Raw genomic sequence first — 60,948 nt, 5'->3', positions numbered from 1 at the left:
AGATTTCAGCAAGGAGAGGATGTCAAGGCTGTGTGCTTGGAGATGTCTCTGATTGTGTTAACATAAAGGCCATCGTAGTGCACAGTGAGCAGCTGATGTGAGTTGCCCAGCAGAAACTTCTCATCTTGGATGCTGCCTTCCACAATCGGTAGAGATACCCATCAGCCAGCACCAGCATGGGTGCTCCCCTGGTCCCTTGGCCACACTGCTTTTTTCTACTCACATCTCCGTCCATGCTCTGTCCCTCTCTTTGGCCACAGCATTAATCAGGGTGCGCAACAGCTCCCAGTTAAAACTATCTGGAAAAATAATTTCTATTAGCAATGCTGGCTTTGGCTGATCATATAACTACACCATCAGCAACAAATCATTGTAAGGCACTCTGCTTTTCTGTGGTTACTTTGGATAGTAATTTATGACCCCCTTCCACACACAGTGAGTGAAAACAAGCTGAGCCTAAGAAGATCACATTGGCTAGCTATTGCACACCACAGAGTCTTGGCAGTAATCCCTTTTTCTTGACATAAATACAGAAGCACTAGGAGGCTACAGGGTATCAGAACCTCTTCTGTATGGTGCTGATGGTCAGCTTTCAGCGCTTGGCTTATTCATTATCTTTAGTGCTGCATTCAAATTATGATGGCCATCATCACCTAATGCACACTCTGTAACAGCATACACACTGTCCTGCTAAGGTAGAGCAGTGCCTGTAAAATACAGATCTCTTTTGCTGAGAAATGCAGATGTAAAAAAGCAATGCAACAGTGGAAAAGAGTCCTACACATATTTTATCACTCAGAAAGGAAGATCCAGCTTTAACAAAAGTGAAATTCCATGGTCAGGAAAAAGCCCAAACAAGTTACAGTACTTTCCTTAATTGGGTTACAAATGTCACCTTTGGAATACATTCAAAATCAATTATTCTTTTCTTTTTGTTGGGCTGTCAGTTTGGTTTTTACGCTTCATTAGCAAGGCTACAAAACGAGGCTGTTGCACTTCTTATTGATTCTGCTTTGTGTTCAAAGTCAGGTTATCTGTATAGATGTTGGGCAACAGTAAACTTTTCTAGCACAGATGAGATAAATATCTGCACAACTTTTAAAAATCAGCAAATTGCCATCATCTACCACAGGGTTGTTTCTGGTCTTCCTTGGGATGTAGATTCTTCCATAAAATTAATTAAAAGATACATTGCACCATAAAGAGACAGCATGTATGGGGGTCAGAAGGGCAGCCTGCTTAACCCAAAAATTAAAATGGGAGAAGACATGCAAACAGAGGTTGAAGGGGAGGTGGATGAGATTGTCTAAAAGGTAGGAATTAAACAAGGATTTATTTAAAAAAAAACTGTTCTGGAGGTTGTCTTGTAGGGGTAAATGGGGAGACCATGACAGGCAGAAGAGAAGGTGTGAAGCTCAGAGTGAGAAAAGGAAGCAAAGAGAGCAAAAAAGGTAAATGTGTCAATGGGGGAAGAAAGATGATTGGTAATGGGGAAAACTGGAACAGAGGTAAGTAGGAAGATAATATGCAAGGTCCCAGTGGAAAAGGTCTCTGCATGAGGACAAAGAGCCAGCATTTAATGCTGTTTGAGACATGAAGACTGAACAAGGTAGGCAGGCAGGCATCAGCATGAAAGAGGATTTATTACTAGGTTGAAAAAAATTATTTTAAAACTCAGAAGTTTATTAACTCCAAACTGGCTGCTAGATGCAGAAATATGTGTATCTTCTGTGTTCCTTGCAAGTCATGATACTGCTTGTACAGTAAGATTTATTTTTGGTTATTTTTTTTGTCCTAAGATTTTTTTCCTGTAGCAGTCCAGATGTTCAAAAGATTTAATAAGCAATACATTAATTGAAATTTCCTTACCACCAAAAAGGCTTATTCCTCTAACTCAAAATAATTTTTACTTTTTTTTTCTCAGAGACTGGTTTTCAAGTCAGAAATATATATAGCTATACATATCTGTATGTATATATGTATATGTAGGTATACACATGGCCGTAGTGGTCTGTCATTTTTGAACCTCAGTTACACACATCATTTACTCTCTAGTATTTCATCTGCACATTTGAGCTCAGTGCAAGTATACGCCACCAGTTCAGTGCAAATCACCTAAAACTTTCCACTCTCGATAGAAAAAACATGAATTAGCATCTTGTACCCTGCAGTTTAACACGTTGCTTTGTGGGCTCATAATGGCCTTGGTTTTGGGCTCCATGATGTGGCTTGGAGTGGAAGGGAGAGCAGAAAGGTCTTTTGGCATTTCTCTCTCCCAGGGGCTGGTGTACCTTGTGCTAAAGCAGCTGTGGCCACCAGCCGTTGTGCTGGTGGGGCTCTGATGGTGTTGCTGGGCTGCAAAATCCTCCTAAGAGTAGGTGAGACCCTTGTCTTAGCCAGGGCTGAGGCTCAAGAACCCACTAATGACAGCTAAAGAAGCCTATGGTTTCAGTAAGGTCTGGACAGGCTTTCGCTCCCTTTCCTTGGCCGTCTTCCCCCCACCTGTAAAGTGAGGATAACAGCAGCCAACGTTGGGATAGCTGAGTGGCGGCAATAAGTTTTAGCTCCCGAGAGCCAAATTGCCCTCATAGCTGGTTGCAACTATGATCCTGTCACTAATTAAGGGTCAACGTACTAGTCTGAAAATGAAATGCTAGGTGTTGCTGTTATGGTGCTGGTCATTTAGCGAGCAGCCTTCTGTCCGTCTGTCCTTCACCATATGCAGTTTCAGTCTTGCTCCTGCAGTGATCCACAGCATCAGTATTTCCAACAGCAAATTCTCAGCACAACTCGGGCCAAACCCCACCGAACAGCCATGGAGCAAAAGCATAACAGGCACTGAAAAATTTCAGCAGGTGTTCCAGCATTAAAAAGCTTTCCTATAAATTTTACATTCCAAATTCTAACCTTTGTGTTTGCTTTACAACAGAAACAAAAGAGTTTTGATTCCAGCCTGTGGTTATTTGGTGTGAATTAGGCCTTTAAAAGGCCCCTTGACGTTGTATGCATTCTTCCATAACCAGCTTTTAATGTTCTAAGAATAATTACATGGGCCTGAAATGCACAACTAATATTTGTTTTTATTTATTTACATGTAATTGTTGTCATGCAACCAGATACTGTTTCCATTTTCATTTTATGTTCCTAGCAAAAAGGTTAACAGAAATCAGAAGTAATTAGCTCTTCTAAAACCCAGTCATTTTATGCAGAATAGAAGGGGATTTAGTTTGATTGTTTGTTTTTTTATTGCAAAAGATGTAAGGTAAAATAAATCTGCTTTGCAAGTTAGCACCATTTTTACTGTTTGGTGATACTTGCAACGGTCTTCTCTAAAAACTAGAGAAGGGAATGGGACGATTCCACTGCCTGCAGTGCATTTGGAGTCTGGTGCCAAAACCAATAGGGAAATCAGCTGAGAGATGAAGATTTAACCATTGAGTGAGATACTTGCTGATAATGAATGCTGGTACTTTCCATCAGCCTGTGGCTGTTTTGCATTTAGGGAGGACTTGCCAAGTTCAGGGCACAGAGCAGAAGACTTCTCATGCACAGATTGCCTCCTTTCTCAGCACACATGGGTTGCTCTTACCCATTTGGTATTTCAGGAAAATGTCCTCCAAGTGCTGGTGTACTTCAGTACAGCTCATTTGGCGCTATGACAGGCAGGCGAGTTAGTTAGGCACCAAATCAGTTTTCGGTAACGCAGATTCAACACCAAATCCCATTAACTGTTAACTTTAGGATGCCTGGAGGCTTGGATGTGCCGGACATTCTGCCAGTTTCTTTCCTTGCTTGCAGCCCACCAGCTCACAGCCAGGCAATCAGTGCAAGGCTGGCAAGGCACTCAGCCAGACAATTTCTAGTCTGTTTGCCCGTGTCTTTTGTTCACTGTGCTGGTAGCTCAGGAGTGGGATTGTATGTGCTCAAGCAAACTCTGTGCCAGCCCAATGAGGCTTTCAGCATTGAGGATGGAGACCCTGCACTTGCGTGTGGATGTTTGCGGGGGGTCAGCACATCATTAGGGCTTTGTTGTTTGAAATGAATTTTTATAACTGGGGAAACAGTGGGCTGCCCAGTCCTGCAAATGGGAAGCGTTGACAGCTTGGCTGCCATCAGGGCACTGCTCTTGTTGCTCTGGCTTGCGCAGCCAAACAAAGTCCTCCTTGAATGAGGAAAATCAGTGGTCCTTGGAGCTGTTTATTTTAGCTATTGTAACTTCATATGATATTCAAATCTGTGTAAATGTAATTATTCCCTGGTGTTTTCTACTCTAAACACCTCAGAAATGTATATGGAAGTAGTTTCTAGGGCTTATTCACTTGCTTATACAAACACTTCCTGGTACTCATTTTGCTTTCATTGCCTCTCCACTCCTCCTGCTCTCACCATATGGAAAATGCAGGACGTACCATGTTGCCTAATCCTTTTTTAATCCCTTTGCCCGGCAGTTTTCTTGCTGCCACCACCCCAAGGCCTTCATCTGGCTTATTTTAGCCCTCCTTGCCTGAGAGCAGCTCACAAGTCAGTACAGCATGCAGACACATGCATGCATGTATACATACGTATATACAAACACATTATTTTCATGTGGACTGGGAGGACAAAATGGCTTACCTCACCTCTCATCTATTGCCCTGACCTTTTCAAAAAAACTCATGTCAAGTTTCAGTGTTATTTTAGTTTGTCTTAACAGCACATTTGCAGTTGAATTTATACAGTGCTTTAGTTTGATTCTTTTCTCCCTAGTTCAACTATACTTCAGAGAAGAAATGTTGGAAAAATAAATAGATACAAAAGAAAATTATTATGCAATATACCACTCTAATGCTAGAATTTCACTGTGTTATAAATCATTTCATGTATAGATGAGGAACAGACTTCTGATTTACTACTGTCTGTCTGAATTAGTCATATATGGTAAATTTCCTTAAAGGGGTCATATTTGACCGAAGGTGTCTGTTATTGTTGGCATTGATACTCTTTCCAGAACTGCTAGACTACTCATGGCACTGGACCAATTTGTTATTTTGGGAGTAGATAAAGTCTTTGTTTAGCCTTCTGGCACTCAGCATAGCTCTTAAAAAGGGTTTTCTTTGTTTTGCTTTAGGTTTTCTGTTGCTCTTAAATCTGCTCCATTCTATGGGGTTTTGTCACAGGAGACAAGGGGCCTGAGTATTAGGTGTACTCTTTCTTGGATGCCTTCCCAGAAGGCTTAATTTCAGGTGGGTGGGAGGGGGACACGTGCAGATGATATACAATATTGTATTTGTACATTGCAGTGTCAGCACTCCTGCATTCGTCTAAGACCAGCAGCTGTCACTGTTGCTGATGTTGACTAGATGTCAGATATGATTTTTGTATTAAACCATAGCACCTGGAGAAGTTGAATCATAGGGGTTTTTTCCACATGTGTTACCTCATTGTGTACAACCTGGAGTCAGATACAGTAGAGGACTTGGACAGTTAAAGGGGAAGCATGTTTATACCTGACTGCAAAGCTTCCTTGGTTCCTGATTTTAAGGTTGCTGGACCTGCGTGTTTACGTAGACCGAGATCTGCCCCAGCTCTGGCACGGATGTCACTTTGGGGTGTGGAGGATGCCGGAGGCCAGCTGGGATCGTAAGCAAAATGTTCCTGCCCACAGCCATTGCTGTGCTCAGTACACAGGCAGGATTGTTCTCGCAGGAATACCATTGCCAGCTTCCCTGAAGGCAACTTGTGGTGCTATTGTGTGCAATAACCTTGCAATTAGAGCAGTCGACAAGAGCCTGAGAAACTCAGATTTAGTTCTCTTTCCCAGCAGAGAGGATGCCAGTGGTCCTGGAGGACTGCCCCCCTCACCAGGCTCCAAGCTGCCCTGTGAGAGCAGGGCTTCCAGGTGTGGGTGAAGAAGAGGGGGCGAGCCCGTGCTGTTGGGATGAGGGGTTATCCACCCTGCTCTTCCTAATGCCTGGGGCTGCTTTGGTTCATCACTCAGGGACTGCTCCCTGTAAGAGCACCCTAGGAGTTACCCAGGCAAACAGGGAGCCCAGGGCTTCCCCATCAGAGGTGTCCAGCTCTGGGGCAGTACAAATACACAGCTCCTCCCTGCTCCTCCATCCACTTCCCTCCCTGAACTTGCTCTGTAGGGCCAGGAGTGTCCCAGCTTGGGCTGGCCCACTTCCTTGGATACTGGCCAGAAAAGTGGGACTTAGTGCCCTAGGAGTCCTGAGCAGTTAATATCTCAGCTGTTACCCATCCATCTATTCCCAGTTGTGATTTGAAAGAAAAGCAGGCGCTCTGCTCCATTTTCAAAAAGCACATGTTAGGTGGAAAGGAACTGAGGTCCCTGAGGCCAGCCCACACCCAGCGTCCCAAGGGGCTAGGCTGAAGGCTGCCTTTTGCATCATGGTTTCTACATCTGTGTAGTAACCCGCCAAGTGTGTGAGCTGAGCAGGGCTCTGCCTCCTCTGTGTTTAATGAGGCACCGTTGTGGTGCAGCCAGCTTGAGAGGCAGGCCCATATGAACCTCATGAAGTTCCACAAGGCCAAGTCCAACCAAGTCCTGCAAATGGGTCAGGGCAGTTGCAACTACAAATACAAGCTGGGTGGAGAATGGATTGAGAGCAGCCCCAAGGAGAAGGATTTGGGGTTGCTGGTGGACGAGGAGCTCAACATGGCCTGGCAACATGCGCTTGCAGCTCAGAAAACCAACCATATCCTGGGCTGCATCAAAAGAAGCGTGGCCAGCAGGCTGAGGGAGGTGATTCTCCCCTTCTGCTCCACTCTCGTGGGACCCCAGCTGGAGTACTGCACTCAGCTCTGGGACCCCAACATAAGAAGGACTCGGAGCTGTCATGTCCAGAGGAGGGTCACAAAGATGATCAGAGGGCTGGAGCACTCCTTCTATGAAGACAGGCTGAGAGAGTTGGGGTTTCTCAGCCTGGAGAGGAGATAGCTCTGGGGAGGCCTTATAGCCACCTTTCAACACTTACCGGGGGCCTACAAGAAAGATGGGTGACAGACTTTTTAGTAGGGCCTGTAGCGATAGGGCAAAGAGTAATGGCTTTAAACTGAAAGAGCGTAGGTTTAGATTAGACATTAGGAAGAAATTCTTTCCTGTGAGGGTGGTGAGGCACCGGAACAGGTTGCCCAGAGAAGCTGTGGATGCCCCATCCCTGGAAGTGTTCCAGGCCAGGTTGGATGGGGCTTTGAGCAGCCTGGTCTAGTGGAAGGTGTCCCTGCCCACGGCAGGGGGTTGGAACTGGATGATCTCTGAGGTCCCTTCCAACCCAAACCATTCTATGATTCTATGAACATATATACATGCAGCCTAACTGCCGAGCCATAGGGGTCCTAACATCTGCGCTGGTCTGTGAACTTGACCCCAGCGGAGGTTTCATTCTGTTACACAGCTGGGACAGACCTGTGCAGCCCAGGAGGTCAGTGGGCTCCACTGATTTACAGTCTGCAGCAGTTTTCTGGGTTTGGGCTCTATATCTACAGTATTTTTATTGAAGAGGTTTCCAAGAAGGTGGGGTTTTTTTTGATCAGGGCTGAAGTAATCTCCCCAGTAAAATGCATACTTAAGGACATACCTTAAGTCCCATCATCTTGAATGAATCTTAAGTAGGTTACCCTCAGTACCTTTGCAGAACAGGGCTGTGACCTCAGGACCTGATTTCACTGTCCCTGCACAGGCATCAAAGTCAGTGGGATGAACAGGCTGGTGTTGCCACACCATGGCTCAGGTCTTGCAGCTCTCCATGGAAGATGTGGCCACCTATTTGGATGTATAGCACAGAAATTACACTGTACTGCCTTTCTGTACTTTCCTGCCATGGCATGTTTTCTAGAGAGTTCAGTGGAGATGGTATACTTAGGACATTTATGCATTTTAGGCTCATAAAATATCTTGCACTCCTCAGCCTTTGGAGCTGAAGCACTTCCATATTTTTTCAAAGCACTTTTTAAAACAATATGAAAATGTCTGCAGAAATAATTTTTTTCCAGGAGGCGGCTCCTCATCCATCTTGCGTACCAAGTTACACTGCAAAAGGCCCAACTCAGCAAACACAAATCCACAAATTTACCTTAAGTCCCAATGCAGCCTTGCTGAGTACAATTTTGGCTTGCGTTAGCATGTGTTTGAAGAGTCTGAACACAGAGACCTGCTGTTGGAAATATTTATGACAGTTGGACAGCATTTGTTTGGAAATGTTGCTCCAGCAGCACGTGCATCCCACTCCAGCCCTTGGGCGAGCACCAAGTGTGTGTTGCTTTGCCCCGTGCTGATAACAAAAGTTTAAATGATTTTTAGAGGGACAAGAAAGAGAGCGAGCTCTGAATTTCTGCTGCAGATTAAATATGTCTCAGGAAAAGGTAAATTTTTATCCAACATGTGACCAGTCTGTAGAATTTGTATGGCTAAATATCAGCTCGCTATTACCTTAAAATGTAGGGCTGTACTATGTAGTCCTTCATCAGTGGTTGCTTGAGGCTTAGGCATCCGATATCCTGAAAACTCAGCTGAAGGAGCTGATGTGTATAGTGCTGTGGCACAGGTACGTGCAGCACCCCTGCATCCCTGTTCTGCTGAGACACAGGCTCCTGACTGCCCCCCACCCTTTTGGGAGGCCTAAGAAGGAAGACATGTTCCACCATCCTGGTAGATAACTCCTTGATCCTGAAATCAAGGCTTTGAAATCTCAGAAATATCATTTGGTTTGTTTCTAATTCAAGTGAATAACAGGACAGGGAGTGTTGGATGGGAAGAAGGGAGGTCATACAAAAAGTGCGGCAGTTCGCTTATGGGGACAGGCTGGTGAACAACCTGTCGGTGAAGGTTTGAAAGGTACATGTGTGCTGTTCCTGGCCAGATTCTGAAGTCCTCATGATACTATTTGTTCAAACAGGCTGTTAACATCAAAGGATTTGTCTGTACAAGGTGAGGTATATACGGAATGAATGTCTCATACTGAGGGAGCGAGCCGTGAAGCTTTACAAAACGTTATGTTCTAAACAAACAATCTGAAAGACAAAAGGGAAGGGAGGAGTTGGACAGGAAGGCAGGTTTCTTGCTCTATAGCTAGAGTGGGTTTTAACACAGAAGAGCATTGCGGGTACAAGAGGGCTTAGTTTCTTTTCAATTCAGTGTTTTGGCCAACTCATCACTTTGCTTGTTTTTGGCAGAGTGGCTGTAGTGGCTTGTTTCCATGGTCATTGCTGGCTCATCAGTTTTACTCAATTCTTCATCATTTTCAAAGGACCCAATTAAGGCCATTTTCATGAACTTCATCATTAGGGACAGCGTTCAGTTTACGCTCTCCAGTTACATGCCAAATCTGGTGCAGCCATCCTATGTCTGGGGACTTGTGGGCAGCTTCCTTTTGTGGAATTGGGATTTCTCCTGTCTATAGGAGAAACATTTTCTATCTATCTGACTCTAATTTCCCCAGGCCTAGAATGAAACCCAAGAGGAAACTGGAACCTGTGTTTCTTTTATCTTAAATAGATCTTCACAAACGTCTGCCATAAAGGGGGCTTTGAATTACTGGGAGCAGGGGTAAATGGCATCCAACCGGGAGCACTCCATAGCACATGGGAATTTTCTGTATTGCACAGGATTTGGGTCTTAATTTGAGGTTTAGCCAAAAGGAAGGTGTCAAAATACTGCTCTTTCCAAATTATATGCAGCATGTGTTAGAGCTGGCTGCAGAGATTTTACTTCAGTCTGCATCAGGATTGCTGATACAAGTCACTAAGGTAAATATTACTAAAAGGTTCATTTTTCTCCTTTAGTGTGGCTGCTAGTGCTCTGGAGTTTTCAGTTTCATTTTTTCCCCCTGAATGTTACTTACAAAAAATATACATTAAATGAGTTGCCTTTTGTGTGTGTGTGTACATATGTATTTTAAAAATGGCGTGGTCAGTGGTGTTTATTGAACAAAGCTACAGCCTGAGTCAAAGTCATGCCAAATTGCAAGTGTGCATTCTTTATACCTCTTAACAGGAAAGCAGCGTTGAAGGAATATAGCTACTCTCCTACAGTAGCTGGCAATGGAAGCTTTCTCCTACTTGAAGATTTCCTAGCATCTTATTTTTGTGGGGAAATGAAACATACTACATTTTTCAGATTGGATGAGAGGTGTATGGACATTTTCATCTTTGCTCTGGCTATAAACATTACTACTCAGGAAGTTAGGATCAAAGAGCAGAAATAAAGCTTCATCTTTGCTTTGCTTCTTAATGAATTAAACAAGTTATTTTCTCTTGTCCTGGGCTCTGGCAACCTGAAATGCAGGAACGATGGATATGGTGATGGCTGTTTTTCAGTAACAGATTCCTTCTCTCTTTTTTTCCTTTCTCCAGCTCACCTATTTGTTTCAAACATATCCATCCATTCCTCTAAGTACTTGTAACTAGATTTAATTGCAAATACTGAAAAATTCTGTTTCCAGATATTAGCATAGCTAGGAATGGAAATTTACATGGTCCCAAGTTACACTATATGAGCAATAGCTGTACTTCTGCTACAGATAATCAGATCATTTGCAATGTTTTAAACAAATGAGCAACTAAAATAACGTGCCACCCATTTACAATTTTTCTTAGAGAAGGCTATTAGAAAAAAGAACTGATACATTTATTTTCTCTTCAGTACTCATCTGGGTTCAGTTCTGAGTTATGGAGAAGCTGGATCTTGTGTCTCTGCTACCCTTTTCAGCAGGTCACCTCAGCCTAAAGCACTGGGAGTTCTCTCACATTAATATGTTGATATATGCCCAGGACCACATGTACCTTCCTCACGTGCTATGTATAAACACCCCACAGTGAATAAATTCAGGTCCAAGCATTTCCATCAGATGCAATCATTGACAGAACTGGTTTTGAATAAGGCAATGAACCTGGGCTTCCCTTTGTATCCATGAAACAAGGTTTTGCCTTTGGAAACTTGCATAAGAAGCTCATTTGCCAGTAGATTTCCATGTTGAATAAATGGATGCAGGAGGGAAGGGAAAATAAGTGCAACAGCAGATGTAGGTAAGGGGTTTACAGCCCAGAAGGAGCAATGGAAGTTTTAGGATGTGGATGTTTTTCCCCAATGCAGTGTTATGACCCCCATATATTGTGAAAGCGAAGATGATTACACTGTAGCTGTGTTACTATAATGTTATAAAATGGATAGGATGCTATCTTTCAAAGAGACTATCAATCGATTCAGTAGCATGGATAACTGACCATGGATTTCTCTGCATGACAAGACCAAGTCGTAATAACAGCTTGGGAATAATGATGCTATATTTTTCCATTAAAGAAAGTTTAATTTCTGGAACATTGACAGGTTTTTAAAGTAATGTAGACTTTTCTTACCACTGAAGCCCACATCTTTATTACAAAGCCAAACTGTTCTCTCCGAAACCACATTATGCATGTTGTAACAGTACTCTCCCACAGACGTTGAACACAGAACATATTTTTCCATGTGAATCATCCATTCTCTTATTAAACAAAATACAAGCATGTGAGAATTTTTTTAGGTTTGTATTCCATTTCTCCTTTTGATTAACTATTAACACTTTATTGCTGTTTCAAATAATTTTCTGATGATTGCATCATTTTTCCCCTTAAACCACCTCCCCACTCCCCAATTTTTTTTCAACATAATGTAAAGCAGTTCTCATCCTTACTTTGTTGCAAGCACACATAAGTAAAACAAATTACCAAGAACTGATCCTGCAGTGAGATGAATGCCAGTAGATCTGTAGTGCTCCTTGAAACCACTGGTCACGCAGCTGCACATGGAGTTGTCTGTCTGCATTTCTCTGCTGGATAAAGCCCTTGAAGAGAAATAAAGCCATCATTACAATCTGTGACACTGGTCACTGAAGAAAACAGTGTTTCTGCAATTTTTTATACTTTCCTTCAAAACTAGGTTATGAGGGAGCATGAAAAGCATATGTTGTAAGGCTGGCACTGGTGGTCAGCGTCCATCCCCAGGTGCTAAGCCTTGCCACTGGTGATACGGCTTTTCATGGGTATTATCTGTCCATTTCACAGCCCCAGATAAAAGGTAAAGAAGATTCAAAGTTCCAGGAGTGATTAGTTTTGATAATTGTTCTGCTGCTTGCTTTGTGCAATTTACTTCTATAAATAGACACCAGGGGAATCATCTGTCTAGTGTACTATAGCACAGTAATTTCCTGTATAATTTCATCCAATTGCTGCAGGAACTCATTTAAGCAATTGTTAATTAATCATTAACAATCATTATCTTCGGGTAGAAATGATGGCTAATCAAGATTTCCATGCTGCATTTTTAATTTCTGAAGGTTCATCATTAATCAAATTAGTAACATTTTTTGTTATTTGAGGAAAAGAAACAGTATGCATCCCATCCGTTCAAAGGAACTGTTAGCAACAGCTCTGCCTCTAAAATCATTGCATGCCTTCACTCTGGCTGTTGTGTAAGTCAGAGGTTTGTTTTGCCGCATAAATTACTTAAAAACATTTTGCACTTTAACGATGTTTTCCCATTGTTCATGCCACTGACAATTATTCTGTTAGGAACAACCATAAAAGTAGTGACACCACTCCATCTATTTCCCTTGTAGTTAATCTTCTTTGCCTTATACCTTACGGCTGTGAAAAAAACAAAAAAACCCCAACAATTTGTAGTACTTTTAAAGCCGCCTTTTTCTCAATGATGTAGCTAATAATAATCTATTTTTCTGTTAGTGTACCCTAATGGCCCATCAACACCATGTTTGTAGATGGGGTTGATGCTGCTGCATCAAGATTTTGAGCAACTCTGTAGTAGAGGAATGTTTAATTCTAATTTTCTCTCACACTGAAGTGACTTTGCAGTGTTCCCTTGGAAAAAAGAGTGGCACAGCCCACAGATGACACACAGCTGGAAAACTTCCCTTAGGAAGGAAGACCAGCCAGGTGGCTCTGCTCTCTTTCCTCCACAATTTTACCTACCATCCTTGACAACAACGGCAGTGGGAAGGAAGGAGCAAGGGTGGAGCAGAGCTGCAGTTGGGCTCCACCACATCTCCAGGGACAACCTTCACCCTGTGGAGCTTGGCCAGGCTGCATCAGCCAGTCCCCATACTTCCAGTCCCATGAGGGACTTCGAGTGATGATGTGGGAGAAATTGGATTTGGGAAGCCAAAGATTTCCCCTTTCTGAGGCGCAATGGAGAAGCAGCCCAGAAGCTGCCGTGTTTATAGCAGGATGTTTGCAAGCACTGGGAGGACGAGGCCAACAGGCTCCCCAGACCTCTGGCTCCATCTCAGCTCCAGCACCCTGGCCCCAGGCAAGCAGCTCCCACATGTGTGCCTTCACTCTGGCCAGAAAAGGAGTAATAATTAACTCACAGGGCTGTAAAGTACTTGAACAAGAAAAGACCAGTACATTTGAACGGTACCTCCGTCCAGCTAAGCCTACCTCCGCGATGCCAAAGTGAGCTTGCAGGACCCTGCTGCTTATCAGGGTGTGACCCACCAGCCTGGGGATGGGGACAGTAGCCACTTCTGTCACTACATTTACTGAGATAAAGTGATCACACACTCATCTCCCTGGGAGATGTAAAGATTAAAGGTTGGCAAGTCAAGTGCCTTGACAGTGAAAATGCTGTTGAATGGTGCTAACGTTTTATCACTGCTGCTTGCCACACAAGTACTTGCTATTACATTTATTATTAAAACACGTTTCTCATAGAGCTGCAGACTGTGAGGCCATGAATGGTATTAGGCTGAAATCAGGACGTTCATATTTCAAGGAATTCCAGAGGAATGAACAATAATTTGCCACTAATTGCAAAGAAGCTTTGATAAAAACTCTGAACAGACTCACAACAGCGCATATTTTCCAGAGACTGCCCAGTAATTTTCAGTAAAACCCAAGAACAACATGACCGTTAACTCTTATGTTAAATGTCATCCAGATTTGTTCATATAATTCTTCACCACGCTGCATCTTTTCTATGCATGTTTTCGTAATTTATGCTGTGTGGCTGCATTTGGGCTTGCTCAGTTATACATCCATGGAAAAACATTAGATGAAGGTCAAATGAAGCCTAGAAGGGATGGGTGATTACCTTTCCCATTTGACTGTTCTTTAAAAAGTACAAAAGTTATCTTCTAGCTTGTGACTTTGTTTGTAAGCAGATTGCATCCACACAAACCCCTTCCCATGTAAAGGCTTAAAGACGTGCCGTAGATCCTTTCTGGAAATGGACGAGGCCATGAGCAGCGATGGCATTTGGATTGCGCAGTGAACTGTGTGGTGATGGTTTGTGGCAATGTGTGCAGCACTGTGCATGTGCATGGCTTCCTCAGTGAGTCTGCTGGAGAAGGAGAAAGCAACTCTGACCCCTGACTATGAGGCTTGGAATTAGGCAGGACATCTACCCATGCCCTGGGAAGGTCCTTTGCTGCATTAGGAGGTTATCGCTGGGAGCCTGATTCAAGACCCACTGTGATCTGTGGAGACTTCCACTGACTACTGAGATTTTCTCTTTGTGCTAGGGCATGCTAAATAACGTGATATGCTTGTGGAAATAAAAATGTCTTTTCATGCTTGGCTAGTGCTGCTCATGTTGTTTGATGGCTGCAAATGTTCAGAAAGCTACCAGCTGTTTGTAAGGCTGTGCTGAAGGCTTCCCAATCACAACAATACTGTTCCATTATTGTGAGCACTTATACAAGGTACAGGTTGTTTTTGCTTAAGTTTGTTGCCATTTAAAGTTCCAATAGCAGTAATCAATACCAGATGACTTAAGTTACCTCCCAAAAGAGAAGACTGGTGAATGGTTGAAACAATTGTAATACCTCATGGGAAAGTTAATTGTTCAAATTATTCAGCAAAATTCCAAATTCACAGACAATTAGAAAAAATCTTGTGAATATTTTGCCACCATGCAAGATCTGTGTCTATACAGAATATTATTTTAAATTAATATTTCAGCTGGCTCATGTTTAATTTATTCTGGCCTGGTTTTGTCCTATTGACAGAGGAAGTAACAAATGTATGAATATGCTCTGATTCCCCAATTCTCTATTTAATAACACATATTAAAAAATTAAGAACAAGCTTTAAGGCATGTCCCACTGTGTGGTTAGTTCTCTTAAGACATTATTAACAGATGTTATGACATCTCGTTCCTAGCTGTGCTGGGATCCCTGCTGCCAGCTGCTGAAAGCCTGGGATCTCCCCTCACATATGCAGAAGTCATTAAAAAATATAATTGTTGATATTTTAAGTTGCCTAAATTAGGACATGTCTTGATAATGCCTAAATTGGGGGATGCACATGATATTCATTAGGCCAAATCCATTGCTGAAATAAAGCCACAGAAAGAAATGAACTAACTTTGATGATCTAGGAAGGCCTTCAGCACAAGAATTCTTATTTCAAAATAGAAATATCAGCTATTATCTTTTTGTGTTTACATGCCAAAGGATAATGGAAATGGGATTCTTTGCCTCATACATTGTACCTACTAATCACTTAGGTAATGTGCTCTTTTTCTGTGCTGTGCTTCAGGGTGTCCTTTCCACCTCGTGACTTGTGTGTGGCCACCAGCCTGTCCAGCAATATGTCAGACTGAAGGTAACAAAGAGAAATTTTGAGTGTTTGAGTCTCTTTCTTGTAATTTAAATACACTGATTTGAAACGCTGAACAACGTCAGATACTGATGTATTTTTGCTGAAAAATAACCTGCAGCTTGTTGTGCAATGAAGCCTCCTTGAGAACTTCTGCATGGAGGAAAACAGCTTGTACCCAAGCAGAGCACTGATGCATTGCTGGGACATGTTGGCTTAATTTTTCTATGGCCAAGAATGTGACCAGGTATAACAGCAGGCTGTACTGAGAGAGGATGGTGTGCTCTTGTGGGGACAGCAGTTTTCCCTCTGCATTAAGTTATGGAAGCTGGTTGCCAAGCTAGAGCTGAGGAGCCAGGGTGTCTTTCTGGTTTCTGAAAGCTCCTGACTTGACAGACATGCTGGGTTTCACTGTGTACTTGAACATTCAATTAAATGATAACTTGTTTCCTAAACTACCTGAAAATCTGGTGTGGATGCTTTCCACATACGTGATCAAAGATGTGTAGCTTACCCATGGGAACAGCCAACTAAAGACCAAATGTTTGAAAACTGGTGCAAATGTTATCAACTGGTCTTTTGAAATAGAAAATCCATTATAGATGCAATTCCAGGGTCAGGCACAAAGTAAAGACAGCGCAGGTAGGACTGTCAGGCAAGCTCCGGCAAATCTGTCGGGCTGAGAGAGGCAAAGCGTGTGCATCAGCCCCCGCCTTTCACCTTGCAGCCTGTTAGTAGACTCTGCCACTGACAACAAGCGTTCACTGAGGTACTTACTGGAGTGGTTGAAGTGCAATTACATATTGCCTTTTGTCAAGTTTAGTGTACTAATAGGGAAAAAAACAACCAAGGAAAAACCCATTATAAAAGCCACAAATAAACAAACCCCTGGTTTTCATCCAGACAAATTCCAAAACTACATCTGAATTCTCCTATAGTCAGACACAAGCAACCCCCAAAATGCTTATCCTTTCAAATATTTATGCTAAAAAGCATGGATAGCTATAATATCTTCATTTTCGCTAATTTATGTCCTTTTGTGTAACAAGATATTTTTAAATTACTCCCTTCTGACAACTTTATAGAAGAGCTATAATTTCTTTTCTCCCTCCCTCACTGTGCTTTGCAAAGTCACATTACACTGCAGCATTTAAAACGTGGGTAGAACTTGACAGTACTTCATACAAAATGTACTTTTAAAGAACGGAAATAATAAATGCCCAGGAAATTGCTATTTTTTTCTGTTATTGTTCATTAAATCCATGGAAAGGGAAAGATTACACAGCAAAGTTCCTAAAAGATCCACCAACATTATCTGTTTTTTTAAACACAGAAGAAACTTCAGGAAACTTCAGTGACATGATTTCTGCAAGTAGGAAATTCTGAAACTAAAAAAATCTCATTTGGAAACCACTATTATAATTTGCAACTTTATTTATACTTTGTCTTCTGTTCTGCAAATATTTTTGTCCTAGTATTAGGTGTTCCATTTCAAGGCAGGCAGATTGTAAGGCCAAAACCACAGTTGTCATTAGATTTATGAATCAGATTGGCTACAATACGGAGCTATAAAAGAAATGAAGCAATCTGATATTTCTGCTATAGGAAACAAATAATCATCCATATACTTAAATGCATTTTATTGTTGTTGTTTAATGGTAATATTCTGTTCTTTGCCTGGTTTACATACTTTGGCCCTTCTGAATACTCTTCATCTTCTAATTAGTTTCCCCATTACATGTATAATTAAAGGCAAATCAGATTATGGTGATTAGCATATATTATAAACCATTTTACTAATTTCTGAGGGCATATTCCTACAAGGGATAACATAGAAATTAGAAGGCTAATTAGGCCAAAATTACCTTTGCTAATGAATCTAAGTAGTAGTTAAATCCTCTAACAAAAGAGACATTTTTCTGCTTTGGAGGTTAAGGTTTGATTCTCAGGAACCAACATGAGGAATAAATCTGTGGAGTTTCAAGAAGATTTATGAAGGGCTCGTCTCCAAACCACCTGAACTAATTCCCTGAAGATCTGCTGCCATTGGGTCTAACTGTGGCTGCTCTAAGACATTCATAGTATCGTAGAAGTCTGAGGGGAGAAAAAATACCTCTCCATGAAGTACAGCTCTTCCCACCGTTCTTGGGGCTCATGGAGAGATAGGAGGAGGTTTTAGGAGTGGATGCCAAATTTTACACGCAGTGTGAGGGTATGGTCAGGCAAGAACAATGGCACCCTGCCAGCAGGGTTGGTGAAGGCAGGGTGTGCGGCCATGTGCTTGCCCCCAGCCTGTTGCCCAGACAAAGGGAGGAGCTGATGCAGGGTCACATCCAAAGCATCAAAGGCAGAAACCTGCAGCGGAGGGATGCCCTACGCCTGTCGGTCCGTGTTGTAAGTGCAGTGGTCTCGCTCCCTTATGCAGCAAGAAAGCGTACTGAATTCAGGAGCAATTGTTGTAACAGAAGAAAGCATCTCTAGGCGCTGAAGCACAAGCCCAGGGCTCGGGAGACCTAACGTGATTTGCACCACAGAATGGGTGTGCAGCCTTTGAAGGTTGGTTAGTCCCAGACCTTTATGTGCATTTGAGTTCTTGATTCTCCTTTGAATTAAGAACCAAAATACCTCTGAGGGCTCCTATCTCAGTATCCCTGTCCTAAAGCCCCCCATCTGTAAAGCGGAAAAAATAGTACTTTCTACTTCAGATATGCTAAGTATGCTGAAGAGGGAGGAGTGGTTCAACAATAGAGGTGAAAGGGCATAAAAGTACCTAAAATACACCAGCTAAGGACTACCAGAGCTATTGCAGGCACAGTCCTTCCCCTGGCTCGGACTTGTAACGAGGTGGCACTCTTCACTAGAGGCTCCCTTTCCCCCCAGTTCTCCACTGGGATAGGTATCTGTGCTCAGCCTGGAACAGAGTGCTTCTTCCCTCATTCTTCATTGGGATATATATTTAGAATATCACAGTCAGATTGTTCCTGTTTAAGGCTCTATTTTCAGATGCTAATTACCTGCTGAAACTTTCAGCCTCTGAGCTGAAGCTTTCCAGACCAGGTTTCTGCCCCAGATTAATTCCATTTAAATGTGTAAGTAACAAAGTGCAGCTATTCTTGTAGACAGGGAAAATACTCTCCCTTCATCTGAAAGAAAAAAGAAGAAAGTGATAGATTGTTTTGAACAGCTTCAGTGTCAAAATGAGTGGGAGCGAGAAAAGACTGAAACACTGTAGGAAAATAGTCCTTGGAGAGACGACGAGCTTTTTGGTGTTCCAGTGAAGCTGGCCAAGGTTTGGGGATGATAGTTTCCATATGCATAAGTGGTTTGCCCAACTATTTCCCCACATTCTACATAAAATGAGGCAGTGCTGTGCATGGTGATACAGTTCTTTGTACATACTAAAATACCCCCCTAGCCAGTATGGTGAGCTGTACCTCCATTGCTCTGCAATAAGCGAGGGTATGGGAGGAGTGAACATGTAGAAGGGAACAGGTTTCAACGTGCGAAGATGTCCTTTGGAGGTGATGGATTTTGAACTGTCCAACAGCTGGGTAGCTTTTTTCTTAAAAAACAAAACCAAACCAAAAAAGAATAGGAAAAGACCAACTACTGCAGTCACTGTAAGCTGCTCTTAAATGAAACCTGGCTTATCTGACTCCAGTCTGTGTGCATCGAGCTGTTGAGATTAAGTATACAGTAACAGAGAAAGTGAACTGGACTTTTCAAGAAGAATATTTATGGACTTGGAAAGATGTGCAGAGAACAGAACTAGGCAAAAGGGGTAAAGGGATTTTTGGAGGAACTGAGGCATACAAGGGGCTTGTAGCTATTTTCCAAATCTGTCTCTAGTACAAGGGCAGTGTTGTTTGCAGACATGGTCTCTCATCAGAGGACTTGGGAATCCCAAATAGACAAGAGAACTAGTTATAAACTACTGTGTAATAAAAGAAGCAGTTTTCCATGAGTGTCACCAGTAAGAGTCTTGACTTGGGGATTTGTGCTTAATTTAATTTTTTGGCAAATTAACATAAAATTTTAATTACTGATTTGGATATTGAGGAAAAGACAACAATTAAACAAACACTTAGGGAAACACCTTTCCTCCCCATTCTCCAGACTCAACCTAAGCCAGACACCTCCCAAGCTTCAGCTTCCCTTGTTTCCACCAGTCCCTCAAACTCAGTCCAGCTCCTCTAGTGAGGCAATGGACAGCACTGGGTGGTGGGTCTGTGTTGCAGCACAGTCAAACTAGTAGACCACAACAAGGCTTTACCATTGGTGAGATTCTACTGTTTGTACCATATCTCCTTTCCCCCAGAGGCCACCCTCCACCACCCTCCCCTCCCCTCCCAGTCCTCAGGACTATTTAACCACTTAGCAGGAAGGAGCTACAGCTGCACATCATCCATGTCAATCAACCCACTGCCGCTGAGGCAAGGCCACAGCTGCGTGTTATCAGTGCTGATCAACCCACTGTCTCCATTCTTCTACAGGTCTGTGCATAAGGGTTTCTTTTAACTGTTCCTCCCTTCTTACTTTTTTTTCTCTGTCCACCAGCTGCAGAGGTGTCCCTGACCCAGCATGGGTCAGGCATGGCCACAATCCCTCTGAGGTACCTCCTCGGGCCCAGAGCATCTCCCCCCAAGAGTGCGTCTCCAGCTATGTCCCCAACACTGTCCTCCCACATGCCTCTTCTGCCTCTTTTCAGGTATATCCCACTCCTGTGTCTACTCCTGTGTCTCCTATCCCTTTCCTTAACCATGCCGGAGGACGGCATCAGTGATGCCTGGGTGGCATCACTGTATCTGCTTCATGCTCAATACAATGAAAGAAATCATGAAACCTATCGAGACAACGGTGAGTAAGACCCAAATTTCCTGGAGCATTAGGGAGACCTTGTGGCGCTGACAGCTGGTGAGTGGTGCCAAAGAGGGAAGAACGAGATATCAAACGTGAGCACTAAGTGCAGAAGAAATGGAAGGGAGGTCAGAGCTGAGTGCATGAGTTACTTGGCCATGGTTTGGGAAAAAGAGGCAACGTCCCTGATGCACAGCAAGCAGTGTGTCTGTGAGAGGGGTGAGCACCCCTGCCCAGACAGGGAGCCGTGGGGTGGGGCTCAGGCTGGCACTCCAGCTCCAGGAGCCTGCAGGAAGCCATCCAAGCTCCAGAGGAGCTGGGTGTGTGTGTGTTAGGTTATATTACGCCCTTCCTTTAAGCATTTCCTTTTGGCTAGCTCAGGTTTCTGCCGCTTACCATTCAACGCTGGCGTATTCAAGGACTGTAAATCCATCCCTGGGAGGCAGCCAGCTGAAAGCTGGTCACCACTGCAACAGCTCTCTGTGGCTTTAGGTCTGTTTGCCTGTTCAAAAGATGCTACTGGCAGCTCTGCCCTATGTACAGTAGCCCGCATGTCCAGTTTTTGTGGAAAAAAGCTAAATCCAAGTGAGAATTAGGTGAATATTGTTTTGTATGCTATCACTGTGGAGGGACTAAGGGGCTATCAAAAAAGAAAAATATGAGATACTCCTGGGTGTGTAAAGCAAAATTGCCTCAAGTAGGTTATTGTCTTAAATCTTGAGTGTTAAATGGATGGCTTCCCTTCCATTTTCCCTGGCTGCTGTTGCATTCAGCACCTGTGCTTCCCCTTCAACACAAGGTCTTCCTAAAGGCTTGTGCAACAGTTTGTCTGCTGGCCCCTGTGAGCTTGGTGGTAGCCCTTCGGCAATGACATCGGACAGTCATAAATCACAGCTCAGGTGAATCCCCACAGCAGCTTTCACTGTTCTCCTGCACTGGATGTAAAGCCTTGCCACCAAGGTTACCCTCTTCACTTGGACAAGACCTACATTGAGGCCTGGTCTCACCAGCACAAATGGAGCAGCTGGAGACCTTCTAACATATGAAGTTCCCAACCTTTCCTACCTCTGCCTGCATGTGCCAGGGGTTGCCATTCTTTGGTAGATCTCTTTGTCCTTGCCCTCTGAGATGGACACCCCTCAGGGGGGTGTCCTTGAACTTGCAATAACCGCACTTTGTCACATTGATCATCCTTAACCATCACTGCACCGTGCATTTAATCTTGTTACAACATTTGCTTAACCTCAGGAAGGTTTTCTGCTAATGAAAGCCCTAGGAGATAGCCTGATGAAGCTCAAATGAGTGTAATTTCTATTGCCTTGGGAAGAAAGTTTTCCTACAACATAACATGCACCAATTTATAATGCTTTTCTTCCCTGTGGCACTTCCAGAGTATGTAAGCTCAAAGAATTGCATCCAAATGCAGAATTCAAGACACAACAAATTTTAATTGATTTTCTGGAATAATTCATCATGGTGGAAGCAGTGGGAGGTGAGAAGCAGAGCTTTCCCCTGTATTTTTTGTTCCTTAGCCGTATGTGTTAGTAGCTGTCTCTCAGCATGACTCTTTCTTGTAAGCATGCTCAGATGCAGCTGGAAGATGGCTAAGAGTGTGGCAGGTGGTGCCAAACCTCTGTTGTTTGGCTGAAGATGGATGGATGGGTATTTTGGAGTGGTTTAGCTTTAAAAACAATTTTCCTCCAAATGCTCCATTCTCTCTGAGGTCCAGGAAAAGTTCCCTGTGAGGCAGGAATCACACGAAAGGTAGCAATATCATGAGTGTAAAACTACCATTGCTCTGATAATTTCTTTAGGCTGGAAGATGAAAAAACTCAGAAGCCTTTCCATGCCTGGGTATTACCGATAAGCCATTGCTAGAACATCATGCTCCAGGATGGACCTTTCACCAAAGAGCAGACAGACGCTGCTAGTTGTGTACGATCACAGCTGGCTGAGAGCTGCAGCTAGGCTTACACCAGAAATGTTGGCTGCAACAAGAATGTTGGCTGGGGTAGAGGCATGCATTTTAATACAGAAGATCCGTGCCAGCAGCAGCCGTAGCATAGATGCAGTCATGCTAACAAAAAGTGCTCTTGCCAACAGCGTATACAAAGTATAACAGCAACAGAGACTCCCCTTCCAGCTCTTGGCATCTACTTGGGGAATTGAACTAGAAGCATCTGCTGTTCCTGTGCAAGCCGAAGAGCTGAGGCCTTAGAGGAAGTTATCCTCTCTGGACTGGGCATAGCATGCCTGCCAGGGATGGTGGCTACTGCTGCTGTTCTGAGCACAGCCCCAGAAATCAGCAGTTCCCACTGGTGGAACAGGTTGCACCTTGAAACAGGGACAGGTTTTGGGTGTAAAAGGAGCTGGTTCCTCCTGTGCACTGGAGATTGCGTGGATGTGCCTGTACCAGCACCTGGTCTCCGAGGGCTCAGATCAGGGCTAATCCCCATTATTGATAAGTCCTTATAAAAATCCTGCTAAGAGTGGTAAATCTAGCTAAACAGCCACTTGGCAAAAATCATGACCAGCTGGCTCAAGCAGGCTAAGCTAACTGGTACTGACAATTTCTTCAAACTGAGCACCCTCAGGCCCTGCAAAATGCACCCACACCGGTATGTTCCCAGAGCCAGCACACTGCAACAGCCAAAGGGGTCTTGGGTAGACGAGGTTTTGGCTTTGCTGGGGAATTAGACACCCGGTAACAATGGCTTACCTTGTTAGATGCTAGCGGGTGCCAGTGGGAGGGAATTTAAGTTTGCTAGGCAAATACAAATTCCAGCGAGGAGATTAAACTTGTAAGAGTCTTAACGAAAAACAAACATCCTGGTTAGGGAGAGAGGCTGGAGAAGTGGTGCTAAGTATAATCATTGGGTACTTAGACCTCAGCAAAGACTGTTACAGGATAATTTGACACCCAAAGTGCTGACTAAAACCTCAAAAGTCCATTTGAAAGGAGTTGCAGAAACTTTGTGTGTGTGTAAGATAAGGAAGGAGGCCAACAAACACACCTCTTTTGAAGGCACTGGGAATGATTTCAGAGACAGGAAGAGGATCCAAAACGCTCTTAAAGCTGCAGCAGACCCTGCTTCCAAGGGTAATGGGATCCTGATTTTCCCAACCTGAGGTGCAGGATACAAGCAGGACAGAAGGAGTTTATTCTTAATGAAAAAGTAACCATTTGAGTAGAAAGAAGCAGAGGCAGAGCTCTTATTTCTATCATGCTTAATCATTTTTTCTGGCTGAAACATATGCTTTTGGGAAGGAGGTGGATCATAGGACAGAGAGTAAGTCCTGCCAGACCTTTATCTGAGAAGCTTACACACACAGACAAAAAAAAACAACCCACAAACCAAACCCAAAAGCATTTTGTATCTTTAGAGATTATGGGGAAATGAAAGCCTGAACTACCTAGACAGAAGGACATGGACACTGCCAGGACACTTACACTTTCAGATACTGGTAAAAATCAGTTCTGCGAGTTTTGGTGAGTCTCTGATCGTCTGGTCTATGAACACATGAAGTCTTGACACGCTAGGCCTAGATGATGATGACATTCTCCTCCCACGGGGGGATAAGTTCTTGCTCCTTTTTACATCAGACATCTTTTTTCTTGTATGCATTACAAGTAAACGCATACATTCTTACATGTATCCTTTTAAGAATGTGATTCTATATAGAAATGACTACAGAATGTGCAATGCCCAAAAAGCTGCAGTGCAATAAGATGTAGACATCACAACTTCGTAAGTTTCTGTATCTTAGCGCTTTACTCTAAAAATAAATAACCACTTCATCATGTAAGCCCCTGACTGTGCTATGGCTCATCTTTGACATTTGTTTTCATCGCACAAAAATTAGTTTTTCAGTTGTAGCAGGAAATCTAATTTCTCCATACAATATCAGAAGACACAAGCAGACAGGTAAAGAGCTGAATTCATCCTACCCATGAAGGTGCAATGGGTTTGTTTGGATAACAAACAAATTATGCTATTAAAAAATGGTATGTTTTAAAAGTGGTTTCCTGCCTTAGCATCCAGGAAAAAGGTTAAGAGACCTTTCTAGTTCCTGAACTTCGGAAGAACATCTAGGTGAGCTCATAGAGGGGATTTCAATGATCCAAGCATCTGTCAGAAGGCCAACTTCATATTGTTCAGGCAATTCAGGCAGATCCCAGAATGCTCATTAGCATCATTAGCTCTTTTGTAATGTAAATTGTGAAACTGTCCACCAGGGCGATGCTCTCTTGATGAGCTGTTCATGGGAAGGGAAGAATCGAGGTCAAATAGGGCTGCAGTTTCAGCTGCAGCGACCACAAGAGGGTTGAGTTCAGGATCCAGAGGAGAGATGGGAATGTGAGTTCAGACTGGAGTTTAGGAGAGCACAGTGAGGAATTTGCTAGGTAGAATCCCTTGGGAAGTGTCACAAATGGGAAGAAGGCTGATTTTCAAAGACAAAATAGGAAGAGCTCAGGAACAAACCATCATGTTGTGCAGGAGGAGTGGGTGCTGCAGCAAAAGGCCAGCATGGTGAAGTGGGCAGTTTCTTGATGAACTGCAACACAAAAAAGGAGCATACAAGGTCCTAAAAGAAGGACAGGCAGCAAAAGAGTTATAAGAAACTATGGCTTGCATATGTACATACAAAATCAGGAAGGTCAAAGCCCTGAAGGTGGTTTTAGTGAGGTAATCTTAAGGACAGCAAAGATCCTACAGGTATCCTGCTAGCTGAAAAAGTGCATGAGGTTCTGTTGGAGAAGACAGATTAATGTTGGACAATACGGGAAAGTCTGAGAAACTCAAATAACCTTTTTTGCTTTGGCTTTCAGAAGCAAAATTTACTCCCAGACCACTGTGTATATCAGCACAATTTGGAGAGTGGAGGGACAGGCAACAGAGTGGGAACAACACAGTAGATACTACCTGGAGAACCTGAATGTATTCAGATCTTATGTGATTTCATAGTGTATTGCCTGTTCTCTCTGACAAATCATGATGATTGGGAGAGGTTTGTGACAACAGGAAAAAGACTAGCAGTAAATCCTTAAGGAGTGCAAAAGGGACAGCCTAGGGAACTTCACTGTGTGAAGGACAGCCCAGCTTCGCTTTAGTTCCTGAAAAGATCATGGCACATATCTTCTTGGAATCCATTCATAGACATGTGATGGGTAAGAATGTAATCTGAAACAGTCAACATGGATTGCCTTCTACAGCAGTGTGTCTGTGTGGAGAAGTAGAGAGCCATGAATGTAACACACTGATGACTTTATTAATGATTTTGATGGCATTACCCACAGCACTCTCATTTGGGAGCTGAAGAAGTATGGGCTGGAGAAACAAACTGCTAGGTGGACTGAAGAGTAGCTGAACCTCTGGGCTCTAAGGGTGGCTCACATCTGGTTGGTGGTCATTCATGAGAGGAGTACTGTGGGGTTTGTTTAACATCTCCATCAACACAGAATTATTATCTTCATCAACACTGACTGATAACACAGAATCAACCATCACCAAATTTATAGAAGATATTTAATTAGGATAAGTGACAAACTGACAAGATGATGGCACAGCTTCAATCCAAAAGACCTTTGCTAAAGATGAGGACTAGACCAACCTAAACAGCTTGAATGGTTTGACAAGGAGAAATGTAAACTTTTGCACCTGTGACAGAATAACCCCGTGCATCAGCACAGGCTGGGAAGTCACTGGGCAGCAGTGGTAGCCCTGCTAAAAAAGCCCTGGGTGTTTTGGTGGATGGGTGCTGACAGGGCACTCTCACTGCAAATAAGGCAACCGATACACCAGGCTACATTAGGAAGACCTAATGTATTCCATTAGAAGCACTAATCTCTATATGTGCACTTGAAACTGTACTTCAGTTTTACATACAGTCGTCTCCCTCCCCAAGCAAGAACACTTGCTATGAAATCATAAGGGAGGCAGAAGGTTATGAACGTAGTGTGTGAAACTTGGGAGTTTGGTCAGCTACAGTCTTAGCCTGGATAGTTCTGCCTGGCTTAAAATATTTTCTTCATAGCTTAGTAAAATGATGCTAGTTATTATGAATCTTGATAGCTGGTAGGGACTGGGTAATAGTTCTTTCTTGTTTTCATTCCTGGCCTGTATAATTGCAGTTAATAAAAGAAATGATTTCTTAAAATGCACTTTGTGTATTGCAGCTGTCCTCAGGGAAGAGGACAGCATGCCTTGTTAAACACTCCACCTTTACAGCAACAGCAGAAAGTCTGATATTCTCCTCTGAATGATGTAAGAGGAGAAAGAAGCATATTGCTTGCTGAGGACAGGGTTTTGAGATTATATTCTCCATCTTGCTCTTGTTTCCCCAAACCCTTTTGGTATACTCATCTATACACCTACTCTTTCTAAATTGAAAATGGAATGCTTTGTGCTTTTGGGGATTAGTGACTTAAGCAGAGCCACTGGGGTGAGATCAAAGGCTCGTGGGAAAATGATGAGCTAGCCTATCTCCAAATAAAAACACAGAAGCAACTCTCCCAGGGTTCTGTTTTTGCAGTGGCATGAACACTTTCTCCCAAATTCATTCCATCACATCATAGGCACTTAATGAGGCACCTAGATTAAGAGTCTCATTGTCTTAAACTCTCTTATTCCTCTAGATGAGGAACTCGGGAACGCAATTTAGTCCTCCTACAACCTGAATTACTCTTTCTGGGTGCCGGTCTCTCTCTGGATGCTAAGGAAGCCTTGGGTGACTAATGTAGGCGCTCGAAAACTTTCTGTTTGTTTATCAGCCTGAAAGTCAGGATCTAGATATTTTGTCTATGTAAAGCTTACAAGCAGTAGTTAGTTCTGTTGGCTGAATTATTTGGTGTGGTGTGTCAGCCTGGGGCTGACAAATTGCTGATATACACTGCCCAGACATTCCAGGGGATACTGCAGAGAAAACAAGAGAGTCATTAACCTCAGTGACTCTGCTGTGGACAGACAAGAGATCAGCTAAGGACAAGGTCTGAACATGAGAAATAGTTCCACAAGTGAGCCAGCACAACAGCTAAATACTGTCAACATGCTGCAGCTGTCCTCCCTCCATTTTCTTCCTTCTCTTTCCTTCTTGGAGGCATCAGATCTGCTGTGGGAGCAGTATGGTTTGTTGTGTTGGTCTGCACATATTGAGGAGACAGACTTCCAAGATTTCCGCGAGCTTCTTTGTACAGCCATGTACAACAACTGTTACTCCGTTGCTAGCTGTTTGAAACTCTGAAACATAAATCTAGGAAGAAGACCTGCTGTAGAGATCTGATAACACTTAATCGGTCTTCCTGTCTCCCCACCTCTCTCTTTTACTTATGCTTTCCTCCACTCCTGGATGATCCAGTCCCACTGGAGAGGCAGGCAAGCATGAGCTGATGGGCTGTTCCCTGTGCCTCCTGTCAGCTGAGCTCTTCCAGAAGGGGTATGGGATGGTTAGGGTAACATTCTTCAGTGCATCATTTTGCATGCAGGTGCTGCTGCGTGTTAACTGTGTTGAGGATAGCATTTAATGTTTCCTTAGCCCTGTTGGATTGCCTCCTGCTGAATGTTTCTTTACCGGGAGATCATCTGGACCCCTCTCGGATCTCAGCTGCTGTGTTTGAGGTCTGATTCAATCATGTTATTTCCTGGCACCAAGTAAGACATTCCCAAACACTTCTGAAAGATGGCACTGCCTTTTCCTCTGCCTTCTCGCGTTCCAAAGAACATAGTGATATCTCCCCTGCCATTTACTGCCCTCACCAGGACTTTTTCTGGGCATACTAGTTCTGCCATACTTTAAGTATCTGTTGTATGGATGTTGTATGGATGGAAACAGAAAGAGGCACTGCAAAGACAATCTTTAACATCAGGAAAAGTTTTTTATAACTGTAGCCTGGATTCCTGCCTCTCCAGGTGTTTAAAAGAGGTGCCAAAAAGCCCAGTCAATAGTGCTGATTCCAGGTGAGTGTTGTTTCTTTTGCTTTTAGCTTGCCTCAGTTACCATCAGAAATTGCCAATCTTTCTGTACTGTGCACCTTCCCTGGGCCAGGGCTGGACCGTGCTGTGGCTCCTGAAGTGTTAAAGAAGGTTGCCTGCATCCTGGAAATCCTCTTTCCTGCTGTGAGCCTGCAAAACACATCCCAAGCCTCAAGAGTTGTTCCTATGAAATAAAGATGTTAGTACCCATAAAAGATGCTGCCTTTCCTGTTCAGATGTCAGAATACACATTTACCATTTGTTTCGTACAGCTACCCACTTGTTTGAAGTTGTGAGCACATGCTGGCTGTTAGTTTCCTTCTGTCCTTGTTTCAAAGTGTACACTGTGTGTCTGTATAAAAGTATCTTTAAGCATAGGAAATCCTTCTTCCTTTCATTGTGCGTCTATTGGACATGTTACCCATTTGTGTAAACAAAAAGGCAAATTTAGACAAAGTGGAAAATCCCAATCAGTTAATTGAATTAACTCAATTTTTGCCTTTCAGTAGATTGTTATTACGTTATTTTGCAGTGTAACAATCCTGAAACTTTCCACATGGTCCTGAGGGATCCAAACCTTCTAGGGGCTCAAGGCATCTGATTAATCAGGGATGACTCAGATGTCTGTGTAAGCCTGGCCACACATGGAATGGAGTGCATCTCATTGGAAATCGTCTGGAGGATGTAAATTATATAAAAAAATAAAAATTCTTGGTTCATCTAGACAGAAGTAAGTTGTGCAGAGATAGTTAACTGTTGCAGTACTCAGAAGAGCTCTGCAGGGAATGTGCTCTCAAGCCATGTGGATAGCCAGCCAGGCTGTGGAGTGATGGGGAAGGCTGTAAATGCCTAGGTGGTGCTGCCTAGTGCAGCATCTGACCTTTCAGCCATAAAACACAAGAAACCTGGAGCAGCCGTATAGCTTCCAGCAGCCAGGGCAGGGCTGATCCAATCCAGGCTAGCACAGGGGACCCTGCCTGATGGGATTACAGCAGCAACAGTGACTGTGTAGTCTAGTGTTTCCGTACGACTTTGAAGTGCATTTTTCCTCTTTCATAAATAGATAACTATCTTGTTTCCCAGAGAAGAACAGAGCATGGTTTAATTCCCAAGGACACCCATGTGCCTGTGCACAAGAAGGAAACATCTGTGGAGGTGAGCAGAAATGGTGAGGAGTTTTCGCTCTGTGCTGGTTTGTGGGATTTTCTTACAAGCCACTCAGAGGTTTTCTAGAAAGTGAGCAGTGTGCTAATGCCTGGCACTCAGGAATATTTCAGGGCTAGGATTTTCCATTTGTTTTGCTTTTTGCTTGTTCTGCATGAGGTACTCACTTTGGCAGCATACATACTACAATCTGAATAGTGCAGAGAAGACTAGCATGGCCCCTGCACAAAACCTATTTTTCTTAGCAGAAGACTGAAGGCTAGCCAATGTGATGCCCATCTACAAGAAGGGCAGGGAGGAATATCTGGGAACCTGCAAACCTGGAAGCCTGACCTCAGTGTCAGGGAAGGTTATGGAGCAGATCATCTCCAGTGTCATCACACGGCACGTGCAGGACAAGTGGGGGATCAGGCCCAGCCAGCATGGGTTTATGAAAGGTAGGTCCTGCTTGATGAACCTGATCTCCTTCTACAACATGATGACCCACTTAGTGGATGAGGGAAAGACTGTGGATGTGTCTACCTAGATTTAGTAAAGCCTTTGGCACCATTTCCCATGGCATTCTCCTGGAGAAACTGGCTGCTCATGCCTTGGATGGGCGTACTCTTCTTCACTGATTAAAAATCTGTCTGGATGGCCGAGCCCAAAGAGTGGTGGTGAATGGAGTCACATCCAGCTGGTGGCTGGTCACAAGTGGCGTTCCTCAGGGCTCCGGACTGGGGACAGCTCTGTTTTATATCAGATCTGAATGAGGGGATTGAGTCACCCTTAGTATGTTTGTAGATGGCACCAAGTTGGGCAGGAGTGTTGATCTGCTTGAGGGTAGTAAGACAGAGGGATCTGGACAGGCTGGACCAATGGGCCAAGGCCAGTTGTATGAGGTTCAACAAGGTAAAGTGTCAGTCCTGCACTTGGGTCACAACAGCCTCATGCAATGCTACAGGCTTGGGGCAGAGTGGCTGGAAAGCTGCCCGGCAGGAAAGGACCTTCGGGTGCTGGCTGACAGCCAGCTGGACATGAGCCAGCAGTGTGCCCAGGCAGCTAAGATGGCCAGCAGCATCCTGGCTTGTGTCAGAAACAGCGTGGCCAGCAGGACAAGGGCAGTGATTGTCCCCCTGTACTCGGCACCAGGGAGGCTGCACCTCGAATACTGGGTTCAGGTTTGGGCCCCTCACCACAACGAAGACACTGAGGTGCTGGAGTGTGTCCAGAGACAGGCAACGAGGCCGGTGAGGGGTCTGGAGCACAAGTCTGATGAGGAGCAGCTGAGGGAACTGGGGTTGTTCCTCCTGGAGAGGAGGAGGCCTAGGACCTTGTTGCTCTCTACAGCTGCCTGAAAGGAGGTTGTAGCCAGGTGGGGGTCGGTCTCCCAGATGACAAGTGACAGAACAAGAGGAAACGGAACGTTGTGCCAGGGGAGGTTTAGATTGGGTATTGGGAAAAAAATTTTCACTGAAAGAGTGGTCAAGCGTTGGAACAGGCTGCCCAGGGAAGTGCTGGAATCACCATCCCTGGAGGTATTCATAAGATATGTAGATGCAGCACTTATGGACATGGTTTAGTGGTAGACTTGGCAGTGCTAGGTGAATGGTTGGACTTGATGGTCATAAAGGCCTTTTCCAGCCTAAACTATTCTATATGATTCTATGTCTTCACTGGCACTGAGTCTGAGTGATGGCCAGCAGCCTGTCTGGACACCAGGTCTGTCTGGTCAGACTGGGAAGTGTGCCCAGCTTGACCAGATGCAGGCCATTTCCAGGGGGACTGGCAGGACCTGGAAAGCATCAGCTTGGCAGCCACACTCTATGTGATGCCCCCGCATCACACAGCACTACCGCACATGGTGTGATACGAATGGGGGTGTCCAGGACCTCCGTGCATCCTCAGACACTCCAGTCCCCAAGGAGACATTGACACAGCCAGAGTATCTGTGGGACAGTGGGGAGCAAGTGGCTTGAAGCCCCTCTCCCTCACAGTTACCTACCAACAGCATTAGTGGGTCACATTTTATGGGAGAAGGTACACTAGCAAATTGTAGCTGTCAGGAAGGTGGAACAGATTAATAGCTTAGAGGCTATCAACTTCAAAAAAGAAAGAAGGCAGAAAGATGTAACGCAAAGCTACAATTTGGATGCTGGTTGCTCAGGCTGGTTCTGGAAAATGGTTTGGAAACTTATTGGGCTTAAAAAGAAATAAGTTCTCCAGCCCTTCTTAACCCATAGATGATGATGTTGATCCAAAATATTTACAGTGTCAAAGGGCCTATTCAAGGTGATGGGGGCATTGAACCCCACCTGTCAAGACTGCATCTTAACAAAGGTCTCCTTGGAAATCAGTGCTAAAGGCCTAATCTGGCAGTCACTGCTATGGAAGAGCCCAGAAGATTTGTCTGTAAAAGGATGGCAGGAGGCTGTCCTGTGGTATTTTTAATCCCAATTGCTATAAACTGTAATAGGATCTGTGATGCTTCAGTTGTTCGGATGGGTGACTTGGCAATTGTTTTCTTCTTCCTCTGGCATTTTCCCAATTATTCTTCTTCTTAGTAGAAATGCATATATAGGAAATAATATTCTATTTTATGTAATTGGTCACAAACCGGACAAAAAAAAAAAAAAGAATCACTTAGAATGAGCAGTGACTGATCCCATTCTGAAGTAATTCCCAAATTACAAATGCTTCTCAGCTCCCTATCACTCTCTCTTCTCCAAGCCTGGCAACTGTCTTCATTCCCAGGCATTCCCTTCATTCCCAGCTTGTAATGTCTGACATAAAGCACCATTAAATATAATTAAACTTATTTAAGAGACGCAATCTGCCACCGTGCCAGTATCTGTAATAACAGGCGCTTAAAAACTGCACAGAAAAAGAGAACTCAATTTTTTCAAGTGTAGCACACCTACTGCTCAGTAATGGTCCTGTCAAACTGAATCTCCATGCTCTACTGCTAAAAGCTAGGCATCTGGTATAGTATTCATTTCCAGAAATCTTTTTTTCTATTGTCTGAAAATGGCCTCTTACTTTACTATGATGATTTTAAAATACACCAGAAATGTATTCTCCTGCATAGCTATTCATTCTGCTGTAAGAATACAGAAAAAACAGATGGGACTAATTTTCTCTTACTTGGTCCAAACATTTCAACAAGTGGGTTATTTTGCTTACCAGCCTTTGGACTCCCTGCTGTTGTTAATAGGATTATTTGGATAAATAAACTCATCCAACTTTGGCCCTATATAAATCATACACCTGAGGCAGAACATGCAGAAGTTAATGGAAAGAACGGATGTCTGCTTTGGTAAGAAATGAGCTGATGTTGCTTTACTATGAAAAGACATTAAAATCTTCTTGCCTGAAACAAAAATTCATTTTTCGGCATAGATCTCCAGTTTTACTTCTGCTATAGTTCAATGAGCACCAAAAAGTGAACAGGTTGGAACATAGTTTGGGAGGGTAAGAGAAGGAAGGTTTATTATAGCCACCTTATGGTTTACAGATGTTCCAAGTAGGCATATAGATGTCTCTTTTGTTTCAGAGTTATCCCTGCACTATTTTTGCCAACGTTCAAACTAATTTCTCCCTTCAAGGCTCTATCTACCTTAACTACAGTTGGAGGAAAACAGGTTACAGTCTAGCATACAGCAAAAGCAAGGTAAGAAAATGAAACAAGGAAACAAAACCAGTTTCCACTACAGACAGGAAAGGAAAATTTTTAAGAAGTGAAAGGATGAAGTAAAATAGAATGGACATCCACCTTTTCCTTCAGGGGAGAATGAATTAACAAGGCAAGATGTGATGAGGTACATATATCAGTGACAGATTGCAAAGACAGTATTGAGATGGAGATCCTGAACAAGGGAAAGTAAAAGCTGAGCAGTGCTGTAAGTATGCACCTCACAGGAGAGGTGTGGGTTAAACCCCTGTATGTCATCCCAGATGGCCTTCATCTGCTTCCCAAACTCTGATCATCAAGGAGCTGAAGCTGTAGTAAAATGTGCCAACAGGCTGTACCTACCTCTAAGATGAAATATTTTAACCCTGGAAGTGACTGCCATGACTGAGGTGCTCTGATACACCACCCTGTGTAATGTTTCTTGCTTTCTCATCATCATCTGGCCTGTTTGTAGGGGAATGACAGGAGTATATAATGGAACTGGTGTGATGATGGAGTGGAAGTAGGAGTAGGAATGAAGCACCCCTTGTACCTGGTAACTGAACATGTAAGTGACATTGATGTGTTGTCCCAGTGTGCAAGAAAATGTGCATTGCAAACAGGTGCAACAGTGGAAAAGGACATTAGCTGCTCCTTTTTTTTTTTTCCTGCTGGGCTGCAAAAAATTCCTCTTTGCTCAGATGTGCTAGTAGGGCTACTCATGAAACTCCCTTCCTCGGTTCAGTCCACATGAGCTGAATTAGCCAATGCCTATGAATGGAGCTGTTTAGACTGACAGAGGTGCTTGGGGAGATGCTCCCCTGAGGAGCAGGGGAGAACAGGGATGAGCAGTTTGCAGCAAACGAAGAGCAGTCATCTCTTCGGCTGGTGCAGTTGCATTTGTCCTTGGTATCTGGCCCTCCTGTGAGTTTGGCCTAGTGAATTTATCACCCTGTAAATGTGTAGCTGGTTCCAACTGTGAATTTGAAGAGCAGGCATATAATTTTAATGTTTTTTACCTATCCTTCAGCTAGAGCTGCATTAAGATGGTTACCTATGGCACCTGAGAAACTAGCTGCACCTGTGAAAGCAATTTTTCTCAAGCAATCCTCCTATTTAGTATATAAAGCACTCATCAAAAATAAGTGAAGTTGTGGAAAACTGGGGAGGTAATTGCACTGTACTTTAATTTCTCTTTATATTAGATACTATGGGAATAAACCAGGCAGACAGAATGACATATTAGACAAGGGGTGGAGGAGATGACCCTTCACAAGGTCATTTTGTTTCTGGACGAGACATTTGTCGCAGCTGCAGCACTGTTCTGCTTTGGCTGAGAAGGGTGTGCAATGTATTTTTTAATGAAATATTTAAGACACTGTTCCCAATGTGAATGTGGTCTAATGAACACATTCAGTAACTGTAATCTCTGTTAATGTTGACTGTGCCTGTGACCTTGGATAAATCATCGCATCTCTTTGTGCCTATCTTCATCTATGAAATGTCTTCCTCACAGATATGTAGTGAAGATTTATTAGTTAATGTTTACAAAGTGCTTTGAAGACTTAAATATGGTTATTAGTTTAACGACTCTGAAGTTTATGAGATCAAGAGGGCATCTTACCCTTTGCATCCAACTCACCAGCTGGGGGCTGCAGTAACTGTCCCGTAAATAAATACATCATTCACATCAGTCTTTACACATAGCTGTTATCTGCTACTAAATGTCTTTATAATTCTACATGGTCACTGGCTGTCCACTGTCTGTAAGTGCCTAATCATTTATAGCAATTAAGGAATAAATTATGTTCATTTTTACAAAACTACTACACTAGAGATGAAATTTTTTTGCATGCACTGGTAGGATTTGTTGCTCCAAGCAACTATAAGGTGATTTTTTTCATGCTCCAAGCAACTATAAGGTGATTTTTTTCAATCGTCCCTTTAGTCATATAATCTAGAGCACCTAATTTCCCAGGCAAACAGCAGAATCCTATCTGGACCTGGGGGTGCCGTTAAAATTAAGTAGGATTGAATTGTGTAAGTTTATTTTGAGCCGAATCTCTGGAAGACATAGGCAGGTATTGTTGTAAGCGTCTTTTCTGAGCTTCCAGATGAAAATACGCAACTGATGTACCTCTGCTTCTTATGCTGTAGTTTAGTATGCTACAGGAGATCTCTCTAGCACAGTGAAGCAACAGAAGTCTTGAGGACAGCTATTGAAAAAGTGTGACTGCTCATAAAAGCCTGACTAGAAATCATATATAGTGCTGAACCTCAGTATTCCACCAATGAAAATGAAATCAGACTTTGTCCCAAGTTGATTGGTAATGTATTTTTTCTGTCTTTTCGGCAAAAGAAACTGCAGTGCCATGGAAATAAGCCAGAGCTGTCAACTCTTAGAGTAGTTCAACGTTGCTGTGATTTATGTGTGGATGTATCGTCCCTGTGCTAATGGTAAATAAGCGTACGGTTATTGTTCATGCCTCCATTTCCCTATGTTCTTCTGTTCTTCTGTATTGAGGTTGAATGAATTCATTTCCATCACGAAGAAAGGAAGGATATGTGGAAATATGAACAGCTGTACGTCTGGCGTAGCATGAAATGGTCCATGAAAAGATGGATGAGGCTACTTTCTTTTACCAGAAAGGATTACCAGGAAGGAAGACCAGGAAACACATGAGCATCAATGATGGCAAGACCAACGGTGAAGTGACAGGTTTCTTGGCTTTGCTGCCATCTAGCAGAAGATAGGCAGCCTGACGCCCACCCACCTGCTGGGACACAGAAGCAAATTAGATTCCTGAGGTAGGTGGGGGATAATGTGGATTATGGCTGAGGTCTGGGCTGGCCATTCTGGCCTAAGGCCTCTGCATGTTGCTAGCTGACTGTTACAAGGTGGTTTTGGATGAGCAGTAAGGAGGCTGCTATTCCTTCCTTCTTGTCTTTACTCACCTTAGTTGGAGAAGTCTCCCTGAAGTGCAGAACTAGCTGAGACTCACCCATGTCACTGGAGGAGTGAACAAATAAGGACACTTACCTACCTCAGCAAGACAAGAGCCTTTTTCCTTTCTCGGGAAAGGAAAGCACTCCTGATGTACAGAAGACATTTAATAATAATCAGTTAATAGTAACAGTCACCTTGATCTAGGTTTGGTCAAGGCTCACGCTAAAAGAAACCTTTAGCTTCTAAAGCATTTCAAGCAAGTCATTAGCTGATTCTGAGTTTATACCACTTTATCATCTGAACGGTCTTGAACAAAGCTTAGTTACGTAATGATCATATTAGGCTCCTAAATGAGTTTCCTTTCCTGTAATTATTAATCCTCCAGCTTCCCTCTTTCTTGCAATCTCATTTTCTCCGGCAGTGTATATTCCTTTCACAGAGACAGATCTTGCAGACAGTCATTTACGGTCTGTGTTCATTAGTTCACAGGCAAAGGAAGCTAAGCAGACTCTACTCTGATTTTCCTTTTGTTCAATGGAAACAGCGTTTATTATGGTTTTGTTGCTGAGGGAAAGTTCAATTGCTAACGTAACACAGGCTAAAAATTCGCAGAAAGAGAAATGTTTCATGTTCTGGAACAACTGAGCTCACGTATTTTCCAGGGAAGGAAAGAAACTGCTAAACCTGAGGTAATTGAAATGTGCTTGTGAAGCTAACAAACATTATGAGAATGTTGCGATTAGGCTCAAACTAAGGATTAACCAGATCACAGCCTGAAGGTTAAGCTTTAAAAGAAACCGAGGCACGTTAAGGTACAGGAATACACAGACAAATCACCCGAGTAAGTCTGCTCTGTAGCAGTGTTCACTATATGATTGAAAGTAATTTTCCCTGCCAGATCAGATTAGACTGACTGTTTTTAAAGATAAAGTGAGAAATTTTACTACCGTTCCTTTTCTATTGGACATCACAATATGGCGAAGGTCATTTGCCTGTGAGGGGTATGTCAGAAGCAATGAGACCCCCATACAGCTGAGTTTCTGGGCTGCTGCTTTTTCCTAGGGCTTATGAATTCAGCCCTAAATCGTGCTCTAAGGCCTCTGAATTGCATTAGATGTCATGTGAATGCAAATATGTGTTAAGTAATTTAAGAAACACCTCGGAGGGAGAGATGTTGACCAACCACCCTCCCTGCTCAGGTGCAGGTGGCTGAGGAAAGACATGGGGCACTCCTCACCTCCCTTGCTGGAGCTGTTGGCTGGATAATCAGATTCAGCAGAGCCTGGGGAAGCTCACAAAGGGAGAGGGCTGGCTCACGTGTTCAGCACCTTCAGAGCCACAGCTCTTCTAGGAGTGCTTGCATCAGGGCGTTGTTTGTCAGGGCCTGTGGCTAGGGTGGGATAGACATCGCCATGTGAATGTCCACTTCAGACTGGCAGGATGACGGTCTGGAGGAAGGGAGCTGGGCAGTGTGGGCTGTCCAAGAAACCACCATGGCCCATCAGGATGCGTAGGCTGCTCGGAGGAAAAGCCTGGGTGCTGTGGGACCCTGCTCTATACACTGTGGGTGCTGAGTTCTCCTCCTCTTAGTCTCCTTTTAACTTTGCAGTAGGGATATTCTTAAAATATTTTATTGCACAAAACTTCTTCAACTATTTCTTTTCAGCAGGTCCAGTAGGCCAGAAGGTAATGGTGTCTCTGCTCAGATGTGCACCAGTAACCAGCACTGAAGAGCTCACCCCCTCTACTGTGGGGTCCCCAGTGCTGTGACATGGACTGCATATGCTCTTTGTGGGGCTCAGCCTAGCAGAATTTCATGGTTAGCATCTGTACCTAATTAAGAAGGGAAACATTCAGGTATGCTTAGGTAAAATTAATGACCTTAACCCAGAAAGAAAATGAGAGAATAACTTAAGCTTTAAATCAAAATAGTTTTCAAAGCGTATTGTCAATGCCACCCAACAATTGTTTCAAATTCAGTAAAGTTAAATCAAATAGAGTATATTGTGAAAATGAGAATGTGTCATGCTGCAGAAATGTGTGTTTAAGCCATCAAAACAAAACTATTGTGGCAGTACAATTATGATTTAAAATTAGATTAAAATAAATTTATTTTTGCATCAACTTACTGGTACCTTTACAGTCATTTCAGTCTTTCTGAAGTCCACGTCAATGCATATTTCCTTTATGGGCTGGGAACTTCTAGAAACTCTAGGGAACATTCCTCTTTTATGTTCACCAGATCAAGACTGGTGGAATTAGTGTTGTTTTGAAGTGAGATTCATACCTGCTACCCAGACCTAGCCTCTGAAAGCTAAGGGTCTGTAAACCTAAGTGCCAATCAGATTCAAAGAAAGTAGAATTATGTATGTGCTCCTTATACGATTTTGACTTACTGCTTCTTCCTCTATTAAATCACTCAAGGCCCTGTAAGCACTTTTTGTGATTATTTACTTACAGTTGGTCTAGTGATTGGAAGGGAGCATGTCTATGCCAGTGCAGTTTCCTTAGCTGTAGGAGTTGTAGGTTATTGGTGATGCTCTGAATAGACTTTACCTTGAATTAAATTTTCAGGGTAAGAATTGTGTTTTCAGATGTGTGTATCAAGTAATGGGACTCTCTTCCAGTACAAAGTCCCAGGATGCTTTTTACACAAGCAATAAATGCAGCTACTTAGAGGAGGCAGAGACTTGTGTCTTTCCTTTTGTAGAGGGCATACGGTATTGCCCAGAAAAGGACAGTTTGTCCAATCAACACAGAGTTAGCTAATACAGTTTTACAAAAATCCAGTATTGGGTAGCCGATTTATTGGCTACTGATATGTGACCAAACCCAGGAAACAGCAAACCTTCCTGAACCACCACCATCTCTATTATAAATGTATTTTAACATACATTTCTAGCATTCATTCACTCTTCAGCGCGTTTCATTCATTCTTTTTAACAAAATGTCTAGTTTTCACAGAGAACAAAAAGATGGATTTTTTTAATGTCCTTTCTATAAGCTTTTCTCTTCCTTGCTCACACCAACAGCTCTTTGTGTGCAAATAACTGAATGGACAATTTTTGCTTCCAGCAGTGAGTTACAAGTTCAGTTAGACATAGTCATGGAGCAATGCGACAGGAGCTGCAGTTTTGAAGCATGATGTTAACCCACACTGACACTATTTGTTCTGTCATGTAAAGGCTGATAGCTTTGTGGAAGGAAAGTCAAGAGCTATCAAGGAAAACGCTCTCTGAAAATTCTCAAAAGCTGAAAGTTTTTGAAAACATGTAGAGACAATTTTAAATTTTGCAGAGAATGTGGGGAATGGCATCTTTCTCTCCAAGATGGAAACCACGAGGGGAAATAGAAATTATTGTCTTTGTTCCCCTGCCATTGAGATATTTCCACTCTCAGACCATTTGTGGCGACTTGGAAAAGCTCCTATCTGGGTAGAACCACGACAGATGTAAGGAAAACTGAAAGAGGTGCTAAGGCAGTGTCATCTAAGTTATTTAAGCTGCTTGTTAAGAAACTGGAAAAAACCCTCTGTTTTTATCATGCATAGACTTATTTTCTTGCTCAAGAAGGAAAGCCAGGATTACTCACTGCTTTTTGGAATATGAAAGCCATATAATCACTCTGTAATGTTGGGAAAAGAGTACAGGGTCTTACATGGCAGAGACTGTCCCTGGAGGCAGCCAGCATAGTATGATCCTTGGCACAGCCAGTATCTTTGACATCATCTGAGACCAAAGACTGTCAGGTTAGTAGCTATTAGCTTTTCATAAAGAAGCAGCAGTTACGCACCTTAAAATACCCATCCAGCAGAATAAATGTCCAGCACACAGGTTATACACTGCATCATAGCCCATAGCCTGAAGAAATATATGTACCTGGCTACAAAGGGGGAGGGTGAGAGCAGGCACTGGCAAGCTGACTGGACCCAGAGGCCTGTTTCATTCTTGTAGCTGAGCTAATGTCAGCCTTGCTACGTTCCCAGGAGCAGATACTGCATTTGTTCCAGCGTCGGACAGTGCTAGTGCTTGCCAGAACCCCAGACCAATGCATTGACCTGCTCAGGGTCCTTCTACACCCCTTCTACACGGGGCTGTAAGTTACATACACATGTAAAGAAACCCATTTTGGTTAAAGTATATTTGGGTCATGAGCATATTTGGGTCTAGAGTGTGGCATTATAGATTTGGTTATCTAAGGCCCCCATCCATTTGAGGTCACCTGGTGAGACCTTTTGTGATGCAAAACTGAGTGGCTATAGTTTTGCTGCTGCTGAGGACTTGTGGATGGATGGTTAAAGTGGAGCTGAGAAAGCTCCTTGCTCAGCTTCACAGTCTTGCTTATTTGCCTAGACATCAGACAGCTATTCACGCAGAAAAAGCTTGGCAGAACTTGAGCACGTCAGCACTTCTGTAGTGAAGGATGCTCCCACTTGTCTGTCCTCTGAGATTCCCATTATAGAGACGCACATATGTCTAGGACTTTCTGGGAACTGTAGGTTTCTTAGGGCCAAAATAAACCTTTTTAATGTTCTGTCTGAAGAAGGGGTTTGGAAGAGGAACCAGCTGGAAGTGCCCTAAGAACCATGACAGAATGGTGTTGAATAGATGATGAGGAACACTGCTAGCTGTGCTGTTAAGAGGTCTTCTGGAGACCATACCACTTCTGCCTCCCCATGCTTCCCTTCCTGAAAAAAATATCAAGCCCTAAATCAGGGGTCCTCAAACTTTTTAACCAGGGGGACGGCGCGCGGATGAAGTGGCAGGCAGCCATCTGCGGCTGCTTGGTTTCCCCCCCAACCCCCGGCGGGGTTGGGGCGGGGGGGTTCTGTAAATACCGGGGGCCGGATTGAGGATCCTGGGGGGCTGTATCCAGCCTGCGGGCCGTAGTTTGAGGACCCCTGCAAATAGTCAAATAGTATTTTTGTAGGGTAGTGGACTCCATCTGTCTGTGTTAGCTAGAAAACCCATTTAGCACTTTTCTCAGCTCTTCAAATTCAGCATAGTTGGTATGGATATTAATCTGTTTTTCCTGGCCACAGCAGATAGGGGTTTGGGCATGGCAGTAGTGATGTGCTCACAGCATTTTGTTGCTAAGCAGAAATGTTGCTTAGTTTCATATCAACTGAAATATTTTCAACATGTATGGCTCCCATTCCAGATGTGCATTTCAACGGTTTAAATTCAGAAGCTATGAACATGTAGATACCCCTAGTCATACTTGGCTCCGGGGCCAAAATGTTGATAGAACAGAATTTCATTGAGGTAAATGCAGTAAGAAAAAAATATTATGTGACAAGAATTTACTGCAGGCATTAAAAAATATCTTGCAATGAGACACCTTAGCTTAACTAGCATGGTACCAAGGTATTTTACTTAGGCATTTATCTTCTCAGCATCTCAAGATATACCTGTTGTCCTGAATTTACTTTGATAAGGCAGTTCTTTTCCCTTCTTCTGCCCTACCTTTCCTCCAGAAGTACAAAGTCAACTCCTGTTCACTTTCTTAACCAAATTGAACCAAATTAATTCCTGATGCAACTTCGTTAACTTCAGCACAGTATCATGAAGGATTAACTTGCTTTGCTCACCAATCCCTAAGAGAAAATCCGTCCATTTAATCAGATATAATGTCATAGTCAACACACAGCACCAGTAAGATTCTTCCTTTGATATCCACTGTCTTCATAGTCTAAAAATGGCATGAAGTGACTTAGGCACTCTCAGAGGCTTAAGTGCACTCAGAGTTGTGTAAGTGATAGCCTCACAGAACTGAAAGCCTTAGGAAGCAAAGATCAAAGCAAGCTCCTTTTATAGTTTTGCTGTTTGTGCAACAAATTCGCTGCTTGTAGTATGTCTTAATATGAATTCTGATGTCTTTCAAGTGATATTTAATCCAGATCCCAAGTAGGATTTTTTTTGTCTATACCATGGCATGATGGATGTCCCATACAAGTGAGTCACTCATCCCTAAAATCTCCTGGAATTGTGTCACTATGCAACAGGATATTAATTAAAAATATCTGTCCCTGAATAACAAACCGAAATTGCACGGCTGAGTTACAGACTCTTAAAAATAGGAGGTGATTGTGGTAAATCTGAATGATGAATTCATTAAATGGAGAGTTTAAAAATTACCTCCAATGTTTTATATACAGATATATATATAGATAATTTACTCGTGGTATAACTTTTACTCTCTTGAGAGGAAGCACAGAAAGATGTGACTCCTCAAACAGAAATCACAAATGTGATTTATGGATTCAAATTGATCTATGGAGCATAGACAAAACTCATAGACATAGACAAAAAAACATCAACAGAACTCATGACTTCATCTAAACTAGCAAAAGTTTTATTCTGCAATTCCGATAGAATCAATGACTCAATGGTACAGGAAAAAAAGAAAAGAAAAGGGTTGTTACCCTTTACTTATGGAAGTTCAAGCAGAGTGCATCAAGGACTTAATTCAAATGTAGCACAAAAGCTCCTGAGAGGAGACTGACACAGATTCATTTGATTCATTTAAAAAAACCTACCTGTCATACAAATGTTCTGGAGAAAGTACTGTGTGGAACAGTCCTCTATTGCGAGAAGGACTGGACTGAAAAACTCTGAAAACTTCTCTCATTTTCAGATGAATGCTCTATTGCTTTTTTCAAGAACTGCTGCAATGAGGGTAGTTCCCTCTCCACCATTCTAGGAGCTTCTCTATATTTCTTGTTTATTCAAATTGCTGATTTCTAAATGCCAACTTGGGACAAGAAAGCAGGGACTGCCCCTATAGAAGCGATATAGTTGTGTGCCCCTTTTAGTCCTGTTTCAAAGGATGTGAACAGGACATGGGAGACAAGCTTCTCCACGCCCCAACAAGCTAGTACAGGATGGGTAGTCCTCAAGCAAATCGTCCCCTGAAACAAGGTGGATGGGTGAGGGCAGTTGTGTCCCAGAGGGCTGTGCCTGAACAGTTGCACCACCTTCCAGGCTGCACATTTACGGGTTTGCCTCAAGTTGTAACATCTTTTCCGTTTTATGGAACTTAATTAGGATGTTCATCCAGTTTGCAGTGTGGAGAAGGATGGGACCCATCAGGATATGTCATGATCCAGTGATATAACAGGAAAACATGGGAGGAGACCAGATGTTCATACAAGGGGCTATCTTTTGGAAATGCAGGCTGTTTGACACGAAGGGTTTCACCCTCACTTAATATAAACAGGCAGAGGCAGCACCATCTCCAGCTGTTGTACAGTGCTGTATGAACAACAGAGCTGTCCAGCTCTTGCAATCCCATAGAAGACCAAGTGAACAGCTTCAGGAGACTGTCATCAAAAAGCATCACAGTGCAATACTCAGTAATTGACTGCTTGGATTTGCTGACATTGTTCAATCTTTGCAGAAGTGTTTCCAAAGCTGTGATCATCTTACAGTTGCTTCACATTTTCCTAAGCTGAAATGGGAATGACCTAGCTTCTATTCTGGTTCAGCTGTAGTTGACTTGCTGGCTGGCTGTTCTTACTGCAAAGGTTTCTGAATTTATTTTATTATTCTCCTCCTTCATAGCATCGGTTTTAATTTAGCATCTTGTCCTCCAGAGTGTTTTCAATGTCATTTTTTTCCCCATCTCATACACATTTTCAGGCTGCTATAAACAAGCTGTATTGCTGGTGAGCAGACAGGAAACAGCTTGAAAGGAAAGGAAGGACCTCAGAAAATTAATTCCCACCAGAACAGAGCTTGAGTATCATCAGTTGTGGTTAGGCAGGTATTTGCACTGCTGGTGTGGCTATCAGGCTCTTCAGTGCTGGGCTTCAGAGGGTATTTGCTTCAAATACCTTCAGAGGGTATTTGCAAACTTCTTGTAATACAGCTTTCTGATAACCCACTAAGAACAAAAATACATCAGTTCTAGCAGATGCTAGATATACTCTGAACCTGTTTGCTAGAAGGGAGATTTAGCCAGGTGTGGTTTGGCAAAATTCCCTTTGATCCCCAAGAGTGGGTTATCATTCAGTGAGCACTGGCTGCTGCTGTCATCCCAGGAATGGCTGTGTGGTATGATACAGCTGGTGCTATGTCGGTATGATACAGATCCTCTGGTTGGAAAGATATTTAATCCAGCTCATCATGCTGCTAGTCATTGATGCAAAGGTCCTCTGTCTGAAGTACTGCTGAACGGGGAAGTTCTTTTTACTCCTATCTGGTTATGACTAATCTCAGCCAGGCTCCCTTTAGCCAAGCAGGGGCCCAAGACAAACATGGTCTCTCCCTCTTAATTACAGCCTTTACCCTTTGGTTTAACACAAAAAACCTAGTAATTAGACTAAAGAAATGCCAGTAGATATACGTGAACATGGGATCAGTTTACAGGGTGATATGTTAAAGCTGATTCAAGCATGTACACGATCTCTTTCTCATTATGGAGGTGTAATGAATCACTTTGTCTCATTATCACACTATTGGATTAAATAGAGTCATTTTAACCTCCCTCCTTATCTTGGAATCTACTCTGGCTCAACAGAAGCCAATTTCTTTTGGAAAATGTGATTGAGCTTTTGTATCTGTGTTTATGTGGCTCTGCAGAGATCTTCCAGTATTAAGTCAATTTTAGCCTTTCCATCAATCACCTGAACTCGAACAGCATGTTAAAGTCATTGCCTGGGAGAGCAGCCCCCCTCAGGGTGTCTCCAAGGTCAGGTCCTTTGCTCATAAGGGTTACAGTGAAGACAGCTAAAGGGGAGGGCTTGCCCCTCCTCTCCCTTGGGAGCTGCTTTATGGCTGGTCCCACCTGGGCTGGGTGGCAGCCAGGTGGCAGCTGTGCCTGGGCTCATACCTCCATCCGTGATCTTGGTCTGGACCCAGACCTGCTAGCTTGGCTTGCTGGCTTGGCCTCAGAGCAGCCTGGCTGCTGAGCTGGGTGATTGCTGGGCTGCACCTGGCCCTGCTCGCTGCCTCTGGGCCCAGCTCAGACCCTCACGTGCCGCTTTGCCACCTGGCTGCTTGTCACTGAGGCCACCGCTTCTGCCAGTTTTGCTACCATGCCTGCCTCCCAGCTCTCCTTCCCTGGGGAGCAGTCAGCCCTTGCTGCACCCTGACACAAGTTTTTAGGACTCACCTAAGTCAGAAAATGTTCCCCGTGTCTCCTTCCATGGTCTAGTTCTGAGATGGGTCTGAAAGCAGTTTCACCTGAGTGACAGGTAACCCTGACAGTCATAATCTGACATAGCCCAAGACGCCGGTAGCCCTGTGTTTCATTCCAACAATTCAAGATTTATTGAGGCACAGCACCTACCTTCCTGCATGTCAGTTGATCCCTGCAGGTGTCTGGCATCCACTACCCCGTTCCTGCCAAACTTGTGCTGTGCGGTCAGTTGTGGTGGGCAATAGGTTACGTTAAGGGAAGTTGCCCATGGAGGGAACAGAGGTCAGCAGAGCCATGGGAAGGACAGCCTAGGTCTACTGCAGTGAGGAGGACCCATAATGTCACAAAACTTCACAGGGAAGCAGGTCTCATGATTAATATTACTCACAAGGCAGAACAATTGTGATGCAATGCTTTTGTGCAATTCTGCTGTGGTTTATGTTCTGCAGCAGGGATGGGCTCAGCCTTTGCAGTGGTTTAGGTTTTGATATCGGGCTCCTGCAGGTCTCATTTAATCACAAACAGGCTGCTGTGGTAACACAGGGACCATGTGATATGGAGGAATCCCTGTCAAAATACAGACCTTCACCTCCACCCAGGTTCCACAACCCATAAAACAATCATCTGTGGGCTGCCCAGTACACAGTCATTTATATCTGGACTAGAAATAACGAAGTCCTCTCCATTTCACCCAGTACAGAGTCACTTTAAGTGCCACGGAGAATCCCACATTGGTGAGTGGGTGTTGCAGCGAGTAGCAGCAAGTAGCACTAGCTGGGTGCAAAGTGCACACCAGTGCAAGAGGCAGCCCACATCCACGTTTATGTGCTTCCCTCACAAATACACTGCTACGACAGCCCTGCAGGGGACTGAGCTCAGCAAGATGGGGACCTGAAGTGGGAGTGAACCCTGTACTTCTTGTGGGGTGTAAGGAGCTGCTTCTGACTGCTGCTTGAGACCAGAGCCAGACTGTAAGTTGGTGGCCATGCTGGGGAGGACAGGGCATACCAGAAGGGTCAGACATACTTTGATGCCCGGCTGTAGCCTCACCCTCCAATGGTCCTGAGCCTCTGAGCCCTGGGTGGACTGGTATCAGAGAGATGCCAATGCTGCAGGTGAGTGCTTTGAGCTGGAGGTGGTTTGCAGCAGCTCTGTGCGAGGAGGGACCATAGCATGCCATCAGGCATGCCAGAGAAGCAGGCACCCTGAGCTGCAGGTAGCAGGAGCAACAGCAGAAGAAATTGGGATGCAGACCTCCTCTAGGGAAGACTGATACTCTGTTTCATAGAATCATGGAATGGTTTGGGTTGGAAGGGACCTTAAAGATGATCCAGTTCCAACCCCCTGCCGTGGGCAGGGACACCTTCCACTAGACCAGGCTGCTCAAAGCCCCATCCAACCTGGCCTGGAACACTTCCAGGGACGGGGCATCCACAGCTCCTCTGGGCAACCTGTTCCGGTGCCTCACCACCCTCACAGGAAAGAATTTCTTCCTAATGTCTAATCTAAACCTACGCTCTTTCAGTTTAAAGCCATTACTCTTTGTCCTGTTGCTACAGGCCCTACCAAAAAGTCTGTCCCTGTCTTTCCCATAAGCCCTCCTTAAGTATTGAAAGTTTCCTCTACCCTCACTGAAGAGGAGTTTGGAGGTAAGATGATGCAGAGAAAAGGCAATGGTGCTGAGCACAGGCAGTCAGAGCTTGCAGAGCCCAAGGCAGAGGACAGGCTGTACCATGCCAGGTAGGAGATGTGTGATTTGGGCTGGTTTGTTCCCAGCCACCTGCACCTTATAAAGTGATAGCTGCCTTTTGGAGATAAGGGTCAAGGGACCTTCCCCTCGACCTCAGGTGACCTTGGGATCTGTATGGTCCGGAGAGCTGTGCAGGCATTCACAGTAGTGCCTCAACACCTCAGAACCCCATGGCGGTCAGTGTACCCCTGCAGGGGCCTGGCCTGGCTCTCCTCTTCGCTTTAATCCACTCAGGCATTTTTCACCTCCTCTCTGTTTTGCTGAAAATACTGAAATGGTTTTGGTGTTTTGTTTTTTTTTTTCCGTAGGGCTTGGAGGGGCCTCCCCTTCCTAACCAGCTGCTCACTGGGGACTGACTCCAAAACTGCCCTTGAACACAGCTTGGTGCTGCCCCACAGCCCTGCATGGGCAGATGTCTCAGGGAGGGATGGATTTCTGCTTCTTGTTGTGGCGACTCTGGCTTTCCTTTTAATTTTGACCAGGCAGAATCCCTCCTTGAAAAGGAAACAGAGGAAATAAGTATGATCTGGTTTTGCATAGAATTACAGAAATAACATTTTTCTATGCAAAGTCATAATGCAGACCAAGATTTCCTGGGCTTCAAGAGACTTAGAAGGTTTAAAAACCTCTGAGGTTCATTTTACTCTCCTTAATTAAACTCTCCATGTCTTGAGAAAGCCAAAGTGAGGCTACAGGCATGTTTACCTGGCATAACAAATGGCAGGGACTTTGCTAGGAAAAAACTGGTGAGCTGGTACTTTCCTTCTGTCCTCTGGTTTCCCCCAGAGGTAACAATTCACCAGGCTTGTGCCGGACTTTGCAGCTTGCACTAGCTTGAAGAAGTATCTGGAGAGACTTCTTAACTGGGGGAGGAGGGAGGCTGGCGCCTCAGTGAATCCTTTTAGCCTCTGCAGAGGCTCCTGGAGCTCAGCCCTAGATGCTCTGGCAGGGCATTGCATAGTTATCTGATTAAAGCAAAATACATTCCCTGACTGCATCTGAAATGTTCTTTCCCCTTTAATTGTATATGCTGGGAGGACTGCAAAAGCTTTTGCTCTCTCAGCCTCTTAAAATATTTTTTTATCTAATGCATTTTGAAGTATTTTTGCAAATGTCTTACAGACATAATGGGCTCCAATCTATGTGATTTCAGCCTCACACATGAAGAGGAATCTTACATTAGAAATCAACGGTCATACAGCAAGATAAAGGTCACTCCAAGACCATCAGGCTTGTATTGCAGGAGCAGAAGGGCAGGTTTTGATGCTGTCCCAAGCTAGCATGCTCTGACATGTCCTCAGGAGCAGCCTCAAATAATGTGAAGTCCCCAGCAAGGCTGAGCAGAAAAACCCTCAATTATTTTCAAATCAGTAAATGTACTTGTCCAACTGTTTCTTAACACCTGCTCAGCAGGGCTGCCCCCTGCCCCCTCTCCATCTCCCTTTTCTCCTGCATGCTACTTCCACAAGCTAGCCCCTCAGCTCCTGTGATGCCAGGTGATATTCCTGGCTGACTGTCATTGCTCTGCTTTTAGAGAAGTCAAAACCCGCTTTGCTCAGTAGATGAGGAGTAGAATTAAATCCAGAACCAGGAGAGAGGTTCTCTTCCCCTTCAAGCCAATGTAAATCACAAGCGAGTCCATTGGAGCCACTGGCATTGTGTTAATGTAAAGGAAGACAGGAACACAAGTGTTTGAGCATTCACCACTTGGGCCTAGAGTGTCAGCAGAGACATTTTTCACCAACATCTTTCAAACGTCCTACCTTCAGCGGGGTAATGATGGGAACCCTAACATAGGTGAGGTGCCAGCAACTGGTTTTGTCACGACTCCAGGCAAGCCTTAGAGCAGATTCCAGCCACCTCCTCCCTAACATCTTCTTCTACCTTCTGTTCATTAAATTTCAGGTGTATTTCAGGCACAGAACTAATTGTTACCAGTTAATCAAGATTTTAAAAGGGTGTAGGGTGATTAAATCACATGTTGGTTGGCTATCAGTGAGGTGCAGACACAATGAAGAGGCAAAGCTTTTTTCTTAGCATTGAAGAATTGGCTAGCAAAGTCAGGGAAATGTTTCCTACTGGACAATTTATTGTTGAGGAATGAAATCTTTATACTTACATCTTATTTTCTGGGCTTTAAATTGCTTCCCTTTTCTTCCTGAAAGATTAAACCTGTTCCAAATTGGCCTATTTTAGCTGTTGTTAGAAGCACATACCAAGCTGCAGCATTTTACAGGCCCTGCAGATCTGTTTGATTTCCCTACAGCACCTTCACTACCACAGCACACCGAGAGGGTAAGTCTGCAAACCGCTGGTTCACAGCTGTCAGTTTTGAAACAAGAAAGCAACTGTTGAAAAAAACCAAGTTTCACGCTCCCCTCCCACCCATATTTGGTATGTCATCTATGAAATTACACTGCTGTCACATCCAGGGCAAGAAAAATCCAGCTGGAGATGGGAGAAAGGCGTAGAGTCTGGTGTTTCAGGGTGAAAATGAGAACTTTGTTTATTTGCAAAATGGAGTAAAATGGAGCAGCTCTGACTGAGGCAGACCTTTGTGTCCCCTCAGAGTCCCACAATATCAGACTTGGCGGTCACAGCATTTTGCAAACAAGCAATGCAGCCTTTTGCCCACTCACCAGCAAAGTCGCTGTGGCCTCCCAGGGGAGTGCGGGAAAGCTTCAAGCTCTTGGACCTTAAGCCAGTGCTGACTGACACCGTTAGGATTCATTCCATTGCTCCAGGAGGCCTTGGAGAAAGTGCTTGAAAAAATATCCTAAATTCTCAATGCATTTCTGGCGCAATAAATTAATTTAGAAAGAACCTGGATGTTAAGGCTTACTGCCCACATGGATCTTCTCAGAGGATGAGAGTCAGCATGTCTTAAATTTGCCTGATTTGTGTGTGAAGACTTTCTTTTCACCTCTTTACATCCTGAGCTATTAAATTTTAAATTATTATGCAGGCCAAGGAGCCTTGCTCAGGAACTCCCTGGGCTGGAAGGAGAAAGTGTTGCCATGTCCCAAACACCACTCAGAAAACCTTGTTCACCAAGACAGCTGGTGAAGACCTACTTCCCTGGATGTGGCAGGAGCAGGCTCTGTTTGCTGCCTGCTGGAGGCTTCCCTTTTGCTCCTGCCTCTGACCAGGTTTACTGGCAGCATTCAGCACCTTCCAGCATCACAGGGTTATTTTTGTCTCCCACTTGGCTCTGGACTGCCCAGCCCAGGCTGTGGAGCATTAAGACATCCATCCACAATCCACTACTTTCAGTTTTCCCTTTTTACAGAGAATTAAATCAGGAGGAATTTGGTGCTCCCCTCTGTTTTGTACTTCAAAAGGGGGAGTTTTAAGTGCACCAGCGAGGACAAGAACTGCTATAAGCTCTAGCCCTACTCCTCCGTAAGGAAATGACGACCATGGTCCTGCCAGTGGAGCTGGAGCAGGGTTAGGCCTTGTTAGTGCTTCTCATACTGTATTTACCTTATTAATATCATACTGTATTAATATCTTATAAACCTTATCCTTCCTCTGTCAGCTGAAAGGGAAGGATATTATTGCTGGAGTCACAGGTCAAAAAAATCCCCAAAATGAGGGAGCTGCTGAGTTTTCATTTTAGAAACATGTCTGAGGAACTTGGCCAGTCGCAACCCACAGACATTTTGCAGCCATTGTTGGTGACACAGAACATTAACCCATGTCTCTTTAATTACGCAGTAGGGACGGGGGTAATACCGGGCCTGCTGAAATCAGTAGTGAACCTGCTATTAATTTTAACGGGAGCAAACTCGGGTTTGGGTCAAGTTGTGTCTTGTGTGTGTGTATGTGATTAGGGAAGAGAAAGGGAGACAGGGCTACAGCTGCATTCTCCACCTCTAGATTTTACGAGTGGTTGGTGGTTAATAAGCACGCACAAGCAAATGCCAGCTTGTCTGTGGGAAACCAGCCCCTGCGACAGGGCCTGCCTTGCTCCTGGGTGCTGCGGCCGGCAGTCGGGCAGGCAGCTGCTGCCATCCTGTGGAGCTGGGCCGAGGGACGGCTGCCCCGCGGCAGCCCTCGCGGTGGCGGTGGGATGGGCCCCCACGGTGGCGGGGCTGGGGACCGCCACCGCGCGCTTGTGCTGAGGCCATGGGGTGTTCCCCTGGCCAGCTCCAGGACTTCAAGTGCCAGTTTGCAGTGCACTGGTTCCTGTGCCTGCATCAGCTGGAGTGGGAATTGCGCCCATGCTGCATAAAATAGCCAGGCGCAAGAGCTGCTGTGGCAAGCTGTCGTCCTCTGCTACTCACTCGGTGCTCACATCCAACAGGGACTGCTCATCAGGATGAGCGGTGGGTGGATGTTTCTTTTCAAGGGCGTTCTCCATACTGAAATCACAGCCTGAGCCGCTCTTTTAATTCCATTTTTATTCTGTAAGAGTTTATTATTTTGCTAAAAGATAGTATAAAAAAATTAAACCCAACAGTGTGACTGGAGCAAAGCTATATGCAGACAGCTAAAAAGATGGCTAGACAGCAGGAAAAGCAGGATGCCTAATCACTGAAGAACAGTTATAAACAGCAATAAAATTAATATCTATATTAAACTAGCAGTGCAAAGATACAAACTGGAAGCAGCTTTACATTAAAAAAACCAGCTTTTTAAATACAGAAATAGCACCAATTTACAAAAGACAATCAGAAATGTAAACGTGGCAGGTAGATTCAAGTATAAGTTATATGCTCATCCTCCTCAGCAACTGTCTTGGGACAGAGAAGTTTCACAAACCCTGCAGAACATCCTGATTATGCACTTTGCCTCAGCGCAAATACAAATTCTGCTCTTCCAAAGCTACTTTGCTGACAAGTTGGTCTTAGTTTATTATTTTAATTCTTAGCTTTCAGTGAAGATAAAGATAGGAAAGGTAAACTCATTCCCTCTTGACAACCAGCCCCTTCCCCATCACTGGTCTAGCTCAACAGCTCGGGTACCGCAAGCAGCATTGATCCCTCTGCCACCCGACCACTTTGGTGGCCCCACTCCTATTTTAGTGAGGCTTTCGCATGGCCAAAAGCAAGACAGCATTATCAATCCCCTTCTTTGCCCAGGCCCAAGTCTGCTTTCACAACCGTGACCCACTGAACAGCTTTGACCATGAGGGAGTTGATCTTCATTTCCAGACCTGCTGTATTTACACAAACTCAAAACTGGAAGCAGAAACTAAAAACTTAAGATCCATTTTCAGTCCCTGCATTTTCAAGTATCGTTAGGTTAGTTATGGCCCAGAATAACATTACTGACAAAAAGGCAATTTTTGCAATGATGCTTCAACAGGAGCGAACAGCCAGTATTAGCTCTAATCCTCCTCTGCTCCCAGCTGCCATTTCACTAAAAGGCTGCACCATACTAGAGGGGAATAGAAAAGACAAGGTTTGAAGAACTGAGTCATCCTGAACTCTAGCAGCCTGTTTCCATCCAACAAATGCATGCTAGCAGAAGTGCAGGGTCAGCACCGTGCCAATTACACATTGCTTTTCAAAGTGAAATTAATTTAAATGGGCATACAAGCATGATTCAGAAGCCAAAGTTGTAAACTTTCACAACTGTAGTGTAATTAAAAAGAAAAAAAAAAACCACCTTAAAATTTAGCAGTCTGATTTCTCTTTACCAACCCTGAAGTTTCCTATGATAATTCTGCTATAGATTTTCTTTCAGTGAGGGCTAACCACCCCTCCTTAAAAGGCTGTTATTGGTCTATTCTAAGATAAGGCCACATTACTCAAACTCACAGCTTCACTAAAATTCTTCCTTAAATTCCATTTTCATAATATATTTACTTATAAAAATTAAAAACCTCATCAAATCCCCAACCCCCACACAAAGTCCTAGCCTCCCTTGACCAAGAGTTGCACATCGAACAGTGTATCTACTCTTGGAAAACCAGTACCTGTACTAATGAGAGAAGAGCTGATAATTCTGGCCTTATGTTTGCTAAAAATTCAGAGTCACGTGGTATTGACAGCAACACTTTCTGTCTTTCAAACAGGAAACTGCACAAATTTTATTGCAGATTGCTACACAAGTAAAAACATACCCAAGCATAAGAGCATTAACACTTAAAAATTATGTCCTATATTATTAATAGCACCATCATTTGAGGACCCTGAATGTTAAGTGTTAAGTCTTTTCTTCCTTTTCATCTTCTAAGGAATACAAATAATTTTTTTCCCACTTCCAAATTTCATGGCTCCTGCTCTTTTCAGCTTCTTTTTATCATTTAGATAGATGTGTGTCAAAAGATGGGATCTCCCTTGTCTTCCAAGTATGCTCACATGCACTATTAACTAGTTAAGAAATTCCTGTAAATTAAGAGTCAGGCATTTAAGTACATACCCTTAGGTAGACTTAAGTAAACCGCTAAGTAGGCACTTAAGTAGACTCAGGTTAGACTGAATCTAGTCATGTGGTTAATGACTTACCAGTGTTCCTTGGTCATAAAGTCTAGACTGTATATTTAAATGGGAGATGAAATCTTAGCACAGCTCTCTCGGTGGCTTGTCACTCTCAAATTACTTTGTCAAACTTAATTAAGGAATCAGGTTTTGTATTCTTTACATCTAACTTGTACATTTTGCTCAGAGTTAAAAAAAGACAAACTCCAAGGACTAATACAGTTCATTAACACAATTATAAAAATGTTAACATTCACAGTTATTTTGGTCTTAATATTTTTCACATGTATACATTCAATCATTTTGTTTTATTATTAGGTTTTTCTAACCACAAGTGCTGGGCAAATTGTACAACAACCAACTGACATTCAAGTAATCCTATCCTGAGAAAATCTGTTATTCTCAAGTGGCAAAAAATTTTTTTTTGTACTATATCCCACTCCAATGTACAAAATAAATAGCAAGAAGCTGCACTGTAGAGGCAGGATTTGACATATTGGAACCAAGGAAGCAGTTGCTTTCACAGCTGCAAAAGTTTATAATTTTTACCACCAATTTACTCAGGGTAAGTAGAGTACACGCAATAAAAAAAATAACTTAAATACTTACTCCAGGTTAGTGCTAGACATCTTACTCAAAACCATGAATAAATAACCCCTGGGGTAAATCTGTTTACATCTCCTCATAGCAATAAGGAGAATATTCCAGATTAAAACCACAAATACAATTTGATGCCTACAAGGCCGTGTGAAGCACAGCATCTGAATTCCAATCAGTACTGAAGGAACAATTCAGTAAAACGTTTTCAGTACCAGGGATGATTTGTGAAGGTGGTTAACAGAACCGGTGAGTGAATGTAGTGGGGAAGCATGCCAAAAGGGATGACATTATAATGTCAGGTAAGAACTTGTTCTCTTGTGATTGATACAGGGTCTCAGGACAATCTGCCCGCTCTTTGCACCGAGTGGAGTTAGTCAGGGCTAGTACCAGAGATTTCCAGCCTCCTCTGCACAGAGCTGGCAATTCTGGTCTGGTTGCCTTCATTTTTCTTCCATGCAACAGGGTTTCCAAGACTTCCAGGAGTTTTGAAAAATGCCTCATGACATGCAGGACGAATGCTCTTGGGAGTGAGGGGAGTTGACAAAGGCTATTTGTGAAACAAAACCAAAGTGATTCAGTAGGGTTCTCTCAAAGCCTACATGCAAGCACGCAAACAGAAGACAGCTCGTAGACATTAAGCCCTGTGCCTTGCTACTGTAGGGAACCACGTCACACATCTTTTCAGAAGCTCCACATGAAAAGCTATGGGCTTTGCCCCTGCTTTTTGTTCTGGAACTGTCTGCCAGTACACCGTTGCTGGAAGCTGAAAGCCTCTATCTCATTTCCAACTTAAATGTATTCATGCCTAGTTCATACTCATTCATTCTTACGCCAATTTTGTCCTGTAGCTTAAATGGCTCTTTCCCTTCCTTGATGTTATTTTGTTATTTGTTAGCATTAAAACAGATATAATATTAGTCTCCTAAATCCTGACCACTTTTCTTTTTAGTGCCACTCTACTGTAACCTCTAATGTTAGTATCCGTAATCAGACTGGCTGCCAGTCTCTATTACAGCCTTTTTCTAAAATCTGAACAAGATATACATAAAGTAACACTCATAAAGCTTCCAAAAGCTCAGTCTATTTGTCACCACATTAGACAACAGGAAAACAAATCACAGACTTAAGAATGTAAGCTAAAGTAGGGCCAAAACGTCACTGCTAATATTGCTAATAATTGTAAAGACCCAGGTAATATAGTGTGACATGATTGTTTTATGTCACTCATTGTACTTCAGATAAATAAGTCCTTTTGAATTTCTCGGTTTTTTTTTACTCCAAAAGTCTGTTTCTGTGGTAGATTAAAAAAAATATCTTTATGAAAAAAGATCAACAAAACCCACAAGAGCCATTGTTTTCCCCCATGCTGATATTACTTTTCCATTATTTAGTTAAGAGAGATCAGAACGGGAGTGAGGAGGTAACCCAGGACACTACTACCCGAGCAGTGTTGCAGCCAGCTGACTCCTGAGTTATGACAAACAATCCTCCTGTCCTCCTAATGTGTTTCTGTAGCCACTGCATAACAAGCAATGATAGTGTCAAATGGAGAAAAAGTAACGACTTCAATTTTTTTTTGGGGGGGGGAACCCCATAACCTACTTTTTCTCTATTCCTATAAGATTTTTCAAGATTAAGATTTTTACAATTTTAAAATTCATGGAAGACTTTTAAAACTCACCACTTCATCATTCAGGACTAGACGTGCTAAGCTGGGCTATAATCTTTAACACTGTCCTAAGCTCTGCCACCACTACGGACAGACACACATACAAAGTGGAGGACACCAGCTCCCGGTGTGCTAACCCACCACTGACACACCAGCACCAGCCTGCAGCGCAAGCTGCCTTCAGGCCCAGGGACCTGGCGTGGCTGTTTCGTTGTTACTTAACCACCTTTCACTCTTACCTGCTGCAGCTTCAGAATGGTCACTGGATGCCCCATACGCACAGGGGAGTCCAGTTCAACACCACTGCAAGATCTTGCAAGCACAGGACTCAGGTGCAGAGCAGGGTGAACTGGTTGCTGGAGATCCCCCAAAGGTGCAGGTGAGACCTTGGGGGCGACTACTGCCGTGGGGCCTATGAAAACAGGTGTTGTTGATGCCAGGCTGGGCATACTGAAATTCACAGAGGCAGCAGCGGAGAAGGAGCCATCAGGAACCGGGGAAAGAGGACTGGTGATTGTGGGAGAACAGACAAGAGGGAAGGAAGTCAAGGCTGCTGATGGCACCACAATGCAGGGCATGCTCAGAGAAGACAACTGGTTTGCAGTCAGGCTGATGGCACCAGGGGCTTGGTTTGCGGAGAACAGGAAATTAAAACTGCTTAATCCTAAACCAAAGGGAGAAAGCAAAGCATTAATACAGCTGAAAAATTGGAATTAAGCTATTATAACTTCATCTAGAGCAGGGAAGAAGTACGACAACAAAGAAAGAGGTTGCCCAGGAAGTAAACTGACAAAAATAAGAAAAAAAAAAAAGGAAGAAAACTGTCACAAACCCATGACTCTTCTGCCAAGCTCCGTTTCCTTACCTTCCTCCATCTCCCCCCCTACTGCCTGTTCACTGCATGTGCATCCATTTACTTTGTTCATGCTAAGTACCAACTGCACACCTTCCTGTTTTCTGCTTCTAACTTCAGTTTCAAGCAACACTGTGGTTAAACAAACTTTTTTTCCTAACAATAATAATATCCTCTGCTATATGAAAACATAATCACTGTTTTTAATGACAACCCCCACCCCCTCAACAAATGGAAAACACCCACAAAGATATACCCCAGACACTCATTTTCCTAAGAACAGCTGAAATACTGTTTTGAAACCGAAGCTGCTCTGGTTCCCAGTTTGTGCAACCTCCTAAACCACCAGGATTAACACTTTCAAACTGAGCATCTCCACCCTCTAAGTGAAATCCCATAGATCCCACTCTGTGCCACAAGTGAATTAAATACTAAAGCAGTAGTCATGGAAACGTGCCACATGTATCCTGTTCCCACAAAGCAGTCTCCCACTCCACACAAGCACAAAAAGCAGTGAGCATGAAATCTTCCTGTGATATTTTCAGCTGCTTCCTTTCCATCCCTACTGTGTCCTATGAGCAGGCCTGGCTACACTCCCAGTGCCTCAGATTTTGTGGGGTTATCCTGATGGTGCATGTACAAGACAGTACAAAGTCTGTAGATGACTAAATTCACCCACTCAGGGGTTGCACTGTTCTGGCTGCCTTACTGTGAAACCTAGACTTTCAGCTCATCTGAGTTTTAAATGCTGGATAGGCGTCTTTTTTGCTGCACGTAATTCAAGCATGCAAAACCCACATTATTAACCTCTGTTAATGTCTGGGAATCTCAGAAAAATGCCTGCATTTTCAGAGAAGCAACAGTTCACCTGAAGTCAAGAGAATGCAGAGCTATACAACTACTACAGAGAACTGCTAGCAATCTTTTGTGCCAAACAGACTTATTCACCTATCCATAGGTCTCCCTATTTGCTCAGTGAACAGATGCACAATTTGTGTGTCTCTAGATCTCATGGCTGTCCTTACCAGTAGGCTGAACATAAAGATATTGTGGTAGGAAAGGTTGACTGGCATTTTCTTTAGACATGTGCTCTTTTCCTGGAGAGGGTTCATCAGGGTCTTTATTCTGATACAGTACTTCTTGCTCTTCAGAACCTAAAGGCTTAGTAGACTCCTTGTTTGCAGCCTCTGGAGCAGCAGGGCTTGTGAGGTCAAGATGAAAAGCTTCTAGATGTACAGCAGAAGTACAGCCACTTCCTGGGGTAGAGTCTGCCTTCAGTGACTCAAAAGGCTTCTAAGCAAAAACAAAAGGGGAGATGAAGAGTCCAAACTGAAATACAACAGTGCAATGTCTCTCATGCACCATCCTCAGCTACAGAGTAAAATGTGCATCTGCAAAAAGGAGCAGCACAAAACTGATTAGCAAGTCATCAAGTTAAAGATTTTGTTTGAGGGTTTGAAGAGCCATATTAATGATGCCTGTGCCCTGTGTTGTAGTTCACTTTCAGTACCTGGAGATACTAGATAAGAAACACCTGAACTTGGAGATTCATTTTTTATTGACAAGGAAAAACACCTGTTTCCAATGGCTTATATTCAAACACTGATACAACTTTCAGCCTGACTCCTATTTTCAGTAGTTAAGAGAACCCTGAAATAGCTGCACTTCACCTTCACCATCATCCTTCTCTCACCAATCTGCTTGTGGGCAACACTGGGCTTGAGAAAGAGGGGGACTCAGGCTAGAGAGTAGGGGGAAGTACAAATCACATACGCTATAGCTCAGTGGAGTAAGCAATACTGCTGCTGTCTGGGAAAGGCAAAGCTAACAGGGGAAAATGAGTAATAGTCACATCGATTTCTTCTTCCTCTCTGGCAGACTGTTTGATCAGGACACTAATTCCCCAAAACAGCTGAGCATCATATGCAAAGCAATCACAGTCCATTTTCCTCTGGTACTGTGAAAACATCTTCCAGCTAATGCCTACACTTCCTGACACAACCCCCTTAGAATTTTATTAAGGTGTGAGAAGCAGAATTTGTATCTGCAACAAGAGTGGTGTCGTGAATTTTCACTTTTAAAAAAACTGTCTTGGGCAAAAATCTTCTCTAGTTAACAGGAAGCCTAAGTGATAATGAAATTCACTCCTTTACCTTAGGCACTACAAGTGAGAGGGGCAGATCACTCTCCTCCGTGGTTTGCTTTTTAGCAGCTGGCTCTTCATCATCTACAGGTGCAGAGGGCGATGAGCACTCGTGGGAACTGCGTTTCTGGCAGACAGTTGGAGGTATAGCAGCCTGAGCTTCTGCACTCCTGTTTCCCATGTCTCCTGTGGTGGGCAGGGTCTCCTTCAAGTTATTTTCCTGAAGACCACCACACAACATAAAAAGGGATGAAGAAGGGAAGCACAGGAAGGATTGGTGGGGGAGCAGGGTAGGTTTTCCATTTTCTGTTTTGGAGGCTGCTTGTGTGGAAGGATGTGGAGCTTGGCTGCTGATGCCATCTGGCAGCGAAAGGCTTGGCACATCTGCCTGAACCACAGGGAAAACTGCCTGAGGCAAAGGGTTAACACAAAAATCAGAGTCCCCAAGAACTGGAAGAACAGAGAGAGGTGACATGATGCTTGGGTTTCCTGCTGAATTTATTATCGTTTCTGTGGCACAAGCCTTATTTCTAAAAAAAAAAAGTAATGAAAAAAGGAAAAACATTTAGTCCAAAATTAAACCCCTATTTTATCCTTAAAAGTAAACAGGTACATTGTGGGACATAAATGTGGAAAAATCCCACCACCACCCGCCACTGCAACCTACTACTTTTACATAGTTGACAAGGAAGGTTACTTTTTGTTATTCCTAAGTATACAGAAGCAAACTTCTCAGGTTTTTGGCAAAAGAACTCTTTCAGTTGCACTTCACTAGTCAATCATTCACAAATAAATTCAAATTAGGATAGGTGTAGAGAAGACCCATTGATAGGACAGAGAGGCTCTTTCACGGAATTATGATTTACTCAGCCTACCTAAACAACAGGTCAAAGGAGGCAGGGATGACCTATATTAACACACATGAGATGAAGAACTACTGAAACTAAACAACAACAGTGGTACAAGTACAGGTGGGAATAAACTGATCATGGGAAAAAAAAAAAAGGCAAGTCACTCTGAGACCTACCAGCATTAAAATAGTAATAACAAGACTTCCTGACCATTCTCTGTCTCATCAATGGCATCTAGCCTTGAACTAAATTTGACAGGCATGAAGCTGAAACTGGACAGGAGTTAAGACCAACCTACCTAGCATCTTCCTCTCTTTTCTGCCTACGGACAGCTGCTAGATTTATCATTTTGGAGCAATATTCATCTGAATTCACAATACAGGCTGAAAGAACAAAGAAGCATTCAATTAATAATAGATAGGTTTACCAAGCATATTTTGATACTGGCCATATAAAATAATTGGTATAATTTTTCTATCCTGGCACATTTTTATAACATCCACTAACCACCTAGAGCCAGAACCTGCAAGACACTCAAAACTCTCAGTCTCACTGGAGAGGTGCTCGACATCATAATTTCCTATGAGGGAACTGTGAAAAGCCCTGTAATTGCTTTATCTTTTTAAACAGCTATCCATTAGATTGTTACAGTAAATTCCACTATATTAGGAACCATAAAATAAAGCAAGCTTTTGTGGCTAAAAAAATCTTTCTTTATCTATACCAAATGTTAACAGAAGAAGCCATAGCACAGTTGCAGTTAGCGACGAACAAAAACATTTACCAGAAAACAAACTGCAGATTCAAGGCAGTATGGCCTGTTTATCTCACCTAACTTTAGCTGCCTGACTGAAGGGTCCAACACAAGTCTCATCACATGGACAGTAGAAACATAGGCACCTCCCGAGGGTATTTCACATATTTAATTAGGTTGATTGGCTCAATCAAGTGCCTTAGATTGGTAGGCCCACATTTGGCCAGATCCAGTGGGATACAAAAGAACATGCTTCATTAGAAGTTACCTTGCCTCTCCCGACGCTGGCTGGTGGGATCAGATTTGACCTTCCTTCTGCTCCCTTCACAAGGCTGCATGCCATTAAATGAAGCGTGACGTGTAAACCTCTGCTTTCCAGTAGCACACATCTGATACAGGGCACAGGCTTCTCTCTGTGTCCCTGGCAGAGGATCAGATGTTGGGCTATTCCCTCTCAGCTCATCTATGGGAACATAATTTTGTACAACAGCCCTTTAGGGAACACAGCTCATCATTTAAGCTTCTGCCATGTTACTGAACTTGGCCATGAGAGAAGAGGTAACTCTAAACCATTCAAACCC

The 60,948-nt window shown here is 43.5% G+C and overlaps 1 protein-coding gene and 1 long non-coding RNA gene across 4 annotated transcripts in view; one reads left to right on the top strand and one right to left on the bottom strand.

Moving 5' to 3' along the window:
* The first annotated feature begins 1,054 nt into the window (after positions 1–1,054).
* LOC114011954 (uncharacterized) lies at positions 1,055–20,280 on the top strand. Its single transcript, XR_008747971.1, has 3 exons — positions 1,055–1,313; positions 12,836–15,597; positions 20,149–20,280. It is a non-coding gene; the product is annotated as an uncharacterized LOC114011954 (long non-coding RNA).
* A 31,177-nt stretch (positions 20,281–51,457) lies between these two features.
* Positions 51,458–60,948, bottom strand: part of E2F7 (E2F transcription factor 7) — a 20,764-nt gene continuing 11,273 nt past the window's right edge. For 2 of the 3 annotated variants that reach the window (XM_055808725.1, XM_055808727.1), the window contains 6 exons: positions 60,636–60,830; positions 59,912–59,996; positions 58,773–59,292; positions 57,645–57,912; positions 56,006–56,430; positions 51,458–54,644 (listed from right to left, as the gene is read on the bottom strand). In XM_055808725.1, coding sequence (XP_055664700.1) covers positions 54,468–54,644; positions 56,006–56,430; positions 57,645–57,912; positions 58,773–59,292; positions 59,912–59,996; positions 60,636–60,830 — 1,670 coding nt within the window. In that variant the 3' untranslated portion in view covers positions 51,458–54,467. The remainder of the gene's footprint in view (positions 54,645–56,005; positions 56,431–57,644; positions 57,913–58,772; positions 59,293–59,911; positions 59,997–60,635; positions 60,831–60,948) is intronic. The other variant, XM_055808726.1, reaches the window with a different exon arrangement.

The sequence above is a fragment of the Falco peregrinus genome, chromosome 6, assembly GCF_023634155.1.
Source record: "Falco peregrinus isolate bFalPer1 chromosome 6, bFalPer1.pri, whole genome shotgun sequence".
NCBI classification, from domain to species: domain Eukaryota; kingdom Metazoa; phylum Chordata; class Aves; order Falconiformes; family Falconidae; genus Falco; species Falco peregrinus.
Note: the sequence above shows the minus strand (reverse complement) of the source record. Positions and strands in the feature narration are given on the sequence as shown.